General features: G+C 45.5%; 1 protein-coding gene across 1 annotated transcript; it reads right to left on the minus strand.

The window, feature by feature from the left end:
- Window positions 1-2,724: 2,724 nt before the first annotated feature.
- Window positions 2,725-59,225, minus strand: CLRN1 (clarin 1). Its single transcript, XM_075555564.1, has 3 exons — window positions 58,973-59,225; window positions 19,900-20,079; window positions 2,725-2,990 (listed from the first exon to the last, which is right to left on the minus strand). Exons 1-3 carry the CDS (start codon window positions 59,223-59,225, stop codon window positions 2,725-2,727), a joined length of 699 nt encoding a protein of 232 aa, XP_075411679.1.
- Between the last annotated feature and the right edge of the window lie 12,864 nt (window positions 59,226-72,089).

The raw sequence follows: 72,089 nt of genomic DNA on the forward strand, positions 1-72,089 counted from the left end.
AGAGGGAACAACAAAGGCAGGCTCTGGCCGGATCCCTTCTGGAGGGGTCACCCTTTAGGCCACCGAGAGAAGAAAGGGAGGCCATTAGTTCTGTGCCCCGAGTGCCCAGACTGTAGCTTGCTTTATTTTTGTGTGCCGCACGGTTTGCAGGGGCCGGTTAGGCATCTGTGGCTGCGCCCCTTCTCCTTGCCATTGAAGGACTCTTGCCGGTTTGCCTATTAGCTCCTCATTAGATTTTCAGCTGCGGCCTGGCTGGCTGGGAGCTGTTCCTTTCTTTTCACAGAGCAGAGAACAACCAGAGACTTGTTTTCTAAAGAAGAAAAGTTCAGTGTTAGAGTTTTTCAAACCTCTGGGTGGAGGGGGCGGGGTGGGGGTGCAGTGTGTGGAGGGCGGCCTTCTGGGACCTCATTCCAATTACCCACAGCTGGGTGGGGATTGCCCATGGGCTTTCTGGTTCACTCCTGGTTCCCCACACTTCTGCATGGAATCAATTCGGGCCGAAGACGTCCAACATCCAGAACTGGGCCCCTCCCTGTCACCTAAATCAACTCTGGGTGGAGTTAGGGTCTTCTAAAAACTCTCCAGGGGTCTCTCCTGAATGAAGGTCAAGGGAGTCGCATCTGGCAGCCCACGTTTTGTTCCGACGACGGCTTCTCAGCAGCAGCAGCACATCCCACCAGAGCAAGTGCTTGCCCAAGCAGCAGGTCCTTTGATGTTTGTCAGCTGCTCAAAAAGGGAAAACAATTTTTGTTTTCTCAAATGAGCAAGCAGTTGTAAATCTCTTCCTTTGGTTAAGTCCCTTATCCGTGGCGAGGTGCCTGATAGGCAGATTCTCTTTCGTCTGTTTCTTCTCCAGTGCTTCTTTGCGGACAGCAGGTTGAGGGGGAGGAACGGTAGGTTCCCAGCTCAGCTGTGACCTTTGGTCAGCTTCAGATCAATGTCCTGGGTCACACAGGAGCTCAATAATGGCACAGGTCATGCTTTGGGAGAGCTGGACCAAAGATGACACGGCAATACCGTCATCCACCCCAAATTGAATGTCATGCTCAACGTTCGGAATTCGTGCTTGAGACACTCTGATTTAGGAGTTCTCAACCTTCCTAATGCTGTCACCCATGTGTGGTGACCCCCCACCATAAAATTATTTTCGTTGCTACTTCATCACTGTCATTTTGCTACTGCTATGCATTGGGCGACCCCTGTGAAAGGGTCTTTCGACCCCCAAAAGGGTCACGACCCACAGGTTGAGAACCACTGCTCTAATTAGAAGCCACGCCTCCCGTGGGTTATGTTGGTTGCATCCAATTTGCTAGGAGGAATCACTGCTCCTGATTCTTCAGTGGTCCCAGCAACTAGAGGCCCGTTGAAACCACTGTGCACGTGTAGTTGGGTATTCAGTATATGAGGGAAAATAAACTTAGCTTGATTGTTTCTTCTTTTTTCTTTTCTTTTAGAGATTTACAAATATGACCAACAGGCAGGATGAGTGAAACTGTTCTTAAAAAAAGAAGAAAGAAAAGGAACTTAGGAGGGAAAAAAGGCTGACCCATTTTACAGATATTCATTTAATTCACTATCGTTTAGTAAAGCCCTGTCAGCTCTGTTTTCTGATATCTGAGGCAATAAATGTGTGGATTGTTATAGATAGTCCTTGTTTTTATAAAACTATACTACTCCGTGCATCTTTTGAGTCCTCTCTGATGGGGCAAGCTTCTTGTACTTTGGGATGTACGAGGGCAAATAAAAAAATTTTGCTACTCAGGCATGCATGGGTTTATTCCCAACAAACCAAGTTTAATTAAACACATCTCTGTGATCAGTGGGTGACTGTGCACAAGTTCTTTTACTAATATACTGTCACAGTCTCCCTGGGCTGCCTGAAAAAAAAAAAAAAAGGCTTTCCTGGCAGTGAGGTCAACTCAAAAAGCTATGACCCCACGGAGGTTTTGTTTTGGTTTTTGTGACTATGAAAGGGGTACTCTTGCTAGATATTTTTGAAGGATACAGGAAAATCACAGGAAGAAAATTTTTAAAAAATTAAACTGCATTGGTGAGCAAAATGTCAGAAAGTTTGCACTGAGAAAAAAATTGTTTTTTTCCCAACAGGTCAGTGTCCTTGCTTATTCTTCAGGGGTATCAAGGGGTGTCCCTTGAGAATTTCACTGGGAAACCTTCCTTCACCCACCCTCCAGCCTTTGTGTTTCCCCCCAGTATTTCCTTTAGCACCCCAAACTCAACAAACATGAAAGATGCAATGTGAGTCCATGGAGGATCCTCGAACTGCCGGTGTGAGGTAGGGCCAATCAAAGCCCTCAGAATTCTCGTGGGCAGAGAGAATGTTCGAGAGATGGAAAGGCCACCTTCGGAGTCTATAGTGGGTATGTCAAAAGTCAGAGCTTCCCATTTCCATATTTTTGTTCAATTACATTTCCCGTGATTTTGCAGAAATCCTTTTGGACTTACCCTCGTGTAGAGAGTAGTCACTAGCCCATTCTAATCAACTGCCTTTGACGACTTGTGTCAACCAGACCCAGTGTTTCTGCCATCTTCTTTCTGCTGCCGTGTTTCCTTCCGGTGTGAACCCTCCTACCTCGTTGGCAACATCGCCATGCAGGGGGTTGGTGGTTTCATTTGTGGCGCGTGAAGGATGAGAAAAGCGCACCATGTATCAAGGTGCCGAAGCCAGTCTACTCCGACATGCAAAACGACAGGACTGTCCACTTCTCAGTACATGAGGTCTGCAGCGACGCTGGTCGGCTCCGTGTCTTTAGATTTAGCAAAGGGGAAATGAAACCCAGCCAGTCGGATTAAGAGCCCATTCAGAAAATGAACAAAGAAGCAGATGAATATGACCCAGAACGAGGTGGTGTATCTCTCACTCTGCGTTCTGTAAGCGTAGGTCCCCTCGTTGTAATTTGCGATTTTGTCTGAAAGGTGGTGGATTTTCACTTCAGAGGCAAACAATATCATGACGAGACAGCCGCAGGAGCCTGCAAAGGAAAGGACACACAACACATTGAGACAAATATTTCCTGAAGGTCGGGGAGGGGGGTGGAGGTCAACAGGCACACTATAGATCGTTTCCAAGGTGCGTGCTCACAAGGCTGTGTCTCCCACCTGCAAAAGGCGGTGCTTGGCTGTGACCCTGAGCGGGACATCAGATCAAGCTCATCCTGCAAACTCTGGCTGAGGTTGCTCCTGTGTGACTGACGTCAAGTCTGAATGGCTGTGTGGCGTAGGCACAATGGGTTGTGGGGGCGGCGGGGTTGGGGGTGGGGGTGGAGACCATGCTCCGAGCAGCTGCTGCTGTGGTGGGACTTTGAGGAAACAAGTGTCCCTTTGCTCCACGGGCCAGGCTGGATAAACGCCAGGCGCACTGCTGGAAAGGCTCAGGGTTCCCTGTCAGAGGCTCACGGTGACTCCCCGTGCTCCACCGACTGGCCACAGCTGCCCAGAGGGGTTCCTGAGCCCAGGTAGCCGGGAGCACGGGTTGGTACAGACAGGAGGTGTGTTCTTTGTCTGCAAAAGAACTTCGCCTGTTTAGCAGCTGTGTGGCATAGGGAATAAAGACTGCATTGCTTAGCAGGGGTGGCTGGAACGTCGGGACGGCATCATTTCCTTGATCTATGTCTTAAGGACCGCCTTTCTTAGCCCCTTCCTCCTTCCTGCAGCTGAGATCCAGATGCAACCGTGGGAGCTCCAGCAGAAGCTCAGGTGTGCTGTGCGTAAGTGTGCTGTGGAGAAATAAGAAAAAAAGAGGTGGCTGGATCCCTGGTACCTGGAGCAACCAGACTGGCTTTGAACCTCAACTTCTTGACTTTCATGGGAGACAAAAATAGCTGTTTATTTGGGTAACCTCTCTTCGTTCTCACTGATCGTTCCCTTATTGTGAAACCGGACCCTAGTGGCGGTGGCAGTGATCTGGAGTCAGATATCCTCCATGACACGATGCTGCATGCACAGTAGGGCCGGCACCTCAGGCAGGTCCTCTCCCCTGAGCAAGGTGAATGGGAGAGCGGCATGGGGTGGCTGGCACAGGAGGCAGAGGCAGGCAGCAAGAGAAGCCACATTGAGAGCTCAGCGGATAGACTCTACCGTGCTTCCTTGGCTACAAGAGCATCCCAGGCCACCCCAGGGTCCAGTGAACAGGAGGCCTCTTGAGAAGGTCTTCAGCTACAATTAACTGCGAGCTCTTAGATCAAGCGATTGGGCTACAAACCCTGATTCCTCCACCTAGTCTGTGAGATTAGGCAAATTTACTCTCCAGTGTCTCAGGTTCCTGGTCTGTAGACACAGACACTAGCAATGATGTGTTATTAGTCCTAAATACTGGAATTGACACGTATAAATGCTTAGCCACCCATTCTGATGAGTTTTATGCACTCTTTATGTCTTGCAAATCCTTACCATATTCCTTACCCTGTATCCCCTCTCACCCCCAAATAAAAGCAAGCTGGCTACATCAAGGTAGGCAACCCAATGAATGCATTACAGAGACTTGATCCTGCAGACACTCCCCACTAGGTTCACAACGCCTTTAGACTGGGTAAGTGCCTTTCAGTCCATGACAGTTAACGCAAATGTCCTGGACGAAGCAACATAGTGGTTTAAGTTCCTCTTGTTCATTCATTCATTCATTCAGTTATTCAATTAGACTTATGATGTGCCACGCACAGGCTTAATAATGGAAATGCAAGCATTAGGGAGGATCCTCATGGTGTTTGCTCTCACGGAGAGTATGGAACACAGATCAAAGTTATAAATCAATTACAGTGAATGCACTAGCAGTGGGGACAGGGGGGTGGGGTGGGAGGGGGAGCCGAGCGGCTACAAGTGCTATCACTGAGAGTGTGGGCACCACCGAAGATCGCCTAGAAGAGGCCGAAGTTGCTGCAGGGAAAGTTTGCCACGCAAAGAGGAATTGGACCGTGTAGGGAGGCGCTGGCTGCTACATTATCTCCTGTCATCTTGAGCAAAGGGGTGGAGTCTCTAGCCTGTCAATCAGGTAATAACCAACGATGCCTCTGTGTGGGCATGGTCTTCTTCTGAGCATTCTGGGAACTCCTGTCTTCCTCTCTGGAGATGGGACACATACTCTCTCTGCTTCTCATTCTGTTGACAAGCCACATAGAGCTATGCTGATGTCAGCCAGAGCCCTGGAGCTGAAGGAACCACGTGGAGAGCCGTGCCAGCACTGAGATGCTTCCACAAGACTTTTCACCCACTGGCCTGTGCTCTTCCTGCTGTCACCATCACTCATGTGCTGTGTGAGTCTGTACAAGAATATATGGACCAATATTGGACTTATGAACTAATATTGAACTTATGGACTTGATCTGGACTGGGCCGGGATGTTTCCTTAAATAGACAACGACTCTTGGATATAAAACTCTCTCCTACACACGTATGAGTGTCTCTGGATTTGTTTCTCTCGTCAACCTGGAGCAACACAGAGGATGTTCCAGCCAGTGAAACACGATGCTCCCATCTCCTTTCCAAGGTCAGGTTTGGGGTACAGTAGTGGGAGATGGGATTCCCACGGGGCGGGAAGCAGGGGTGAGCTGAGAGAGTGCATCATATTTCTTGCACTGTAGAATTCCACATAAGAGCTGACCCCCGCAGCTGAATCTCTATCACAAATACATCCCCAAATAACCAAAGGCTATCCTTGTCCTGGAGCGTTACTTCACTCAGAGCAGTAGTTGAGAATATTTCCTTCTAAAATGTGTCATTCTAACTGGCTTTGCATCCTGAGCTTAAAACCAGAGCTCTCCCCCGGCAAGACGGCATTATTCCCTTATTGTTAGGTCCTCACAAAAAGGCTGCAATGCTGTTTTCTCCTTATCTTTTATTTGAAAATTGTGGTGAAAATGCCATTACTTTTGCCGTGAGAGCCTTCTTTGTCTGCAAAGATGGGGAATTTCAGACAGAAGTGAAACACGGGTATTTCTTGAGCTCTTGAAAGGCAAAGTCAAGCTCGATTTCCTTTTCGAGTTGTTAAATATTTTAAAGGCACCACTCTGTTAGGGAGACAGCAGCGTAGTGAGCCTGCGTGTCAAGTTCTTAAACTAGAAGTTGCTCTTGTGTCTAAGACTAAAAGCCGTTTATGTTGGTGCTGTTGTCATAGCTGGAGTTTCAAGCAGGCGAGTCCCTGAGGGAGAGCGGCCGAGGAGCAGAGAGGAGGCCTGCGGTTCCACCCGGACTCTGGGACTGGCCGGGAGGCGAACTCGTGATTTTAGAGCAAGACTGCAGAACCTTGCCTGTCTCAGCAGGCCCACCCACTCACGACAGACATGAGGGAAAATAACTCTGTGGGTGGGGGATATTTGTGCTCCCTTTTTGCCTATTGCTCTAAAAAGGGGGCGTGGACCAAGGATCACTATTATAAGTCATAGGTTAAAGGCGTACACGCAGTGCTTCCCTCTGTGGTCACCAGGTGAGTATTGGTAAGTATACATTTCTAGTACTGCCCTGAGATCCAGGCAAAATGGGATCTTCCCTTGGATACCACACCGAGAGGAACTACTCTGGTCCTCTTCTGCAAAGGTCCCTCCCCGGGAAGGGAGGGATCCTGGGGGCCAATGGAAGGTGCTCATCTGAGGTCCCTGGGCTGAGTTCTAGGCCTTGCACCTGGAATTCCCTGTCCCAGAAGCCTGGCATCCATTTCTAGCACCCACACGGGTGTCTTCTGTGGGTCATCCTGCCCCAAGGCAGACGGCGTGGCTGGTGGGGCACGGCCCTGAGGTTAGGGGTTGTTGTCAGAGAGCGGGCGGTCAGAGACAGACACTCGGTGCTAAAGCATCTCCCCCGTTTCTGGTCTGGGGCGGGGTCAAGCATGGGACGAGACGTCGATGGACCAGGGGACGCTCTCAACATCACTGCCCTCAGGTATGAAATTCTCAGTGTTGTTTGTGGCCCTGGCGTCATCTCCAAGTCTCGATGCCATTATGCACAATGGAGGAAACCAGCACTCGGTCCTGCGCGCCCCTCACCGTAGCGGGCACATCCGGGTGCAATGGCACAGCCACCACGCCAATCCATCTCATGGAAAGATTTCTCATCTTCGCTGACACGTGGCTGAAACCAGCCAGCATGCCCTTCTGCTGATGGCTCTTTCTCAATGACAAGCTCTGAGCGAGCAAGACAGAGCCTTTTTCCTCCAAGATAAACAAATGGGCAAAAAGGAAAACTCACTGCCATTGAGCCAGGTGTGACTATGTAGGACAGAGAAGAACTGCCCCCTGGGGGCTGCTGTGGCAGTGACATCATCTGTTGTCAATTTGAGAGGTTTGAGAGTGAAGGGGTGGAGTTTAGCCTGTCAATCCTGTCACAGCTTGATGACCTCATTTGGAGGCGCTAAGGAGATAAATCGTTCACTGGATGTGGGGCACACGTTCACTCCTTGTGAGGCGTTCCTGTGGACAAGACACATGGAGATACACTAGAGCCCTGAGCTGGAGGAGCCACGTGGAGATCCCTACCAGTCCTGAGATGCTTCCACCACCACTGGATCCACAAGACTTTCCGCCCACTGGCCTGTGATCTTCCAGCATTTGGTGTCATTGCATGCGTTTCGTGAGTCTGAAGAGGGCTTCTATAGATTGGTTTCTGACATATGGGCTAATATTGGACTTATGGACTTGATCTGGGCTGGGATGTTTTCTCAATATTCAATTGCTCGTGTATATAGTGTCTATGAATTTTGTTTCTCTAGTCTGTCCGGATTAACACAGTTCCCAAGGCTAATAAATCTCTACAGGAGAAGAAAGGCTCATCGTTCTGAGGAGCAGTGGACGGATTGAACTGCTGACCTCATGGTGAGCGGCCCAACATGTAACCCACTGTGCCATCAGCATTCCTAGGGATTAAAATTTCCCCGTTAGAATATAGCCTTCCAGATCGTTTTGACGGGAGGGTCATCAAGGAGGACAGGCGTGTATTATTTTGCATGTTTGGACATTTACTCGGTGGGCTTCCATTGGTTCCCTTGCCGCATGCTTCACCAATATAAGGAGCAGGCTTACACTGCCTGCTTCCATCTTCTGCTCCCAGTTAGCTCTACACTCCAACAGCCCGGACTCAGCTGGGGATCCTGGAATAGAGCCCCTGTTAACCTGCCCATCTGCCAGTACTGCTCCTGCTCACACAAAAAGGGGAGAATACATTAAGATCTGAAGGGCCCAGCCAGCCTCCTTCGATCTAGAACTTGGAATAGAGCCAGGCAACAAACAAGCCCAAATGCCAATAGCCATTCGGTCAATTCCAGCTAATGACAATCCTTTGTGGGTCGGAGAGCTGTTCTCCATAGGCTTTGCATTGGCTGACTTTGGGGAATTACATCACCAGACCTTTCTCCTGAGGTGCCTCTGAGTAGTCTTGGAGCCTCCAACCTTTGGCTAGCAGCCAAACATGCCACAATTTGCACCACTCAAGGATCCCTGCCCAAGCCAAGGAAATCTCATTTTCAACTCTGAATTTCCCCACCACCTGACTGGCGTGTATGTGTGTGTGTGTTGTCTTCCTGTGCAGTCTGTGTTTCATGACTTTGATAACTGAGTTAATTTCAGACTGCATGGGATAGCGGGTTGTCACGACAGGAATGATCAGTCAGTTAACAGACATTGCTAATGAGCTAGACAATGTGCCCTCTGCGATGGCTGTCTGAGCCTGCAGAACCAGGAGCCTCTGGCCTCTTGTCCTAGTCATACGGGAACGTAGGTCACAGCCAATAAGAGAGACGCTTCTTCATCCCTGGCTGACCCTGGAGTGAAGGGAACTGTTCTTTTACGGTTAGCGCCTCTGCCCAGGTCTGTGGGAGTCCGGGAGTTTGTGACTCCCTCAAAGGGGAAGACATTTTAAAAATGTTTTTCAATGATCACTAAGCCTACTTACTGAGAATAATCATAAATTAGAATTTCAATTCTATTGGAAAACCATGGCTCATATTACCGGAAAGCTAACAAGTCATCTTTAAATTCGAACAGAGGACACCCACACGAGAGGCTTTCTGTGCCCGGCGCAGGAAGATAAATTGATAATTTCCTTCTTAAGGGACCTTGAGAGATGAAGAATGGGGTGGGAAAACCATAACTGGGCGGGTGCCGCGGCTGGATCCTGTGAGATTATGCAATCTCACTCGAAAGTCGATCATTAAAGGTGAGGTCGCCAGCAGTGGTTTCTCCCCCAAATGAAAGCTGTCTGGCTCCACACCACTTCGAGACGTGTGGCTGCCGTCCGAACGGGACCGCGATGAGCACAGTTCGTATGAGCAGATTTTGAGGTCACGACTGGTGGCAATTTGGTCATGTGTGTCCAAAGGACACATGTCGGCAAAGGACCGTGCCACTGGGTTTAACTTTTCCTCTTCATCTTCCGCGACGGGGGGTTGAAGATCCCACGTCTAAGCTGTGATTTTAAAATGCCACATTGTTGAGAAGGTGTTTGAACGCAAAGAAGAGAATGTATCTGATTAGAGTAGATTTTCGGCCAAGAAACATGGCATGAGCTACCAGGAAGCATGCGGAGATGCTTCTATTTCACTCCTTTCTTCAACCAACGGGTGCTAGGCCCTCCTGCACTATTCTGGGCATGAGGACGCAGCGATGGCCCAAATAGATTTGTTGTTCTTTTTTATTCTCCTTTCAGGAGCTCTCTGAAAGCAGCAGAGAGAAAGAGATAATGACCAAATGGGTAAAGTCTGCAGTTTATCAGGTGCAAAGAGTTAAGCACTAGGTACTAGCAGAAAGGTTGGCAGTTTGAAACCATCCCGTGGTACCTTGGGAGACCAGACTGGCGAGCTGCTCCTGAACCGCCTTAGCCTTACAATGCTCTGGAGTAGTTCAGCCCTGCACACATGGGGTCACCGCGCCACAGCATCACCTCAACAGCACCTAACGGCAGCTCGGTTCCTCGGGGTGCGGTAGGCGCTGGAGGAGAATACAGAGAAGTCGGGAAGGAATAAAATCCGGAGGTGCATCTTGAAAGAAGGGAAGGGGAGGGAGGTGGGCATCTGTGGGGAAGAGCATCCCAGCGGAAGGAGCGCTGAGTGCCAAGGAGTCAGAGGAGTGGATGGGGAGAGGAGGAGATCAAGGAGCAGCCCAGCCATGAGCAGGGTGTGTTTCTGGCATGGACACACCAAGTGGAGCCGGGAAAGTCCTAAGCAAGGACTTCTGAGTCTCGGTGAAAGGGAAGAGCAGGAGCGATTGCGATAGAAAAAAAGAGTCAACATCTCATTCATTGCACAAGGTCACCGCTGGGGCCAGGGCAGTCCCCACATGCCAGGCACGAGTGACCTGCAGTCAATGCTGTCTCCAGCCGAGGAAATGGAATTCCCTTGGCCTTTGCCATGATTGACTGTCTGTCTTTTTCTTTCCGGGGCCCCCTTTCTAAGATCGATGCTGGGAAACGTAGGCAATACTGTTCTTGCTCACACTCCTGATGCCAGTCTGCACCCTCTGACAGTCTCCGTGTCTTTGCTGGGGGACAGCTGACCTATACTCCTGCTCAGGCTCCTCGACGTCAGCTCCTCCACAAGACCCAGTGGAAACAAGCCATAGGTCTCCCTTACCCCAGTAACTATGGAATAATGTGCCCTAGACATAGGACAGGGGCCAGGGTGTTATTAATACTGACATGGATACGTATTGTAAGCAGGCTTTATTTATAATGTAATTTATTATTATTTTTAATATCTTAAAGCCACTTTTAATAAGTTAAAAATAAAATCAGCGAACCAGAAGTACTTCTCTCTCACCACTGAGCTCTGAGATAGCAATTGAAATATTGCTACTTCAGCAGTTTGTTTGTTTTTAAAATCATTTTATTGGGGGCTTGTACAACTTTTATCAAAGTCCATCCATCCATCCTTTGTGTCAAGTATCTTTGTACCTCTGTTGCCATCATCCTTTTCAAAACATTTTCTTTCTACTTGAGCCCTTGATATCAGCTCCTTGTTTTTCTCTCCCTTCCCAACCCTCTCACCCTCATGAACCCTTGATATATTATAAATTATTATTATTATTTTCATATCTTACACTGTCCGCTGTCTCCCTTCACCCACATTTCTCTTGTTTGTCACCCTGGGTGGGTGGGGCATACACGTTGATCAATGCGATTGGCTCCCCTTTCTCCCCCCACCTTCTCCCTACCCTCATGATGTCATTACTCACATTATTGTTCCTGAGGTGTTTATGTGTCCTGGATTCCATGTGTCGAGAGCTCTTATCTGTACCGGTGTACGTGTTCTGGTCTAGCCGAATGTGTAAGATAGAACTGAGGTCATGATGGGGGCGGGGTGGGGTGGGGAGCGTTAAAGAACTAGAGGAATGTTGTATGTTTCATTGGTGCTTTCTGCACCCTGGCTGGCCTGTCCCTTCGTTGTGACCCTTCTGTGAGGGGACGTCTGATTGTCTACAGATGGGCTTTGGGTCTCCACTCCACCACCAGCCTCATACGTATCAGTACAATGGTTTGGTGTCTTCTGATGCCTGATATCTCATCCTGTGGACGCCTCGTGATCACACAGGCTGGGGGGCTGCTTCTATGTGGGCGCAGGCTTTTATATTTGTGCTGCTCTTTATTTTCCTGCCCTCGCACTTCACACATGGCTGTGCTTATCGATGTTCCATGCCACGGTTGTATCATTATCACAATTAATTAGACCCATTCCACAAGCGTCTCCTTTTTAAAGGAAGGCGGCAGTTATATTGGTTCGCCTTGCTTGCCGTAACTCAAAACATGATGTGATGTGTAAGAGAAGACATAACAAATACAACCTGTAACAAGGCCACAAATGGGTGGCTCCTATCACCTCCAGAATCCAGAACCAGAGCATCGCTTGGCAACCTCCAGAGTGTTCACTGAATTGCTGAGGGTGTTCTACCCTGGATCTCTGGCCATCTTTCCACCTGGCCAAAGATCTGGGCCAGGTGCTCCACTATCAATTGGGCAACTTCTGGGGAAGCACAGGTGAGACACATCCTCCAGTGAGAAAGCGATGGGCCTGTTGTTCTATCATCACCTCGGCCTTCTCTGGCTTCCTCTCTTTCTCCGCCTCCTCCATTTATTTGTGTACATCTTTCTCTTTCACTGTATGAGAATCCTTGCGGGAACATTCTGCCTCTTGTTTTCCTCCTCCTCCCTTCTCCTGCCACCCTCCCTCCCTGCCAGCTACTCTCAGGGGTGGCCCATCTGTGGACAGAGCTCACTGTTGACTGGTATTTTGGAAACATTCTCTTCATACCATCTTGGGGACACCACCCCCAAAAGCAAACCAACCGCATTGCATGGACTCACTTAATTCGTTGTTGATCATTTAGGACAAAGTAGAGCTACCCCACAGGGTTTCAGAGATGGTAAATCTTGACAGAAGCCGACAGCTTCATCTTTCTCCCAAGGAGCATCTGGACTTTGGGTTTCAACTGCTAAACCTCAGCAGCCAATGTCCCCTCGGCTCCTGGACACGATAGCCTCCTGATATTCCTTTGGGAACATGACAGTCTCCTTTGCTGGCTCCCCCTCCTCTTCCTCCCCCTCCTCCTTCTCCTGGATTCCTCAACCACAAAACTAACTTGATGGTCGTGGTAGTTACATCATCTCTTGTCAATTTGAGACTTAAGAGCAAAGAGGTGGATTTTAGCCTGTCAATCAGGTTGCAGCTTGATGACCTCATCTGGAGGCACTAAGGAGATAAATAGCTCAGTGGAGGCGGGACACACACCCACTCCCTGAGAGACATTCTTGTGGACAAGACACATGGAGGTATGCTAGAGCTTTGGAGCTGAAGGAGCCACCTGGAGATCCCTGCCAGCACTGAGATGCTTCCACTGCCACTGGATCCACAAGACTTTGCACCCACTGGCCTGTGATCTTCCTGTACTCAGCATCATTGCATGTGTTTCGTGAGTCTGAAGGGGACTTTATAGATTGGTATTGGACATATGGGCTAATATTGGACTTACGGACTTGATCTGGACTGGGCTGGGATGTTATCTTAATGTACAATTACTGTTTGATATAAAACTCTCTCCTACACACATATGCATGTCTCTGGATTTGTTTCTCTAGTCAACCCAGACGAACACAATGGTGCTCTACAAGAACTGGTGTTCAGCCAATTTTCCTCTAGCTACGTTCTCTCACTGGGTGATCTCATCCATTTTCATTACTCTAAATAATATCTATATTCTGACATTTAAATGTATGCCTTTTGTCTAGACCTCCTCTGAGATCCACACTCATATATCCAGCTGTCTACTGGACATCTGCTCTTGGATGGCTCACAGCTTTACAAGCTTGAAACACTCCAAACAGAACACTTGAAGTCTGGTGCTAAACTCCACTCCTTAGCTCTTCCTTACCTTAATCTAGCAGTTTGTTACTTCCCTGGTCTTCTCCATCTTGGTTCCTGCAGCCACTGTGCGCTAACTGCTTTAAGTTGTCTACAAAACACGTTGGATCTGCCTTCAGAAGGTATTCATCTCTGTCTCCAGTAAAACAATCTAGTCTTTTAATAGACTTTTTAGAATGGGAAGTCAGTTAGCAGACACCTTAACCCCTTTCAAAAATGTCTCGTTATAATTATAATAAATTCCAAACCCTTTACCCTGGTCTTTGAAGTCCAGCACTAACTTGCCTCAGTTACTCTCGATAACCTCTCCCCTGGCCACTTCCCTCTCACTGTCTGCCCCCAGCTTTCCTTCAGTTCCGGTAGCAAGGCCACCCATTTCCCTAGTGCCTCCTTCATCTGTATTGTCTTCTCCATTAGAAAAATGACCTCCTTTTCATCGTTGGGGCTCAGATACTTTGAATAACCTTCGCTGAACATCATTTCAAAATTGGATTCCCCTGTAATTCTGTCCTGCAGCCTTTCTCCCCTGTTCAACATTTTGTTGCAGTTATCATCCAGTTTAATTATTTGTGTACACTTAAAAAAAACCCTCCTAGGTTCGCATTATTCCAACACAAAGATGGGGGAAAGGGGGAGACAATGGCATGGGGCGGGGGGCAGGGCATTAACCCACCCAGGAGGAGAGTATTGTTAATGTCTCCACAGAATTGGGAGTGTGCACACAGATCCCGTCACAGTGCAACACACCTTGAGGCAACGTAACCACGTGGAGCAACGCATGAACAGAGTGAGCTACAGGGCCAGCCCCGACCAGAGCCAAACTGACCCCCTCCCTAGAAGTATGCGCTACAGAGGACAACACTAAACTTACAGGTTGGAGAGAGGGGCTGGCATGCCACGCCCACATGGAAGCAAACCAAGAATGAATAAGAAGAGGGACAGTCTAGACCCCATATGAGCACACCAAGACCAGGGGATGACGTCCCTACACGGAGCTGCTAAGGCACAGAGAGGACTGTAGGGCTGACAACAGCTCGAGACATGATGTCCCCTCCCTGGAGCACACCAGGACAGAGGACAGTACTGGGGACACACGCTGGGAAGTGAGTCCAGTCTGAACACCCCACAGTGGGCGAACCGAGAAGGGAACATAACAGGTTAGTAACAGGAGCAAAGCCAAGCCACAAAGCCCCTAAGAGCCAGTCCCCCAACGAGACTTCAGGCTAGAAGGGGCAGCTCCCGGAATTCCCCCAGGACCACTCATAAAGGTGGGTGGACAGACAGACCTGGAATTATGTACGCTTTTTTGCTACTTATTATTTTCCTTTTTATTCAATCTTTTGTTTTCTTTTTGTTTGGCCTCTTTTGTTGTTGGTTTCTCTACTTATATAAGATAGGTATGGGAAGCAAGGCAGAGGAGGAAGCAATGAGACCCACAGTTCCAGAGGGACTTGGACTTGTGGGGAGAAGGAGACGGAGGAAGGGAGTGGTGAGCAAACAACGCCATAGACAGGGGAACAACTGGGACATTAACATCAACAATGAGAGACACAGAGATCCTGAAGGTGCTGGAGCAACAGCAGTCTAGCTGAGAGGAATTACTAAGGGGTGGAAGAAGGGTGAGTGTGATGGTGGGGCAGGAGGAAGGTAAAAGGAAACAGAGCAAATATTTAGGAAACAAGCTATGAATAGAGCTATAAACATAGGTGTACAGATATAAATACATTAATTCATAAAAATAGACGTATTGGCCTATGCACATAAATTTATAAGGTAATACACTGAGGTAGTGGGCGGACTTCAGGCCTCTGTGCATGCCCTCCCTCAATGTAAGAACATTTTATTCAGCACGATTGCTGAAGACAAAATGGGTGCATAAGCAAACATGGTGAAGAAAGCGGATGGTGCCTGCTTATCAAGTGTCTGGGGTCTTAAAGGCTTAAAGTTAAACACGCTGCCATCTAGCAGAGAAGCAGCAAGCCCACATGGAAGAAGCACACTAGCCTGGGCAATCATAACGTGTCGAAGGGATCAGGTAATGTGCATCAGAAGACCCAAAATAAACAACAATAAAAACCATATTGTTGTGAATGAGGGAGGTAGGAGCAGAGACCCCAAACCCATCTGTAGACAATGGGACATCCCCTCACAGAAGGGTCACAAGGAAGGGATGAGTTAACCAGGGCGCAATATAGCACTGATGAAACACACAATATTCCTCTGGTTCCTTGAGATTTTCTCACCTCTCACCCCACTATGACCCCAGTACTGTTTTTCACTGTGGGCTAGACCAGAGCATGTGCACAGGTACAGATAGGAGATAAGAGCTCACGACACATGGAATCCAGGAACAGGAATAGGAATAGGGATGCCACAAGGGTAGGGGAAAGGTGGGAAGAGGAGGAAGGCAGAACTGATCACAATGATTGACACATAACTACTACTACTACTACTACTACTACTACTACTACTACTACTACTACTACTACTACTACACACACACACACACACCTGCCAGGGGGGCAAACAGAAACCGTGGGGGAAGGGAGACAGCAGTCTGTGTAAGATATGAAAATAATAATTTATAATTTATCAAGGGGTCACAAGGGTGGGGAGGAAGGGAAAAAGAGGAGCTGATACCAAGGGCTCAAAAAGAAAGTAAATGTTTAGAAAAGAATGATGGCAACCTAGGGGAAAATACACCTGATACATTGGATATGTGGGTTGTTCTAAGAGCTCTAAGAGCCTCCAATAAAATGATAATATTTAATAATAATATTAATAATAAAACTCTCCTATTAGGTTGTAAGCTCCATGAAGGCAGGCACCTTGGACATTGATTCCGTTGGTATCACCAATAGCGATCATCATGATTGGCATGTAAATTCCTAAACCCACTCGCTGCTGTAGAGTTGATTCCTACTCGTCAAGATCCATCATTGGGTTTGCGAAATGGATGAAATGGATGCCTGCCTCTCAGGGGTTCTCAATGCCAAGTGCACCGTTTTAAAAGTGTGCGTGTTCAGACCTCCCTCCCGGTTTAGCGTGGTCAGGACTAGTACCCGTATTTTTGGAAAGCTCTTCATGGGATTTTAAGGCACGAGGAGACCCACTGCCCCAACTGAACGATGGGACCCCATTAAGGTCCTCACGCTGCCCTAACTTTTTAAAAAAGACTACTCAGACTCAGGTGATGGATAACAGGATGGCAACGAGCAAATGCTGCATGAAGGAGGCGAGGAAGATGAGCTCAATGTGGGGCTCTGAGACCATAAGAAATAAAGGGGTGTCCGCTTGGGGAGCAGCAGCATCTTAACCAGAAGCATGAACAGGCTAGGGCGCCTGCCGTGGCTACTGGCCGATCCACCGGCTTGTTCCCATTCCTTTTCCACCTCCAGGCTGGCACCTTCCACCCCAGGAGACCGAGGGGCATGGCCAGGGTACTGAGACTCTGCACCGTGTGGAAGACAGTCAACTGGGGAGACCGTGACATGCCCTGTCACACCTTGTTCACGCCTGAGGATGCTAAGCCCTGGTTCTTTGTTCAGCGGGGAGGCGGGAAGAAATGCCTCTGGAATGAAATCAGCACAAGGCAAGTGGGGATCCCGGGAAGCCTGTGGTTAGATAGAAAGGAGGTGCAAGGGGGAAAGAGGTTCTCTAGGACCGAGTCCACCTGGACAGCACGCACAGGTGAAAGTCATGGGGCTGCAAATCCCAGGAGAAGAGAGCTACCCCCTGAGGGTTCCTAATGGAATATAATTTACGCCTGAGATAGAGGCCTGGCCTCTCTGTACTGCACCTATTGACTCCCACTTAGAGTGTAAAGGTGTATTGCTGAGCAGCACAAGTTATTTGCTGTCACCTAAAGGTCGGCTGTTCAAACCTACGCAGCTGCTTTGTGGGCCTGGAGACTTGTTCTGTTGAGATGACAACCAAGCCAAACCTCCAGAGAAGCTCCGTTCTGTAACACGTGCAGCCTCTATGGTTTGGAGTCAATGCAACAGGAAGGGGCTTGGCTTCTGTGTTCCTGTGATACAGGCACTAACCGCCAGCTTCCCCAGCGCCCACATACACACTTTGCCCACCACTGGGGTTTAGTGCTGAGGTTCACAGGCGTATTGCAACTTTGCATACACATTTCCAAACCTCCCGTGTGATGCGGGGTCAACCGGTGATATCCCCAGGGAACACAAAATCCCAGGACACCACTCTACAGGATTCCTCAAATATGCCTGTGGTCACGCACAGTTTTCCAATTATTGAAAATTTCGGTATTTGAACATAAGGTTTGAGTTTTAAAAAACAAACACTAGACAAACTGGGTGATCTGGAAACACTGGGATTTCATCCTCTGCAGGACCCTGAGGTGGGATGTGTTCCTTCCTTCTCTCTCTCCAACCCCTTCTCTCCCCTAGCCTAATCCACAAACCCTTTGGGTCCCCTGCATTTGTCCTGAGCCCTGGGGGAATACGATTGCGTAAGCACAGGTCTGTTTGCTCCTGTATATGTTTGTGGGCTCAGGTTCCCCTTTCCTCGGACTTAGCCAAAGAGGGAGATAAGATCGGACAGGCTGGATTAAATTCTACATTCTCTGAGTCATCTTGGTTTTCAAATACTGCTAGTTTGGTCGTTCGTCAGAACTGTCCAATAATTTGCCTTCCCAATGGGCTGTCCTCTGTTCTCAGAAAGGGAGAGCTCCCTGGCCATGTCAGTTCAGAAGGGGCCTAGTCTTCGCTCAAGTTCTTCCTTTCTCGGCACTGAGATGCTGCCCGAGGGCTCTGCCCACTCGAGTTCTGCTCCGGCAGCTTCTCCACGACAAGCCTTTTCCAAACAGCAAGTGAGGAGAGAGCGGTCCACTCTGCCTCTTTGCTCGCTCTTTCTGACAATGTTCCAGCAAGGGCACTTTGGGGCAGGGCCGCTAGGGAGTCTCCTTCTCCTTTCCACAGTCCCAGGACAGCCTCATGGGGACCCCCAGACCCCCACCCCCCAGAGGGACCCACAGCAGCTGGGTTGTGCCCTCTCCTCAAAGGTCTGGGACCCAGCTCCTGGGAAGAATCTCTCCTCAAGTTTCCAGGTTCTGGTCATGCGAAATTCGCCCCTTTGTGCCTGCGGTAGTTATAAACCTGTCAATGTAGGATTATGCGTGTAGGGGTGGAGTTTAGCCTGTCAATCAGGTCATAGCCAATGAGGCTTCTGTGTGGGCATAGCCTTCCCTTAAGGATTCTGGGAATTCTGGTATTTCCTCCTCAGAGGTGGGAGACACTCTGCTCACACCCTGGGAGACATAGCAGCTGACAAGACACATGGACCCACCCTAATACAGAGACCCCTGCCAGTGCTGAGATGTTTCCAATGACACTGGATCCAAAAACTTTCTACCCACTGGCCTGTGATCTTCGACATTTGGCATCATTGCATGTGTTGTATGAGCCTGAAGAGGACTTTATAGACTGGTATCGGACATATGGGCTAATATCAGACTTATGGACTTGATCTGGGATGTTTTGTCAATGTTCAATTGCTCTTGTATATAAATCTCTTCCTAATACACATATGTGTGTCCATGGGTTTGTTTCTCTAGTCTACCCAGACTGACACAGTTCCCCACACACTAGGGATGGTCACTGCTTTAGGAAAGAACCACCCCTGGGTTACCTCAGAGTCCACTCCCCTCCTCCCTCTAGGCCTCCAACAGCAATTTAATTGAATCAGTGTCCTGCAGCACTTGGTGTGCACCGGAATCTGCTGGAGGAATTGCTCATCTCTCCATCAGAGACTCTGGGATTGGGCAAGGAGCCCCAGTGGCAGAGTGGGTGACCCACCAGGCTGCCCACTGCGAGGTCCACAGAGTCACCCCACCAGTTGCCCCATGGGATAAAGATGAAGCTTTCTGCTCCTGTAAAGATATACCCCCCTTGGAGATCCACAGGGGCAGTTCTCTGTCCTATAGGGTGACTGAGTCTGAATCGACGAGATGGCAGGAGGGTGGTTCTGGTTTTTTCGGGGGAGGTTAGGACAGGGGTTGGCAAACTTTGACTCTGAAACCATACTGGGCTCTTTAGGTCCATACATTTGTCTCTGAAATAAAATTGAACATGCAAATAAAACTATCATAGGTCCATTGATAGAAAAAGTGGTATGGATATTATTCAGATATAGGTGATTTCATTTATTGGTCAAAATATCTTTCTGGCTCTGGAATAATTTTTAAATTGTCATGAGGGACAGGAGTGGCTCTTCTGTCTCAAATCTGCCAACCCCTGGTCTAGGATAAACATTCAAAGCAGTGCTAGCTCATTGACTCTGCGTCATTGGAAGTAGATCATCAGGACTTTCGGACAAGATACCTCTGCATGAACTTGAAATGCCAACTTTGGGTTAGTTACTGGGTTAGTTACACTGTTACGCTGTCCAGGAATTCCAGGTTTAGGATGGAGCCGGAGTATTTGCTTTTCCCCAGATGCTACTGGTCTGAGAGCCGCCCATTGATTGTTTCCTCTGCTAGAGTGCATTCTGATTTACAGCTGGACTCTGATGGATTTTGTACTTACCTGAAATGAAACTCAAGAGATACAGTCCTAGTGGACCGTGCAGAGTTTCAAACGGCTTGCCAAAAGCATTGTACATGAAGAAGGCTGTCCCCACCATGGTTAAAAGGATAAGAATTGTAGAGAAGAGAATGACATTGACGTGGATGCTCACTGGGATCGCTTTGAGCAAATCTGGGAAAACTAAAGATAAAACAAAACAAAGGTTAGAAGTAATTTAAATATCAGCTTCCTGAAAATGTAACACATAAAAAAAATCACTAAAATCCTTCAGATGAATTGTTCATGCTAATTTATAAGGGAACTGCCAGTCGGTTCAAACTAGCAAATGGAAACTAAAGGGAATTTCTGCTCTTGCATTTGGTTGTATATAATTACTTAGATAAACAAGTATTGACTTGCCAGGCAATGGTCGCATCTGATAACTAAATTTTAAATTAATTTCTCAGTAGCTATCTTAAAAAATACCTATCTTAACTTGTACTGGCATTTTCAGCTATGGGATATTTTGAAGAAGTTCAAACATTAGGAGGTTGTTATATTTTCTTTGCTAAAAAAAGAATGTAAAATGTTTCATGTCCACATCAAGAAGAAAGAATGAGGTATCTTCAGGCAACTTCAATATCTTGACATAACACAAAGCTGTGGGAAAATAATTTCTGGTGATAAAAGAAGTATTTTCCATTCAGAAAACATGCCCAACTTATTTCTAAATTTTGTGTTCAGGGAAAGTTTTCTTGTCTGCAGAAGAGAGAAAATATACATGTAGAGTCTCTGACTTGATTAGGTTTCAGCATATTTAGCACCAGGAAACCTGGCAAGATCAATCTGGGGACATTCAGTTCAGTTTCTTTTACCATTTCAAACATGTATCAAGTTATTATTCACTAAGGACCTACTGTGTGTCAGGTATTGTCCTAAGGGCTAGAAATAGAACCAAAACGCAAGCTAAACAAGGCCCTTATTCCATGGAGCTGATAATCTAATGGGAATAGATAATAACAAATACATAAACAAGCAAATATGATAAAAATGAAAATCGAACCAAACTCACTGCCATCGATTTCCTGTTAACTCATAACAACCCTGTAGGACAAGATAGAATCTCTCCTGTAGGCTTCCAAGACCATAACTCCTTAAAGGAGTAGAAAGCCTCATCTTTCGCCCAGGAACTATGATAGCTTATTGATAAAGATGGCGGCCATCAATTCTTTCCCTCCTTTTACAGTTGTATCACTTTCTCTTTAAGAGGCAAAATTTATTCCTCAGTCCCTTTGAACCTGAGTAGGGTTAGAACTGATTTGACCAAGTGAGTTGTGAGAAGAACGTATGCCAGAACCAGGTTGAATGTAAAAGGTGACTAGACATGAGCTACCATCTAAGAGGCCCCAGCTGCTCTGTAGGAGAATGAGACCACCTCAGATCACTTGGAGGAGCGTTGAGTAGCCAGGTATGTGAGGGAGGAAGAACCCTTAGACATTCAACCCAGAAAAGCCTTTAGATGACTCCAACCCTAGATGTTATTTAACTATGAGAGATAAAAAATCTTTAAAAAACAGAATCCAAACACCCCCCCTCTCTTTTTTCCAAGCTATGTATTTAAATTTTTTAAGGCATCATGCAAAAAAAAACATGATATAAGTGTGTGTATGTATGTGTATATGTGTGTGTATATATATATATATACCATATTAAATGAAGGGGGAAGTGCAGAGTGGAGACACAAGGCCCAAGTGTCGGCCAATGGAGATCCCCTCATAGAGGCATTTAGGAGAGGAGATGGGTTAATTAGGGTGCGAGGTAGTACAGATGAAGAACACAGCTTTCCCCCAGATCCTGGATGCTTCCTCCCCCCACCTACCATGATCCGAATTCTACCTTGCAGACCTGGATAGAACAGAGGCTGTACACTGGTACATATGAGGGCTGGAGGTACAGGGAATCCAGGGTGGATGATACCTTCAGGACCAAGGGTGTGAGGGACGATGCTGGGAGAGTGGAGGGTGAGTGGGTTGGAAAGGGGGAACTGATTACAAGGAGCCACATGTGACCTCTTCCCTGGGAGAGGGACAGCAGAGAAGGGGGGAAGGGAGACTCCGGATAGGGCAAGATATGACAAAATAACGATGTATAAATTACCAAGGGCACATGAGGGAGGGGGGAAAGGGGAGGGAGGGGGAAAAAAAAAAGAGGACCTGATGCAAGGGGCTTAAGTGGAGAGCAAATGCCTTAAGAATGATTGGGGCAGGGAATGTATGGATGTGCTTTATACAATTGATGTATGTATATGTATGGATGGTGATAAGAGTTGTATGAGTCCCTAATAAAATGTAAAAAAAGAAAAGAGGAGAAAAAAATGATTGGGGCAAAGACTGTACAGATGTGCTTTATACAATTGATGTATGTATATGTATGAACTGTGATAAGAATTGTATGAGCCCCTAATAAATTGTTAAAATTAAAAAAAACAAAAAACCAACAACCTTATCACACTCAAAGTACTCTCCATTACACTTAATACGTTTGTCAAATCTGTGATTCCTTTCTTGGAAACATTTTTCAAACTCATCTGTTTAGATGGCTGACAGCAGCTCCCACATTTTTTCTTCTCTTCTGCATTGTCCTCCATGTCCCTCTTCATTGGAAGAAACAAAAACAAGTCTCGTGGAGCGAGGTCAGGTGAGTCAGGTGCATGCGGCAAGAGAGGCATGAAGTTTGTCATGGTGGCAAAGCCAAGTCTCCATCTGCCACAAATCTGCCCTTTTTTTCACACACTGTTACACAATCTTTTCAGACCCTCTACATAAAAAAGCTTGATTAACAGTCTGACCTGGTAAAATGAACTCCAAATATTCTATGTCACCATTTTTGTCTGTTTGGGAAGTTGACAGACGTCCAAAATTAAGTTTGTCATCAATCGATATTTCACCTTTTATGAAACAAGAAAACCACTCGTACACTTAAGTTTTTTCCATGGCGCTGTCCTTGTAAGCTGTATTCAAGATCACAACAGTTTGTGTGGCATTTTTCCCAAGCAGGAAACAAAATTTCACAGCTGCACATTGTTCTCCTAAATCAACCATCACAAGGTTCGAGTGAAATTGCTTTTATGAAAAAATTCACTGTGACCAGAGAGTACCTTCCCAGGCGACGCTGTTGGCTATACTAACTCAGAGCGAGTTGCTTGATGTGTGCCTAGCGGGAAAAATTCACACTACAAAGCCCTGCTATGCCCAGTGCAATTACAGTTTGTGGTGGCTACCTCATATAATCCTATGAGAGACCCAAGAACTGTCTAGCTGAACTCAGTCAACTTACAAAACCAGGATACCCACCCACTGTCACCCAGTTCTTTCCAACTCATAATGACTCTTTATAAGGTGTGTGTGTTAGTCTAGGTTGACTAAAGAAACAGATCCAGAGACATTCATATATTTCTAAGAAAGAGCATTATATCAAAGAGCAATTATATATTGAGAAAACCTCCCACCCCAGTCCAGATCAAGTTAACAAGTTCAATATCAGCCCATATGTCCAATACTAGTCCATAATTTCCTCTTTAGACTCACGCAGCACATGCAATGATGCTGAAAGCAGGAAGATCACAGGCTGGTGGGTGGACGGTCTTGTGGATCCAATGGCAGTGGAAGCAGCTCCAGGGTTCTGGCTGTCATCAGCGTGGCTCCATGTGGCTTGTCAACAGATAGGCAAAGCAGAGAGTGTGCCCCACTTCCTGAGAGGAAGAGAGGAAACTCCCAGAAATCTCATGAGAGGGCCACGCCCACAGGAAGGAATCATCAGTCTTTGACCTGATTGACAGGCTAGACACAACCTCTCTATTTGTTTTTATCAAGTTGACATGAGATTAATTGTGTCACCACCACAGTGTCCAAGGCTGCAAATCTTTAAGGGAGCAGATAGCCTCATCTTTCTCTCGAGTAGTGGCTTGCGAGTTTTGAACAACTGACTTTATAGTTTGAAGCCCAATGCTTACCCATTAGTGCCACCATGGTTCCACCCAGGATCCAAAACCAAATTCACTTCCACAGAGTCAATTCTGACTCATAGTAATCCTATAGAACAGAGTAGAACTGCCACTGTGAATTTCTAAAGCTATAAATCTTAGTTGTCATTATTGTTATTGTTGCTAGATAGCACCGAGTCCATTCTGATCCAGAGCGATCTTCTGCACGACAGAATGAAACACTGCCCGGTCCTTTGCCATCCTCACCATTGTTCCTATGATTGTGCCTATTGTGCAGCCACTATGGAAATCTCTTTTTCACTGCCCCTCTACCAGACCAGAGGTCCTTCTTCAGAGACTGGCCTCTCCTGACAGCATGTCCAAACTATGCAAGATGAAATCTCACCATCCTTGCCTCAAAGGAGCATTCTGGCCTTACTTCTTCCAAGACAGATTGGTTTGTCTTTGTAGCAGCCTATGGTATTGTCAACAGTCTTTTCCAGCACCGCAATGCAAATGCATCAATTCTTTTTTGGTCTTTTTTAATCAATGTCCAACTTTCATATATGAGGCAATAAAAAATACCCTGGCTTCGGTCAGGTGCACCTTAGTCCTCAAAGTAACATCTTTCCTTGTTTTTCAATACTCTAAAGAGGTCTTCTATAGCAGATTTACCTGTAAGTCTTTACAGGAGCAGGATGTCTCCTTTGTCTCCTCCTGAGTGGCTGGGGGTTTCAAACTGCTGATCTTGCCGTTAGCAACCCAACTTTCAATCCACTCAGCCACCACTCACACTCACTCAAAGCCATCAACTGAGCTTTGGGGGTTTAGTGTTACTGTGGTAATAAGGTCCTTTCAGATAGTGATCAATGATATAGGAAAAGACGGTGAAAGTCCCTTGGTGATGTTAAAGGGTCATGTACTTGCCTGCTACAGAAGGATTGGAGGTTCAAGTCAGAGGCAGCTCGAAAGAAAGGCTTGGTGGTCAACTTCCAAATCATCGGTCATTGAAAACCCTATGGAACACAATTCCACTGTGGCACACATGGGGTCACCATGAGTTGGAGGTGACATGACGGCACTGGTACTGGTTCTGGTCATTGGATTTTAAGTGATTGGGTGAGTGGACGTAGTAGGTGAGTTGAGGTTGGTAAATGACACCTGAGCTGATACGACTATATAACCCCATTTGAGGGGAACGAATAACAGAATAGTGGGTGAACGGATACACTGGGTAGTGTAAGACTCAGCAAAATAAAAAGGAATAACAATCATAATGTTTAATATAATAACAAGGGTCCCTGGGGGGTAGGGTGGGGGAGAGCGGGGACAAAGCGATGCTGATATCAAAGAGTGCAAGAAGAAAGAACATGTTTTGAAAATGATGGTGGCAGCAATTGTACAATCATGCTTGATCTAATGGAACTATGGATTGTTATAATATCTGTAAGAGTTCCCAATAAAATGGAAAAAAGAAAAATTTTTTTAAAAGTAGATTTGAGGGCAGAGCGTTTCAGGTGTGGTAGGTTTTTTTGTGCCAACATGGCTCCCGTAGGAGCACGTGAGTGGAGTTTAGTCTGTCAATCAGGTCACAGCTTGATAGAGGGACCGCTGAGATAAATGGCTCAAGGAGGCCCACCCCTTCCTCCCTCTGCCTCACCTTCCTGTTGAAGAGCCATGCTCAGAGAGCTACCAGAGCTGCGCCAAATCCTGTGTGAGCAATATAGATGCATTAATTGGCAGTGGGTCTACAGACCTTTCACACACCGGCCTGTGATCTTCTTTCCTTCTGCCTAGGTGCATGTGACTGTGTGAGTCTGATGAGGGAATTAAGGACTAGTATCAGACTTAAGGACTCCTATTGGATTTAAGGACTTGATCTGGACTGGGCTGGGATATTTGCTTGAATGTAATTACTTCTTGATATAAAGCGTTCTAACACATATAAGAGTGTTCCTGGGTTTGTTTCTCGAATCAACCCAGCCTAAAACATCAGGGAAACGGGACAAAACAAGGCAGGAATGAGCCATGTGACTAAGTCTGATGAAGGAAGGGAAAAGTCACGTGTGGTCAGCTCAATAAACCAACTAGATCCACGGCAAGGAGGTTGCTTTTTTATTTTGAATCTATTAGAGGGGCGGCGTGGAGAGATTTCAGCAGGAGAGGGACACACCTGATTCAAGATCACTCTGGCTCATGAGTAGCTAATATAATATGGGGCGTGGCAAGTGTGGGAACAGAGCTTGAGAGGCTATTGAGAGAGTTGACAACAGTTAGAGGTGGTCCGACGTCAGATTTGAGATACAGTTTGGAGATAAAAGATAGGACTTGTTGAAAGAAAGGATCAATGTTGGCTTTAAATGAATGGCACTCTATTAACTGAGACGGACTAGTTGACCAAGCAGGTTGGGAATGGAGCTGGGAAGTGACACAGGTTATTATTTTAGCAATCTTAAGTTTGAGTTACATTTATAAGACCTCGAAATAGAGAAGCCAACATGGATTTATGTCTGGAGCTCCAGAGATAAAGACTGGGTGATTAAAGAGTAGGGATTTGGATGAGGCAAGCCAGGCATCTACATGCAAAATATAAGGAGGCGCATGATTCTCTGGGGTCCACCCTGCTCTTGCATAAGCCAAGAGTGAATGTCTCCTTCAATGCTCGGCCCTAGGGAACTCAATAGCCTCACCTTAGTCTTGATCTTAGTTTTAATGGTCCAGAAACAGTCACCATGGACAGAGAATCTGTAGTCAGAGAAGACAGGGGTCTAGAAGGAAGCTTAGGGCTCCCCCACATCCCCCATGTCATCTGCCCAGCACAGAAGAGGAGGAACCAACCAAGGAACCCAAGAAGGCGTGGCCTATGCATTAGCAGCAAATCCAGGAGATGGGACAGTGGGGAAGTCCAAGGGAACAATATTTCAGCGGTACACACGCACACACCATGGCCACAACGCTCCACATTTGACCCCATGTCACAGAGGGACAAGGAGAAGAAGGTCGATTGAAAACAATCTGTGCACCACTGCTAGTTATAAACCATGAGCTGAAAGATTGACGGCTGGAAACCAGCAGCCGCTCTGCAGGAGGAAGGCAGGATTTTCTATCCCTATAGATGTTAACTACCTGAAACTCACAGGGGCAGTTCTACCCTGTCCTATAGAGTCACTATGAGTCAGCATTGACTTACTGGCAGTGAACTGTTTGGGGTTTTATTTTCAAGCTTCCAATGCTGAGAGAATATAACTAATTCAGCCTGCTATTCTCAGCTGCTGAATCGTTTTATACTGTGGTACTGTTAAGTGCCATCAAATTGACTCTGACTCATAGTGACCCCATGTGACAGAGTAGAACAGGCCACAGGGTTTTTTGGCTGTAACCTTTCAAAGATTGCTAGGTCTTTCTCCCTCGGGGCTGATTGATGGGTTTGAATGAGCAACTTTTGGTTAAAAGCCATGCATGTAATCACTGCTCCACCAGGGCTACTTCAGTTTCTCCCAGTTATCGTAAAACCTGCATCTATTTCCCGCAAGAAGTCCTGGTGGGGCCGTGGCTAAGTACCTGCCTGCTAACACAGAGGTTGGCCGCAGCTCTGGGAACCCTGTGGGGTATTCTGCTCTGTCCTACAGGGTGATGAGGGGTCAGAATGTGGGTGGGTTTGGTTCTTTTGTGTGTGTGAGTGTGTCTTTGTCTCACACTGTACAAGAGGTGCCGATCTCAGGTGCCAGGGTAGGTGGGTTAAGCCTGTTGGAAAATTAAGAGCTGAAACAAATACAGACAGATGTTGAACTGATTTGTTTTAGGGAAAGAAACCCCAGGAACTAACAAATTTAAGTGCCGGGAGCATTTAAATTCTCATGAAGTCTTTTAAAAAACACTTTGCAACAAAGTCTTGTCGGCTCTTTCAGCAAAGTCTCCCATTTTGGCCTTCATTCCTACAGTGTTCTACTTCTGCGTAGGCACCCTGGTGGTTCCGTGCTTAACGTGTTTGGCTGCACCCAGAAAGTAGTACACACCCGCCGGTCACTCCTTGGGAGAAAGATGTGACAATTTGCTTTGGTAAAGATTCCAGATTTGGAGTCCCTACAGGCAATTCTATCTACTCTGCCTTATAGGTTGCTGTGAGGAGAAATCTCGTCAGTGGCAACAGCTTTGGCTTAGTTTGGTTTATACTGACATTCAGACAGGTTTCTTTCTTTCTTCCTCTCCTTCTTAAAAATAGTCTGCAGTGACCAGCTTAAGTCTAGAAACCATCTTCCATTGGGGGACCAACCCTAATGTGACTTTTCCTTGGCTGAATCTGGGAGCAGGTTTACCAGACTGCCTTCGCTAGGAGGGGCTGTTGTGTACCCGGGAGGCAGATTTGTTTGGTCTTTCTGTTCTCTGAGTTTTAGGAAACCACACAGAAGATGGCTTAGAATATTCTGGTCTGTGGAGGAGCTTTCGTTAACCCAGAAAGTCACCTCTGGCCTCCCGAAGAGAGTTGATCATCTGGTGACGACTCAAAGGGAGTCATTCATTAAAATGGTCCTCTGATGTCCCATTAGAAAGCCAGATTTCTCTGTGCACTCAGAACAACTTCTCCCTTTTCGTTCTCTTACACTGATTTCCACTATATCATTTTGGTTTTATATTTATCATATATTCAGCTCTGAATCACTGTGCCTCCTCATTATTAACACATCCCAAAGCACCAACTGACTCTCTGTTTGCTCCATTATTTTATTACCAAACGTCTTCAAAGACCAGTATATCAAGGTCAGTCCAAAAGTATTGGAACAAAATTATAGAAACCTTTGTTAAACAAAAAATATCAGAATGTCAACCTATTGTTTCTTGATGTACTCTCCACCTAGGTCCAAACACTTCTGAGGGCAGAGGGTCCCTCTCTCCAGCCTTCCCAGAGAGTGCCGTGGTCTTTGGTTCACAGCCCATCAAAAGAGCAGCTTGCACGTCCTCGAAGGGCTCAGACGGTGCCCTTTTCAAGTGTGAAGCGCCAAGACCACGGCTGCAGAGTAACGGGGGTGAGTTTACCAATGCACATCTCTAAGGACAACCTCGTACCCTCAAAGAATGAGCATTGTTGTGATAGGAAACTCCCCGGAACAACTTTCCTGGCCTTTTCCTCATGAATGCAGTTTTCATGTTTCTTAAAATTTCATCCCAATAAGCTCCATGATTGTCCTGTGTTCTTTGAGAAAATATACCAAAAATGACCCTTGGAAATTTGGAGAAAAATATAGTTCCATATCAACCCTCTGAGCTGATCTCTGTGCCTTGAATGTAACTGACTGTGCAGATACACTTGAAAGCCATTCATTGTTTTGATTGGATCTTTTTAAGGTACTCTAACCAGACTAAGAAACGTGAATTATTAGAAAATGTACCTGCAACCATCCATTGACTGTAGAAACCTGTTTAAGCATGTTGTACCTGCAATAAACGAGTGCATGGGTGAACTGTACCCTCGTGGCAGTACTTCTTCACTCGCCCTCGAATAAGTCATAATAAATATAGCAGCCGTCGTGCTGGCTGTGCCCTAGCTCCTTTGCATCTAGTACATGAATGGACACAGCTGATTCTCAGAATGATAGGAAGGAGGCACTAGTACCATGCTCACCGAATAGGAAACGGAGGCACAGAGAAGCTAAGTGTGCCTGAAGTCACACCGTGGCATTACTGCCTTTCCCTTTTCTTCCACTTTTTTTTTAAATCAAAGTAAAATTAGCACAGGAAAACTACCCTCCTTGCTTGAGGGCGCAGTTCTACAAGGTTTGACAAATGCATAGAGTCTTGTAGCCAGCACCGTGTTCAAGACAGAGGAGGAAAAGACACTAGAAAGTTCTACCATTCCGAAAGCTTCCCTTAGTGGCTGCTACTTGCCCCAGCTCGCAAAGGTGTGATGTAGTAGACATGGCCAAAGAGTTTTCCAAAGTGACTGTCCCGCTTTACATTCCTACCAGCAAGGTATGACCCGTCCACTGGCTCCATGCTCTTCCGGGTCACCTGACAGGTATTTTAAATTTTATCCATTGAGGAGATCTGGATTATATCTCACCGCAGTTTTAATTCACATTTTACAAATGATTAATGACCTTGGACATCTCTTTCTGAGCTTATTTGCCTTCCACCTATCTTTTGGGGAGTGAGGTGTCTGTCCAGCTCTCTTGTGCATTTTTATTAGATTGTTTGTTTTCTTATCACTGAGCTTTACTTATTCTTTGTTTGCAGGCGGGATCCAAGTCTTCATCAGATAAGGGGTTCCCGAATATTGGCTGCAAGTCTGTGGCCTGTGTTTTCATTCTCTTATCGCTCTTTTGAAAAGCAGTTCTTACTTTTATGAACTCCAGCGTATCAGTGGTCCTATTTTATGTGTCATGTTCTGGTGACTCGGCCTAATCTAAGACAGCACCTACTGCAAGCTGTGTGTCCTTCGAGAAGCTTTACAGTTTCGATTTGCATTTAGGTGTGTGATCCATGTTGAGGTCATTCTGTATGTGACACAAGGTTTAGATGAAGTTTTGTTTTTGTTTCTGCATTTGGATGTCCAACTATTGTCATTCTTAGAAAGAGAAACACAGACTTAACATAGGACCCAGAAATCCCCTTCGCAGAATGGAAAACATGTTCGCACAAAAACCTGCATGCACACGTTTACAGTGGCTTTATTCACAACCGCCCGAACTGCAAGCAACCTCGATACCCATCGACTAGTGGATGGATGACAAAAACCATAGCTCCTCAGTACAGTGACATACTTGTTGGCAATAAAAAGGTACAAATTCCCGGTATAGACAAACCTAACTCACAGACATATATCTCCAATGCATTATGCTCACAGAAAGAAGACATCATTAAGACGCTACCTGAGTCCATGCAGATCATTCTAGAAAAGGCAGCCAGAGAGTGCGGAAAACAGGTCTGTGGTTGCCAGGGGCTAGACCTGGGGTGAGGGGGGGTCGGTGGAGACTAAGGGGAGAAAGGAACCTTTGGGGGTGACGGAAGTGGTCGCCATCTTGATGGTGGTGGAATATGCGTGTAAACTCACAGAAGATCCTACTAGAATCCTGCCCTTTCTCTACCACATCATTGATTTTCCCCTCAGCCCACAAATAGGCAGTCATTTTCTCATCTGAAAAAAATCAACGTAAAGAAAACCCATGTTGCTTTCTCCTCGGATTACTGTCTCCTTCCTCTGTGGCTCCTGCAGCCAGCCCCTTGAGGCTTTGCTCATGGGCTCCTCTTCTTGGTCCTCTCGGCCCTGGTCCCTGGAACCCATATTGCATTTGGCAAGGCAGCACTGATAATCAAGCTGCCCCGCTCACCCTACTGAGCGATTCTTCTTCCTCTCCTCCAGGGCGCTGCATGGGACACAGTTGCTCACTCCCTCTTTATGAAAACACTCTACCCTCTGGTTCCTCCATACCTCTCTCTGGTTTTTCTCCCACCTCATCAGCCGCTTCTCAGTCTCCTGGGTCCGTCCATCTGCATCCCCTCAACATGGGGAGGAAATGATTCCATTCTCATGCCTCTCTGTCTTCACTCCCCCTGTCGGTGCCCCACCGAATAGCCTGATGTTCACAATAAATGCTCTCAAAGGAATAGTTTCAGGCCAGGTCTCTCTCCTGAATTCTTTGTGTGTACGTCCTCCCATGACCTCTTGAACATTTTAATAAGGATATCTAGTAGACACCTGGATTTTCCCAAAGGGAAGCCCTGTTCTTTCCTTCCTCCGCATTTCTTCCTCTAGCCTCCTTCATCTCACTTGCTGGTAGTCCCATCCTCCCGTGGCATCTTTTTTTTTTACTCCTCTCTTTCCTGCTCAATCATCCAGAAAACAGTGGAATATGGAATATGGCCACTTCTCCCCATCTCCTCTGTCCCACCCCAGACTAAGCCACCATCCTCTTGCAAATGAGTGCCAGGGCTTCTTAACCCATGTCGTGAATCAGTTCCCATCAGTCTTATAGTGGATTCGCAAGTTACCCAGGGTAAAAGCCGGTCCCAACAAAGACCTAGAAGACCCAACATAATCAGACTCCTTGTCAGACTTCTGGCTCCATCTGCTACTCTTCCTGCTCACTGTGCTTCAGTCACTGGCATCCTGTTGGGCCTCAAATGGGCCAGGTACGCTCCTACCACAGGGCCTTTGCACCTACTCTTCTTTCTTCCTGGAAACCCTCCCAGAAGGTCCTCATGTTGCTCTCTCAGATCCTTCACGTCTTCTTAAGTGGCACTTCCTCAGGAGTTCTTCTGAACCATCTTATCTAAAGTTGCAATTCCCATTCACTCCTTAACCTACTTTCCTTGATTTTATTTTTCTCCATAGCAATCATCACTGTGTCAGGCAGGGTTGACTAGACAAACAAATTCAGAGACATTCCTATATGTGTAAGAGAGAGCTTACACATATCAAAGAGAAATTGGATCTCAAGAAAAATCCCAGCTCAGTTCAGATCAAGTCCATAAGTCCGATATTAGCCCATTAAATCCAATACTCGTCCATAAATTCTTCTTCAGACTCACACAGTACATACAATGATACAGAAGATCAAAGGCCAGTGGGTGGAAAGTGTCATGGATCCAGTGGCAGTGGAAGCATGTCAGCGCTGGAGCAGGTCTCCACCTGACTCCTCCAGCTATCCGAGTGTGGCTCAGCAGAGAGAAAGGCTCTCGCAGGTCTCAGTAAGCCTCGCATGGCTTGTCAACAGGACCAAGGCAGAGAGAGAGGAAGTTCCCAGCATCCTCATGAGGAGGCCACGCCCACAAGGAGGCATCCTCAGGCTGGACTGGCTTGACAGGCCAGACTCCATCCCTTCATTCTTAATACCCTCAAGTGGACATGAGATTATGCAATTACCTCCATTACCATCTGAAAAGCTGTACATTTTTATTCATTTGTTTGTTGTCTGTTTGGGGACAGGAGTGTTGGTCTCTTTTACTGACTGCTGCATTTCTAGCACCTAGGAATGTCTGGTACAATGTAGAGGAGCATTTCATAACTTAAAATAGATAGACAGATAGGAAATCATTCCCTCCTCTCAGGAGTCTTTATAGACACTTTTTTCCTAATCATCTTCCCACCATGAAATTTTCATACAATAGATATGGTATATATTGGTTTTCGTACTATATGTCTTTTTTTTAACATCAAAAGAGGAAGATGATTTTTTGCTCACTAAGAACCAATTTTCATGTCTTGTGGGGGTGTTATTTTCCCTCCGGAAATGCATATGTTGAGCGAATACATTCTGCTGGGAGTAGAATGCAGGGTAGAATCCGATGTGGTTGGCATTGGTGGAGGTTCTCGACAGTCAGCGGCTCAGATTGAAGAGATTTGATGCCACATTTGCAATGCGAGAAAGAAGTGAACAATGTCAAGGCCCGCATGTCAAGTGATGGGAGCTTTGGATAAGAACCAGAACTTGCCCAATGGGTCAGCTAGTCACCGTTGCCCTCCATGTGAGCTAGTTCTGTGGTCCCAGAGATACACAGTCAGAGCTTGAGCAGGGGATCAGAGACAATGGGGCCAGCATCGGGGAGTCATCAGTGTCCTGATTGGTCACCAGTGTGTTGTTTTCTATTTGCTTATTCACTTTAGGCAGTTAATAGAACTGGGTTAACATCTGGAATGGAGTGTCAAATCCCTTTATTAAAAGAAGGACTTTAATCCAACAGACTTGAGGGGTGGTCAACATGTCACGTGGAATCGGCTGTTTAATTACAGGGTTACATGCAGGCTTTGAGGAGAGGAATTCTTGTCGACCCTTCATAAGACGAAACTCCGTTCTGTTAGCGGGACTGGAGGACTGGGAGAAGATCGGCTAGTTCTCCACTACTAGTTTGTCCAATGAGCCAACTATCTGGGCAGACATTTCAGTTTTTTTAACGAGCAACACTGTAACAATAAAAGAAACATGCAACCCAGAATAAAAATGTTACACATCACGCTGAGAAGATCAAAGCATTGTTTCCCTTCATTTTCTCCATCTTCGTATTTTGCTCCATTACTAGTCTGACTGTGTGCTTTGCCATCCCCTCCTCCTCTCTTCAATCAGACGATCAGACTTTTCATGTCGCCTAGGTCTGTGGCTACCATGTTGGTAACTACACTGGCTTACATCAAACGGATTCACGTTCCCCTGCTGTTGTCCATTAGCTTGGCTTCCAGCCTCTCAGTGTGACAGCTAAGGCGTCCACACACAATTTCAAGCATGCACCGTTCTCGCCTCCCGCCTTGGCCCCTGGCCTCTTCTTTTTCCAGGGGTGGGTGACCAATGAGGGCAATCTTTTGAGTTGCAGCCCCAGGAAAGAGGCTGCCAGGGGCTTTCGAGAAGAACCGCTGTAAGAGGTTCGTAAGGCCGCGCTTTTTGCTGGCTGGCTGTCAGGTTTGTCTTCCAAGATGCCTCTGGGTGGGTGCAGACTGCCAACCTTTCAGCATGTTGTGGAGCAATTAGCTCTTTGTCCCACCCTGGGCCTCTAGAACAAAGAGATGAGGAACCAAGTTTGCTGGGGTGAGCGTGCTGAGGCCTAGCCCTTAGACCGCCAGGGAGCATCCATCCCTTGGATCAGAGCATTTTCTAAAAGAATTCTATATATGGTACAAGATTACCTAGGGAACGTGTATTGAACATTTTTTAACATGCATGTTTAATTCCACTTTTTCAACATAGCTTCAAAGCTCGATTTCCTTCCTGGGAAGTCTACAAAACAAGATAGCCAGTCACCAAGCGAGGGCCAGAAGAGACCAGTTCTCCCCCAGGAGCCCAATAGAAGGCCATCCTCACCACACAAGGGTAGGGGTTAATGGCGGGGTGGGGGTGGGGCAAGAAAAGCCACACTGTGCCTATGACGCAGCAGGTGCAGCAAGGCTGCCTACCCTCCTCCCTCTGGCCTAGCATGGCAGGGGGCTGAGCCAGGCATTAGCAACGGCTCGGAGTTGACACTCTGCAGTTCGTGCCCCTCATCTCTGCCCGCCCCACTCTGCTGCCCGGCCTCTGATACCAGGTCATTGCTGAAGCCCCTCCTTGAAAAGCCTTTCCAGCCGCCCTACTAATTTTTCAAAACGGTGATTTGGGTGGGGGGAGCAGTTTACATTTCTGATCAGCAGTTTCATGTGTCAAACAGTTTACATTACTGTGGACACCGCCGCCACCGCCACCCCAGAGCCAGAGCTTACCCTTCCCAGAGAGAAGTTAGTCACTCCCCAAAGGGCAAATATTGTCTGGGAATACTGCTACAATATAAAGCCAAAAGCCCACGGACTTTGCGTGCAAACGGAGCAGGCTTTGGAAACTGCCAAGGGAAGGAAGAGAAGTCATCGACAGGAGCGTGGGGAGAAGTTAACCTGGGCGAAGGAGTTTCCTAATCCACATCCGAGAGAGGAGAAATCAAAAGCAATCGCCGTACTCTGAAACGCCGGTCACCTCCTAGTCTTCCTCTCAGCCACTGTCGGCAGTCTTTGCCGTCTGAATTCTGTATCTTCTCAGTCTGGAATCACACTCAAGGTCTCCCCTGGTTAAAAAGCTCTCTCTCATACACCCATACACACCCCTAACACAACCTTTGCTGAGGTTAGTCGGGCTGCCATCTGGAGACTTCACATGCAGCCCAGTGACGTTTCATTGCCCAGCTCGGGGCCGCCTTCACAATCATCGGTATGCTCAAGTTCATGGTGGTTTCTCTGTGCATTTGAGTACCTGCCGGCCTGAGGAGCTCATCTGCCTGCACTCTCTTGGACAATATGCTGTTACAACTCAGAGGATTTTCTTTGGTGGGTTTTTGGAAATATATCACCAGGCCTTTCTTCCTAGTCTACCTTAGTCCAGAAGCCCATGCTGAAACCTGGATTACCATGGCTGACGCTGGTGTTATTTGCAGTATCAGTGGTATAGCTTCCAGCTGCCAGCAAACACCGCAGTATGAAAACAGTGATGGAACTGGACCTAAGAATCCTTTAACGCCTGACCTCAAGTTCCTCCTTCTATTCCCAGTCCTGTCTCTGGGGCCTCGTCTTCCATTGATTCCTCAGTGCCTTCAAAGACTCGCTCCCAGACCACCTGGGATCATTGGGGAAACGCTCTCTGTGGTCTCCTGGCCGGCAAGTTCAAAATACTGTTTTCCACGGTCCCTCTGGTGCCTAAGACGGCTGAGTATCACTTCCTGTTGAAGATCTCTCTGCCTGGGCTTCCTTCTTAGCTGGTTCTCTTCTGCTTCCTCTCCTAACAGTTTTCCTAGGGTCCTCCTCCTCTACCCACAAATACAGTAGAACCCCGGTACTCGACCGTGTCAGTACTCGACATGATCGGATTTCGACACGAAATGTCGAGAAAATTTTGCATCGGAGCTTGAAAAAAACATAGGAATACAACCCGATGTACGTGATCTTTGTAAACAAAAGCAGCTCGTGTTTCTGGCACTCAGTGTTAGTAAGCATTGTTTCAACAGTTTGTGGCTGTGTTCCAAGTGTTTTGCTATTAATTCTCTTAGTTTTTGTGGCGTTTTGTACTGTTTTTAGATAAAACAAAACACGGGTCCTAAGAAAGAGCTTTTTGAAAAGAATCATCATAAGGAACTGGTTAACCGTGTTACTGACATTGTTGGTGATAATTTAGTAAATCCTTTTGGAAAACAGTGAAGGAAATGCCAACAGCAGACCACATGAGACAGATGGGTTTTTTGGTTTTTTTTTAAGAGCAAACCAGCCAGGTTCTAGTGAGAGAAGGGGAAAAACCTGCTGAAAAGCAGCTGCCAGTTGGTTTTCTGGAACGGGGGTCCCCTTCCAAACAATGGCTCTGTCACCACACTTCTCTCCACAACCTTGTCCACGGATCCAGGTCCTCACCAGTCTCAAGGTATGGGCCGTATTGTAGTTGTTAAAATCTTTTTCAATGTTATGTTTCTTATTTATTATATTATTTAACTCTGAACTTATTTACTCTGAAATTTTTGCGTAGTGCTTTGTATAAAAAGGCAACGTTAGACAGGAAATCCAGGGCAGATAAACCCCTCAGGACCAATAATGAGAGTAGAGATACCAGGAGGGGAAGGGGAAGGTAAGGGAGAAGGGGGAGCCAATCACAAGGATCTACATATAACCCCCTCTCTGGGGAACAGACAACAGAAAAGTGGGTGAAGGGAGGCATCAGACAGTGTAAGACTATGAAATAATAATTTATAAATTATCCAGGGTTTGTGAGGAAGGGAGGGAGGGAGGGGAAAATGAGGAGCTGATACCAAGGGCTCAAGTAGAAAGAAAATGTTTTGAGAACGATGATGGCAACAAATGTACAAATGTGCTTGACGCGATGGATCGTGATGAGTTGTACAAACCCCAAAATAAAATGATTTAAAAAAAAGAGTCACGGTCTCCAAACCCACAGGGGCAGTTCTACTTTGTCCTGTAGGGCTGCCATGAGTTGAATCAACTTGAAAAAAAAAAAAGGCAAGATTAGGGTAAAGGCTTGGTGTTTGAGAACAGATTAATCCATTTTCAGTTATTTCTTATGGGAAAAAATTGATTCTGAACTCGACTGCATCGCATTTCGATGCTCCTTCTAGAACAGATTAGCTTCGAGGTCTGGGGTTCTACTGTACTGTTTTCTAGGACCTGTATTCGTCCTCCCCATTCAATTATCCTCCTTCAGAAACTTCATCTTCAACTTGACTCCAACTACATCCTCTGGGGAGAACCTGGGACTCCATGGTGAAGTGCTCAGCTGTTAACCAAAAAGAACTCACTCAGGGGTTCCGTAGGAGAAAGGCCAGGCAACCTGCTTTGGTCATGATCGTAGCCAAGAGAACCCACAAGGGCAATTCTCCTCTGCCACATAGGGCTGCTGAGTTAGAAGTCACTCAGTGGTGTCTAGCAAGAAGACCATTCTCTCTACAACATGCCATGCCACTGGGTAACTGATGAGTATTTGTGGTTGGTTTTTCAAAAATCAAGATAACCGAAAATAATTCTTCCTTCTTCTCAGGAGAGTCCTTCCATATTTCTCATCTTGGTGAGTTGGAACACCTCTCTGTCCAAAAGGAATCTGGAGTTCACCCTCTGCCACTCAGCTCAGTGGATGCAGCTTCTGTATGTTTGGGAACAAACGCTCCTCCTTTCTATCCATCTCGGAGAGATTTGGCTTGAACCCCAAACTCTTAGCCGTGCTTTCTGCGTGGACTCTGCCTCTCTCTTGGTTCCAATCCACCTGCTGGCTTGCCGCACGGCTGCCTAACATCTGCACATGGTTTTCCATTACTTGAATTTACATCAGTCTCCAAACTTTTGGGGGCCTATTACCCCTTTTCTGGGGTCGGGGGTGGTGTGCGTAATTATTCAGGGCTCACCTTGGCAATTAAACACATTTGTACTATAGCCTATAAACCAGTGTAGGGGTCTCCTTTTGTAGCCCCCAGGATCGGTCCAGTGGCCCTGATGGGGACAGTATCCACCACTTTGGGGACCACTGGCCTAAAAGATAAAAATCCGTTGTCCTTACATTCACAACAACAAAGATCCCTGTCTTCTTTTCCAGCCTTGTCATCTGCCTCCTCCTCACATTCTCCTCTGTGCTCAGCCCACCGTACATTTTTCACTTCTTTATTCTTTTGCTCAGCATGGCTTCTTGAAGAACCATCTAATGAAATCTAGCATAACTCTTATTTTAAAACTTGTCTCTTGATTTCACTGTGCCTGGCCCTTGCAGAGATTAATTCTGCTTCTTGGGGCTTTCTGAACGAACACACTATTTGTGTTAGGAATTAGTGCCGTTCATCAATTAGAGTTCTGGTTCTACCCCCGTTCTGAATACATGCTAGGTCTGCACAGTCAGCCCTTCACAAGTTAGGTGTGGCTGTGTGACAGGCTTCGGTCAATAAAATAGAAGGGGAAGTGGCACGTGTCAGTTCTGGATCAGAGAATCCAATTGCCCGTGTGTAATTCTCTGCCTCTCTGCTTTAACAACTAGCAATATTCCAGCTTGCTGGAATGAACTGACAGTTGATCTCTGAAGAATATGTACTGAGCTCAAGAAATAAATCTTGTTTATGGGAACCGATGAAGTGTGGGCTTTTTTTGTTACTAAAATATAAACCAGTTCACCCTGACTGATACAGTTGAGCAACTTTTACAAGTGGTCAGTTATGTTGAAACAGTTTTGCTAGATTGTGAGCTGTGCGTGAACAAGCACCCTCTCTTACTCACTCAGAGTCTATAGAAGGCTTGGGCACAGAGCAGGAGCCCGAACATGTTTGGGGAGTGCGGGCATACATACCCTTTAACTTAAAAAAGATTTGTGTCTTACATATAAAGCCATGCTGTTTGCAATAGATCACTGGGAGGTAATAAGAATAAGATAAAAAATATTTGTTTTACTAATTGATAAGCATGTTCCTTTATTGCTTTGCATCCATCTATGTTCTGTTTGGTATCTTTAAATGGATGGCTTTCATTTCAGTTATCTTAAATTTATTTTTATTTCTATCCTCTTGGTTCTTCTATTATGATGTTTTCTCCTGAAATTTTGTTCTTTCATCTGTTTCCAATCTCATGCTAGCAGTCAGTCATTGCTTTATCCTAGACTCCTTAAAACAGGGTGAGGAAACTCGCACTCATTCTACATTCAATGTCAGTAACTGGAAGTAGTTAGTGTTTGACTTGCAATGCTGTGTTAGTCTGGGTACATTCAGAGAAACAAATCCACAGAGACTTATGTATGAGAGAGAGTTTTATATAAAGGTTAAGTGCGCATCAAGAAAACATCCCAACCCAGTGCTGCCCAAGCCCACAAGCCCAACATTAACTCATTAACCCATATGTCCAACACCAGTCCACAAAGTCCTCCTCCATCTCACAAAACAGATGCAATGATGCCAACTGCAGGAGGAAAGCCGAATCAGTGAACGTGTAAGCATCTCAGCACTGGCAGGGGTCTCCACACAGCTGCTCCAGCACCCAGGACTGCACTGGTGTAGGTCCATGAGGCTTCTCCTTGGGGATATCTTGCAGGAAGTCAGCCTTGCCAGCTGAAGCAGGGAACTGCTAAGGCAGCTGCACCCTGGTGTGAGCATCACACAACAAGGGACCTGAGAACTAGAAAGGTGAGGCTCACCGAGTCATTTATCCCTCCGCTCTTCAATTAATCTCACATGTGTTTATTGGCCAGGTTAGCACAATAAACTCACTAACTCAAATGCCTTACCAAAGCCAGAGGAGAGAAGAAGTCGGTGGGAAAAGAGCCCAACGGTAGGCAACCTGGCAGGGTGGAAAGAGTCTTTGCCGTTAGACAGGTTGGGATTAATTAAACTTTGCCATTTAGTATGTATGAGGGCTTCTGCATATCTCAGTTCCTTTGTGTGAATCTGTAAGTGGTAGTCAAAATACATCACGGAGTGTTCTAGAAATAAAAGTGAGGTCCTTCAGGGGGAAGCTCTGTCAGTGTTAAGTGATTGCCTATATGTTTGACAGCACAATGGGAGCAGCAGGCGAGTTGGATTTGCAGCAGGAAACGTAGAAGATGTAAGGAACCAGCGTGTGAATGCGATGCATCTGTGTTTTCAAGTCTCAGAACCATTCACGAAGAAGGCCTATTTGACCCCCAGGAAGCTAGAGGACTTATCTGGACCCGGGGACCAAGACGCACTCCCCTGCAAAGGAGCCCTTGGAGGACCTGGGATCCAGGTGAGGTTGCTGCTGGTACAGATCAGCTATCTAATTTTCCCTTGACCAAGTGGGTGACTGTTGTTATAAATATCTTAGATGTATATTAACTACTTAGTTGATCCCTGTCAGCCACTTCCCTGATCTAGTATTCCCATCCTTGCCTGTGTTTCCCTGGGCAGTTTCTTGGACAGCCTCTGTAATGGTTCGTCTAAAATGGCCTTTGGGCTGTGGACCCCTGGTAGTTTCTTTTGGAAGGAGCAGAGCCTTCGGCGGGAGGTAGGACGCTGAAGGTTTGATGTTTTGTGTCTGGCGACATGAGTGACAGCCATGGCCGAGCATCTCTTCCAACTGACTCTCAATTCCACAGCCTCACCCACCTGGCCACAGAGGCCTCACTGCGAGAGAAGAGCATGTCCCTGGGCCCTGGCCAGTTGGGTGATAAGCTCTCTGACCAATGAATGATAGAATAAGATGAAAAGGTATGCTTACTTGGGGCTGAGAACAAAGTCTGCTCCTTTTCTTAATCCAGATCCACACATGGGATCCTTTCTTGCCCCTGAGGCCAGGTGGGAGTGGCTAAGGTAGGAGACTCTTCATGGAAACAGGCAACCAAAACAATGAACATCAAGGGTGCCAGCTGGGTTGGGCCGGGAAAGCCTCCCAATGGTATGGGCAGAATACCACATGCTGCTTCTCACACTTGCTCTGCTTCTGAAGCCGTCCCCTAACTGGGACATCAAGGTCTCTGACCCTGGACCTCCCTTTATTCCACCTGTCTGTGTCTGTCCTACCATCCAACTCGGAGGTTCTCATCCATCGCTGACTATGTGCTAGAATCGCCACGGTGCTCATAGAGTACGCCAGTGCTCAGGGTCTGCCCCCGCCCCCCGAGACCCTGGTTCAATTGGTCCGGGGAGGAGGCTGGGGAGGGAGCCTTGGCACTAGTAGTTGCCAAGGCTCCCCAGGCGGTTCTGCGGTGTAGCTAGGGTTATTGACCACTGATCTATGCCACTTTGGTCTCATCACCCCTTTGCCTTCATCCGGCCAGATGGAAAATGCCGATAACGCCATCTGGGAAGTTCTCAGGAGAACGAAGGCCGCTTCTGAGAATGATGTCAGCCACGAGGCGGGGCCTGCTCCCTACGTTCAAGTCATGAGGGTAGTTCCTGAGGTCCTGGCTTTCTTCTCGATTGTTCCTTTTCAGCAAAGAGAGAGTTCATACAAAAATGTACTTGGCCCCTTGGTGCTCAGCGATCACGTTTGAGAAAGAGACTAAGAGGGGTGATCTCTTGCTCCTGACAGGAAAGCTCTTGGTCTGCCTTTCCCTGGACGTAGCCCATTTGCAGCCAGTCCTTATGAAAAGCATATCCTTCAAGATCACAGCCTGGTAACCAGAAGAATGATGTGTGTTTCTTTGATGCTGTACCGTGCCTTGGTTGAATCATCACTTCCTTATAGCCCTTTTGTGAGGGGTAGCCAAGTTTCTACAGATGGGCTCTGAGTCTCCACTCCAATCCCCCTTGTTTGCATTGATATAATTGTTTTGTTTTGGATCTTTTGAGACCTGATACCTGGTCCCATGGACACCTCATGATCACACAGTCTGGTGTGCTTCTTCCATGTAGGCTTTTTTGCTTCCCTGCTAGAAGGCTGCTTGCTTAACTTCAAGACCCCAGACACTGTAGCTTTTGATAGCCAGGCACCATCCGCTTTCTTCAGCACATTTGTTTATATACCGATTTATGTCTCCAGCTATCATGTGGGGATGGTAAGTATCAAAGAGTGCCTGGTTATTAAAACAAAGTGTTCTTGTGTTTAGGGAGGCCTTGAGTAGAGGCCCAAAGTCCGTCTTCTATCTTAATACTTAACATATAAATATATGCACATTTACCTCTATCACTTTCATTTTAAATTAATATATTTACATATACATGCCTACAGCTATACCTCTATAAATATCTTTTGCCTCCTACATTTTCCCTCTATTTCCTTTCCCCTTCCTCCTATCTCACTATCATGCTCTTCCTCCGTTCAGCTCTCAGTAATTCCTCTTGGATCTATTGCACTTGATCAAACCCCCTCCTTGCTATCAATGTTAGATCTCTTGATGTTCCCTTATCCCTGAGTTTGAGCCAGATTTCTGATGTCTACCTTTGCAGGAATCCATGTCCCCAGTGCTTACAACGGGAAGTCCTGTTTGCCTGACACCAAAGTAAGCCTATTGTCATGTCAATAACACTCACTGTGAACCTAGTAAGACAGAGTAGAACTGCCCCGTAGGGTCCCCAAGGCTGTAAATCTTTCTGGAAGCAGATGTCACATCTTTCTCCCATGGAGCAGCTAGGAGGTTCAAATGGCTGACCTTTCAGTCCCCATCAGTAAGTGAGTCTTAATCACCCGTAGTGGTTTAGGGACCATAGCAGCTTGGATGAATTTGTGTCTCTGATAACAGAAGCCATGTAACTGCTCTTAATCCTCTGGGGTGTTCTTATATTGGGGTAATAACTCCCTAGAATGGCTTTGTCATTATAACATGCTGAAAGGGAATGAAGTACAGACTCTGTATAAATTAATCTGCCAGGTACTAAGTTTGCTAGTAGTCGATTCTATCAAGCTGTGCTAGTACAACTGCAGAGATATTTACATGACGATTCATCACAGTAGCAAAATTGCAGTGATGAAGAAGCAACAAAAATCATTTTATGGTTGGGGTGTCACCACCACATGAGGAACTGTAGGAAAGGGTCGTGGCATGAGGAAGGTTGAGAACCACTGCCCTAGATTGTCTCCCGGTTCCCAAGTGTTAGCATCCACAAATCCCTTCCATTATAGGAAAGAGTCCACCTTCCCACTACGCACGTCGGTCCAGTACTTTTCCTACCCCACTTTCTTCAGGCTCAACCTCTTTGACTTTTTTACTCTTTCCAATCTGCTTCTTTCCCATGATTTTCCATGTCATTTTCAAACCGTTTTTTTTGTTTTTGTTTTAATAATTAAATCATTTTATTGGGGGCTTGTACAACTCTTACCACAATCCACACATCCATTCATTGTGTCAGGCACATTTGTACATTTGTTGCCATCATCATTCTCAAAACATTTGCTTTCTACTTGAGCCCTTGGTATCAGCTCCTCATTTTTCCCCTTCCCGTTCCCCACTGCCCCATGAACCCTTCATAATTTATAAATTATTATCATTTTGTCTTATCTTACACCATCAGACATGTCCCTCACCCACTTCTCTGCTGCCCATCCCCCCAGGGAGGAGGCTATATGTAGATCCTTGTAAACAGTTCCCCAATTCCCCTCTTCTACCCTACCCTCCCGGTATCGCCACTCTCACCACTGGTCCTGAGGGGATCATCTGTCCTGGATTGCATGTGTTTCCAGTTCCTATCTGTACCAGTGCACATCCTCCGGTCTAGCCAGAGTTGTAAGGTAGAACTGGGATCATGATAGTGGAGACCATTTTTTACTGCAGACTCAAAGACCTATTATTCACCGCCTCCGAGCTGCTCCGGGTGTTGAGTCTGCGGTGTCTCAGGCCCTGCGCGCTTCCAGCTCCAATCACATCTCAGGAGGAGCTGACATTTGTTAGTCAGCTCTTCACCTTCATAATTTCTTCCATTTTTTAAAACTATTCTACATGAAACAGCACATTTCTTCACGAGACTCTTACAACATCGATTTTGGTGTTTTCTTTCTTTTAAATGATTTTTGCTTTCTTCATGCATGAAAGGGCTTCAAAAATCTTCTGGGTGAAATTCTAGTTTCTTTCAATCCCATCTCTTCTGTGAACGTTTGGAAGTTTCCTTGTTTGGTGTCATTTTACACTTATCTAGTCTTCGGTCCTTCATGATCGGTGTGTCAAATCTACTCTGGAAGTGGTCTCTAACTTCAAGTGGGATAGACTCGTGGGTACATGTTGGCTCTCTTGACCTTACTTTAATTTTCTTCACTTGAACTTGATGTTGCATATGAGCATTTTATGATCTGTTCTGAGGTTGGTCTCTGGGCTTGTTCTGACTGACGATCTCAAGCTTCTCGATGGTCACTTTCCACAGGTACCATAGATTTGATTCCTGTACATTTCATCGGGGAGAGCCCACATGGGATCTCCAGCACGTTGATATCATCAAGGCCATATTTTTCAACTACTGACCTTTCTTCTTTGCTTCCAGTGTTTACATTCTGTGTTAGCCCAGGTGGACTAGAGAAACAAATCTAGAGACACTTGTATGTGTAAGAGAGAACTTTATATCAAAGAGCAATTGTACATTAAGAAAACATCCCAGGCCAGTCCAGATCAATTCCATAAGTCTGCTATTACCCATCTGTCAATACTAGTCCATAAATTCCTCTTTAGCCTCACGCAGCCATGCAATGATGTTGAGTTCAGGAAGATCACAGGCCAGTGGGGGAAAGTCTTGTGGATCCAGTGGTCATGAAAGCATCTCAGCATTGGCATGAGTCTCCACGAGTCTCCTCCAGTTCCAGGGCTCTGGCTGTATCAGTGTAGCTCCATGTGATTTGTCAGCAAGAAGATGAAGCAGAGAAAGTGGGTCTGGCCTCCAGTGAGTTATTTATCTCCTTTGCACCTCCAAATGAGGTCATCAAGCTGTGACTGATTGACAGGATAGACTCCACCCTTTCGCAAGTTGACAGGAGATTATGTAGCTACCACACAATCTAATCACCAAGAATAAATCTTCAACTTCTACATTTCTTTGGCATTATGCTGGTGCATACATCTGGATGGTTGTCATATTAATTGTTCTACCTGGAAGGCACATGGATATTATCTGGTTATGGACAGCACTGAACTTCAGGGCAGATCATGTTATTTTTGACAGTGAATGGGACACCATTCCTCTCCCATTTGTCATTCCAAACCTATATGACTTTCTGATTCCATTGAGCCAATTTCAGTCCATATCAGTTCGCTCTTACCTAGGCTATCTGTCTTCAAGTATTCCATTTCACTTTTTGACAACTTCCAATTTTACTTCAGTCATACTGGATATATGCCATACTTTGATTACTAATCAATGTTTGCAGCTATTTCTTTTCATCTTGAGTCATGCCACATCAATAAATGAAGGTTCCAGCCAAGGAAGCATTACTGAATCCCGCACGTGGAGTTGACTCTACCTGTGGAGGCCGCCCTGGCCCAGTTGTACCTTGACTGCCTTCCAATGTAAGGGGCCCATCTTCTGGTGACAGCAGACAGCATTCTTGTGCTATTCATGTGGTTTGCACGCACACATTTCCTTGGAAGTCGGTGTTGGCTCCTAGTCTGTTTTAGTCAAAGTTCAAGTCTATTATTGGAGGAATGAGAACCTCCTTCCTCCTTATAGCTGAGTCATATCCCATTATTTGTCTCCACCACAATTTAGTTATCCATTCTTCTATAGGTTCAGGTTGCAAGGGAAGAAAATTAAAGCAAGTTCACAAGAGCCAAAATATGGCCTTGAGTTTATCCCACCTGAATTTTAAGAACAGATTTGCTCCACTGAACACTAATGAGAGAAAACCTGATGAGCAGTGGGAAGTCACCGATACTGATAACATCACACGTGAAGAAAGCAGGTCATTTAAGAGGCAGAAGATAGAAAAGATCAGCGGGGGTGTCAGAAGAAACTCTGAAACTCGCTCTTCATTTTAGAGCAGCTAAAGCAATTGAAAGAAATGATGAAGGCAAAGAGCTGAATTTTTTTTCCCCAAAGGGCATCTTGAGAAGACAAAATAAAGTACTTATAATGAAATTAGCACAACAAATGCTGGAGAGGGTGTGGAGAGATTAGAAACCATATACACTGCTGGTGGGTTTGTAAATATGTACAACCACTTCTGGCGGGCTTGTAAATATGAAAAGTGATCTGGCAAAACCTCAAACAATTCCAGTAGAAATACCATATGACCCAGCAATACATTTGCTAGGCATATACCCCAAAGAAATAAGGCAGAAAATGAACAGACGTATGCTCTACCACGTTCATTGCAGCACAGTTCACCATAGCAAAAAGCTAGACACTGCCCAGTTGCCCATCAGTGGAAGAATGGATAAAGAAACTGGCACATCCACACAGTGGAATACTGTGCATCCCTATAAACCCAGTAATGAAAGTCTAAAGCGCCTCATGACATAGATGGACCTGGAAACTATTATGCTTAGTCAAGTTAGCCAATCACAACAGGACAAATAGTGTGTGCACCCACTCCTACAAAGATAAACTCCAAGATGAAGGCAGGCTTCTGCTCCCATGTCATGCAATCTTCCAACCCAGTCCCCCAAGCCATGCAGTAGAGAGCCCATCTAGCATGCATGGCGCATACACCACCCCCTTATATGTACGTCATAAAATCCTCTTTGGTAGAGGAGCCTCACCTCAGCTGGGGTCTGTTTTTCCAGATGAGGAGAGAGGAGATGACCATTCAGTTCCTGCCATACAATATTGTGCTCAGGTCATCCCAAATCAACAGACACTCCTCCCAGAGGGAGAAACAAGCCTTACTGTAAATTCAAGTCAAGATGCAGGGAGGAGAACATGGACATCTCTGTTGGTAGGAAAATGGGGTGGAGCAAGCTCCCACTGGGAAGACAAACAATGGACAAAATAGAGTCAGTCAGAACCCGAGGGGAGGTATTCCAGAGCAGAGATCGCCTGTCAAAGTGGTTTTTAAGATGGACAGAGAGATCGATACTATGTTCCTAAATGGATTCTTTTGACCTGGTTTCTATCTCGACCTTGGTAACCCTGGCTGTGTGCTTTAGAGTACTGGGACTTCAGACTTTGTTCTTTCAAAGCACACAACATCCTCCACAGGCCACACCAGAAGGACTTGATGTGGAGACTCCACTCAGTGAACTGGGCTTCACCTCAGACTCCCCTGCAGCCCGTGGACTGCCTGCTGAAACGCCCTTGTGTGAGAAGCAGATGGCTGCAGTGCCAAGGGTATACAACTGGCAGTCATTGGATGTTCGTTTGACTCTTTTACTTTGAGGGTTCCCAGTGAACGTGGCCCAAGACTACCATACAGTTACAATTTTAATGCCCTCGTTGCCCTATTATGGCATGTAATAATCTGGTAGGAATAGTTCAACCCTTGTGAATGAAGATGATTGAAAGTTTTGCCCTATTGCCACCCCATTGTTTGTGTAATAGTGTCCAGTCACTTAAGAGTTTAATCTGTACAAGTCAAAATTAATTTATTGTGATTTGTAGATAACCTGTATTTATATAGTTTCTATTTTTCAACTGTGTTTTAAAAATCTAAACCATTGGCTAAATTAATGACATCATCAATCAAATTATCTTATGCCCCGGGAAAATGATTGATAATGTTCTCTAACATAAAATGACAATGATGATTCTACGGCTGAGGTTCTCAACCTGTGGATCACGATCCCTTTGGGGGTTGAATGACCCTTTCACAGGGGTCGCCCAATTTATAACAGTATCAAAAGTAGTTATGAAGTAGCAACGAAAATAATTTTATGGTTGGGGAGTTACCACAACATAAGGAACTGTATTAAAGTGTTGCAGCACTGAGAAGTTTGAGAACCACGGCTCTAAGGTGAACCAGAGAGCTATATAAACAATAGAAATATGAATGGATTTTAGGTTCTCCCTTAATTCTAACTCCAAACTAAGAATAATTGGTTCTTCTTTTTAAAAAATCATTTTATTGGGAGCTCTTACAGCTCTATAACATTCCATACATGAATTGTATCAAGTATATTTGTACATATGTTGCCATCATCATTTTCTAAACATTTACTCTCTATTAGTTCTTATGATATAGCCCTGCTTGATGCTTGCTCTCATGAAGGCATCGCTGAAAATATGGATACTACAACAAAGTGTGGTAGGAAAGCGGGTGGTGCCTGGCTATCAGAAAGAATAGCATCTGGGGTCTTAAAGGATTGTCTTCAAACAAGCAGCCTTGTAAGTGAAGCATCAACCAAGTCCACATGGAAGAACCACACGAGCCTGTGTGATCCAAGGTTTCAGATAATATAATCCAAATCCAAAGGAGGGAGTGGGATCAGAGCCTAAATGATGAACGCCTGCATTGCTATGGACAACAGCTATGGACAACAATGGGAGCCCACCATCCATTTGCAGCGTCCACCTCTAGACTAAGCCTTGGTTGACCTCCTCTGACTATAATCTAGGGATGTGAATAGCCTTCTTATCAGACAGAGAACAGTATAAAGTAAATGATGTCCCTTTTCCCACATTTAGAAGTTATTTTAGTTCAGTGTTGTTTTTTAATGAAGGGGAAATACACATGGATTAAGCCTCTGGTAAATCCCCACTGACCACAGACTGGGGAGGTGAATAGTATTGCTATCATGCAATGTGAATGGGAAAGTGGATTATTGCAGATGTATTTAGCTTAAAATTTAACACCTTATCATTTGTTCTCTTTGGAATCCTTTCATATTTATTCTATCTTTTCATATTTTCTACTTTCTTTTTGAATGGGGTTCTTCTTGATTTTACCTTTTTACCGTTATTAATTTTTTTGTCTTGATTTGTGATGTCTTTCTGCATGTGAGATCCAGGAGAGGTAAATGTATAAACACAGTAACTAGATTAATGGTTTCTTGGGGGCATGGTGGGGAGCTTGGGGGTGGAGGGAAGGAAACTAATAGCATTCAGTACAAGAAAGAAGACAATGTTCTGAATTTGATTATGGTAATGATTGGACAATTCTTCTTGATATGATTAAACTGCTGAATTGTAAGATGAGTGACTTATGTGTTAATAAAACATGTCTTGCTGTTGCTTGTTTTTAACTATCACAATGAAATGTACAAAGACTTGGAGTTGGAAACCATAGAGGAAGAACACTCTCAGCATATCTTAAGCTGAAAGAACTGAAGAAAAATCTCATGTTGCAAGAGCAAAAGGTTCTGTGGACAAAACGCTGAATGATGCAGGAAGCATCTAAAGAAAGCAGAAGGAATACACAGAACCGCTGTGTTCAAAAGAACTAGATGGCACTCAACCACTTCAAGTAGGAGCTTATGAGCCAGAACCAATGGTGCTGAAGGAAGACGTTCAAGCCACACTGAAAGCATTAGCCAAAAACAAGGCTCCAGGAATTGATGGAAGACCAATGGAAATGCTTCAGCAAGCTGAGGAAGCACTGGAAACACTCATCTGTGCCAAGAAATTTGGAAGACAGCTAGTTAGCCAATCGACTGAAACAGATGCAAATTTATGCTCATTCCATTCAAAAAAAGGTGACACATCAGAATGCTCAAATTATAGAACAATATCTTTGATATCACATGCAGGTAAAATTTTGCTGAATATCAGCCACGAATGGTTGCAGCAGTCCACTGACCAAGATTCAGCCTGGGTTCAGAAGAGGATGAGAATGAGGGATATCATTGCTGATGTCAGCGGGATCTTGACTCAAAGCAAGGACAGTCGGGAAGATGCTGACTTGCACTGTATTGCCTGTGCAGAGGATTTTGATTGTGTGGGTCATAAAGCAATTATGGATCTCCTTGAGAGAATGGGAATTCCAGAATTCCTGACTGTGCTCCTGCAATGCCAGTGCAAAGATCAAGAGAGCGTGTGCCAACGGAACAAGGGGAATATTTCATGATTGCAATGAAGAAACGGTTGTGTCAGGGCTGCTCGTCATGGTGTGTCCTCTCACCACGCTTCCTCAATCTGTATGCTGAGTAAATCATCCGAGAGGCTGTGAAGTTAGATCATATGAAGAAGAGTGAGGCATCAAGAAGGGAGGAAGACGTATCAACATCCTTTGATGGACAGATTGCTCAGTCTTGCTTGCTGAAGGTCAGGACTTGAAGCATTTCCCGATGAAGGTCAAGCATTGCAGCCTTCAATTTGGATCACCACTTAATGTAAAGAAAACCAAACAGTCACAATTGGGACGATAGGTAACATCGTGGTAAGTGGAGAAAAGATTGAAGTTATCGAGGTCTTGTTTGGATCCACAACTAATTCTCATAGAAGCAAGAGTCAAGAGATCAAAAGACAGGTTGCGTTGGGTAAATCTGGTGCACAAGTCCTCTTTGAAGTGTGCAAAGCTGAGATGTCACTTTGAGGATTGAGGTGTGCCTGACCGCAGCCAGGGCATTTTCAATTGCTTCATATGCATGTGAAAATCGCACCTTGAAGAAGGACGAGCAAAGGTGAAGCAATACATTTGAATGATGGTTGTGGTAAGACTATGGAAAATGCCGTGGATCGCTCAAAGAACACACAAATCTGGCTTGGAAAACGTACAGCTAGCATGCTCCTTTGACGTGAGGATGGTGAGCTTTTTGTCTCACATACTTTGGACGTGTTATCAGTCCCTGGAACATGACATCATGCTGGTGAAGTGGAGGGGCAGTGGCAAAGAGGGAAATCCTGTATCCTGCACTGACTGGGAGGTTGGCACACGACTGGGCGGTGTTTCCTTCTCTTGAATAGTGTTGCCATGAGTCAGAACCAACTCGTGGCACCTTGGAACAATTCCTCTGCTGGTGAGCAGACCTTTGTGATGCTTTCTGCCATCTTGGTTATTGGGAATAATGGTGCTGTGAGCTTCGACACACGGGTATCTCTTTGAGTTCGGGCTTCTATGGTTTTTATTATATGATGGGGTGATTCTTTGTTCCTTCCATTCTTCCACCTTCTCTTCCTCCATCTTCCCCTTCCCTCCTTCCTTCCTTTCTTAACTGAAAGAAACAAAAACCCTATTTGCTGCATTATTTTAATAGAATAGTCGATTTGTTGGTGGTGGTTGGGTCCTCGCAGAGGGTCCCAGCTCATAGCGACCCCAGGTTCAACAGAAGAAAACACTGCCCGGTCCCACACCACGCTCACGGTTCTTATAGTTGAGTCCGTTGCTGCAACGACTGTGTCGATTCATTTTGTCGAGCTTCTTCCTCTTGTTCACACCAAGCAGGATGTCCTTCTCCACGAACTGGAAGGACTAGCAGACTGGACACTAGGATCCAGTTAAAAGCCTGAGGGCCCATGTCTGTGAGGTGAAATAAAGCGAGGAGCTTGCTCCTCCCCTGTAAGTAGACTTCCCAGGTCCACTTCGCAAACTCCCACGCCCGCTGTGCCTGCTTGCTCACAGACTGGTCGTTAGGTAAGGAAGTGGGGAAAGACAAGTCGGATTATCAAGAAGAGGTACATCAAAGGCCTTTGCAGTCTGCTGTGATGGACTTGGCGACAAGAGAGATGGCAGCCTGATAGATCACCCTGGGCAGGTTGGGTCAGTAGCAGACAGGAGCCATTCTTACAGAAAACCATAGAGATAGGGAGAGACCATTATCCATAGCAACGGTTACAGACACCCTGAGTCCCCATCAGGTGATGTTTGAGATGCCACCTGCTTGCTCTCAGAAATGGTTGCAGCATCTGAATCATAGGACTACAATCATCTGGATCATATGACTCATTTGCTAAGGAAACTCTGCTTTTTAAAAATATGCAGGAAGTTCCGTTTCTTTCTTTTCTTCCCCTCCCCCACCCCCTGCTTGGAACGCTTTATTTTACTTTTCTTTTAGTTGGGATTTCATACATGTGCCACATCATTCCATATTCCGCTCATGTCAGAAAGTTAAGTTTAAGTTTATCATTTTGCAGATTTGCAATCATAAGGTCTAAATAGAAAATTCTTTGAAAGTATGACTCAAGTCGCAAGTCGTGATACATACTGGGTTAAATTTACTTTTCACATTACACATACACACAAACACACAAACATCCATGTATTTTTTTTCCAGCTCCCTGAACTTCCTTGTCAATGAATAGATCATCCTCTCTAGGAATGACTGATACCCTATGAGGCTTAAGTATCATATTTTGATGATCTTCTGCAGTATTTTAAAATCATCCGAACAAAGCACTCCACACATACATGTGTGCGCACATACACACACACACACATACACATGCATGCTGAGCTCAAAAACTGGCAGCCTTTCCCTTAATGGCTGCATGTAGAGTTTAAACATCATCATTAAAATTTTACAGGTGACATAGCAGGGAAAATTAAGCCCACCAGTCGCGCTGCTCTGAAAGGAGACCACTTCTTCCTGATAACGCAGGGCGCTGTGTGCTAACGACGGCGGAGGGTGACCTCTGGGAAATGAACCGCTTGACCCATAAACGGGCGAGAATCAGCCAGCCACCGAGGCAGGCGCTTTCCCAGAATCACTGTGCATGCTGGCAAGGCAGATTTTTCTCAGAATTAAAAGAGATAGAGTGGTCAGTGGGGAACATTTAGGAAGAGCAAACATTAGTAAATCATTTAACTTGCTTTCTTCCTGGTCCATCCTTCACCTTCTCGTTATAGAATAGATTTGGGATTTCAAAGAGACACGTCCATGGCTGATCAAAACAACCTGCGTCGCGTGTACAGCAGAACCAGGCAGAAGTTTGTTTGGATTTATGGATACAGCCAACGGACAATGTATTCTGTGGGGCTCTCCATCTGAATGGGCACTGTCTGTACAGGACCCACTACGCCACTTGCAACTCTCCGTTACTGAACGGTGGCTCGTCTTAACTGAGATGTGCTCAAAATGTGAAATGCACACTAGATGTCACAGGCTTAGCAGACAGTTTGCAAAAAGCAATATAAAACCTCTCAAGAATTCTTTCTAGGGGATCAATATTAACATGATTGTATTCCGGATAGCGTGGGTTAAAGAACATATATGGTTCAAGCTAATTCTACCTATCTTTCTCTCCTTTTAAAATGTGATTACTAGACTGCTCCAGGCTAGACCAGAGTATGTTTACAGGTTCAGATAAGAGCGCATAACATACAGAATCCAGGTCAGATAAACTCCTCAGGAACAGAAAAGGGAGTTGGAATACCAGGAGGACAAGGGGAAGGTGGGAAGAGGGGAGAAAGGAAGGGGGAACCGACTGCAATGATTGACACATAACCACACACACACACACACACACCACACACACCAGGGGGACAAACAACAGAAACCATGGGGGAAGGGAGATAGCGGTTGGTGTAAGACATGAAAATAAAATAATTGATAATTTATCGAGGGAACATGAGGGTGGGGTGTAGGAGGGAGGGTAAAAAGAGGAGCTGACACCAAGGGCTCAAATAGAAAATGAATGTTTAGAAAATAATGATGGCAACATATGTACAACTATGCTTGATAAGAACTGATGGACGGATGGTTCTAAGAGCTGTACAAGCCCCCAATAAAATGATCTTTTTTTAAAAAAAAATGTGGTAACTAGAATATTTAAAGTTCCCTCTGGGAGAAAGACGGGGCTTTGTACTCCTGTGAAGAGGTACAATCCGGGTAACTCCCAGGGGCTCTTCTATAAGTTCACTCTGAGCAGGCATCAACTTGATGGCAGTGATTTTGGGGGTTGCATGTGGTTCGTGAGGACCCTTGGCACAGTGTGTAAGCTCTTAGCTGCAAACCAAAAGTTCAGGGCTTTTTACCCACTGGTTGCTTTGTGGAAGAAAGATGTGACACCCAGTTTGTGCAAGCTTTTAGCCTTCGACACCCCATGGGGAAGCTCAGCTCTGTCCTAGAGGCTCCCTGTGAGTTGCAATAGAATTGATGGACATAGGTATGGGGGCGGGGGGTTCATTTGTGGCTTGAATTACATTTCTAATGGTCCATACCAACCCAAATGAAAAGTCTGGGCTAGCAGAGGTAGCACTTAGCAATCAAATACAACACAATTAATATTGACTAATGATACCATGACGGTATGGAGAAAACTTGCCACAGGGTGATGGGAGCAGGGTAGAAGATACTGTTCCCCATTCCTCCCATACTGGGACGTTTCCGCACACCCCTATGTTTGCTTAGTAACATTCTAGAGAGAATGTTTTAGGAAAGGAATTCCACTCTGGAAGAAACAGAAAAATAACTGCCCACCCTAAACTCTCTGGAGGCCATCAATTTTGCTAAAAGTCCATTACAGAGAAGACAGACAGTGCCCCTGACCCTTTGAATACCCTTTTACAGTATCAGCAGGGTGTCAGCAAACTCTCCTCCTCCAGGACGTGCAGATGAGGTATCCAGGGTGATGGAATTTGAATGAGAAAGACAGGCAGCAGGAAGGGGCACTGCCATGGGACCGACCCTCAGGTGCATTTCTAAGAAGCCCCCAAAGGTCTCCAGACCAGGATGTTTCAAAGCTACATGGGATATTTACTAAAACAAGCCTGTGGCTGGTGGGGGAGTCCCTTGGATCTATTGTGCCATTTTCACAACCCCTACCCATGTCCCAATGGAAGAGAGGCTTGGTGTTTCAGCAGAAAGACAGTATACTGTAAGGGGCACACCAGCCCAGAAGCTTCCCTGGGCCTCACTAAAATAAATGGTGTTTCAGCCCCAATCCCCATTATGTGGACAGCTGCCCCTCCCCCCAGAAGAATTTACTTCAGAGGACAGCACTGAAGCTACAGCTCAGGGAGAGGGACATGTCTGATCAGAGCACACAGGAGCAAATGAAGGGGGAGGAAGAGAGTGGAGCACATCCTGGCCCACCAAGCCTTGAGGATGCTATCCCTGCTCAGAGCAGCCAATGCACAGAGAGGACCATATGGCCGGTCCCACCACGAGACATGACATTCCTCAATGACCCATAGCCTTAAAGGGGACAACACTGGAGACAAAGTGTGGGAACTGTGCCCGATCTGACCCCACCACACCAAGGCAAAACACTAAGGACATGCAACAGAACAGCAAGGGGAGTGAGCAAGGAAGTCATGAGAGAACACCAAAAATAGACTTTGGGACCAGGGTGTGGCACTCCATTAGACTTGACCAAAAAAACATTCCTAAAGGTGAACAAACAGACCTTGAACTATTTACAGGCTTTTCTCTCTTTTTTTGTCATTGTTTTTGTGTTGTTGTTTTCTTTTGTTGCTTTGTTTTGCTCTGACTTGTTTTTGTGCATATTATTATCTCAGCAGGTATATCTAGATAAGATAGGTGGGATAAACAATCTGGAAGAGAAAAAATAGGACCAACGGTTCTGGGAGGACATGGGAGGGGGAGATGGGACAGGAAGTGGTGTTAACAAACACAGGGACAAGTGAACAAGTGATCCAAAATCGGTGGTGAGGAGGGTGTAGGAGGCCTGGTAGGGCTTGCTCAATGGCAATGTAACTGAGAGGAATTTCTGAAACCCAAATGAAGGCTGAGCATGATAGTGGGACTAGAGGAAAGTAAAAGGAAATAGAGGAAAGAACTAGGAGGCAAAGGGCATTTATAGAGGTCTAAATATAGGCATATACATAAGTAAATATATTTATATATGATGATGGGGAAATAGATCTATGTACATATGCTTATAGGTTTAGTATTAAGGTAGCAGATGAACATTGGTTCTCTACTCAAATACTCTCTCAATGCAAGAACATTTTGTTCCATTAAACTGGCATTTTGTTCTATTAAACTGACCTTCCCTACACGATCACTGAAGACAAAGTGATCCATAAGCAAATGTGGTGAAGAAAGCTGATGGTGCCCAGCTAGCAAAAGATATAATATCTGGGGTCTTAAAGGCTTGAATATAAACAAGCAGCCATCTAGCTGAGAAGCAACAAAGCCCACATAGAAGAAGCACACCAGCCTGTGTGATCAAAAGGTGTTGATGGAATCAGGTATTCGGCATCAAAAACAAAAAAATCATATCATTGTGAATGAGGGGGAGTGCAGAGTGGAGAACCAAAGCCCATCTGTAGGCAACTGGACATTCCCTTACAGAAGGGTTGTAGGGAGGAGATGAGCCAGTCAGGGTGCAGCGTAGCAAGGATGAAGCATACAACTTTCCTCTAGTTCTTTAATACTTCCACCACCACCCCAACTATAATGATCCCAATTCAACCATACAAATCCAGCTAGACCAAAGGATGTATACTGGTACAGATAGGACCTGGAAACACAGGGAATCCAGGACAGATGAACCACTTAGGACCAGTGCTGAGAGTGGCAATACCAGGAGGGTGGAGGGAAAGTGGGGTAGAAAGGAGAAACTGATTACAAGGATTTACATATAACCCTCCCCCTGGGGGATTGACAACAGAAACGTGAGTGAAGGGAGTTGTCGGACAGTGTAAGACACGAGAAAATAATAATTTATAAATTATCAAGTGTTCGTGAGGGAGGGTGGGGGCAGGGACAGAAGGGAAAAAATGAGGAGCCGATACCAAGGACTCCAGTAGAAAGCAAATATTTTGAGAATGATGATGGCCACAAATGTACAAATGTTAACACAAAAAATGTATGTATGGCTTGTGATAAGAGTTGTATGAGCCCCCAATAAAATGATTTTAATGGCATTTTATCAAGTCTAGGATAGTACACAGAGTGGTTTGTCAGCACAGAACAAACAAGTGACGGAAGGTTTTCTTTACTGTGCTTTGGGGGGAACAGGGGGGTGGAGTGGGGGGGGGGCGGGGTATTCCAAGGACCGTGGAAATGAATACAGTTCTGTTAAGTAGGTGAATCCAAACCAAAAACCAATTCCTGGGTTGATTGCAGCTCATTGGGATGAACCCCAGACATTACAGAGCAGACTCGCTCCCCAGGATTTTCTCACCTCGCATCGATATGGAAGTGGATGGCCAGGCCTTTCTCCCTCAGAGCAACTGGATGGGCCTGAGCTGCCCACCTTCAGGTTCATAGCCAGTGGGAAACGGCTTGCTCCACTCCAAGACATTGAGACAGACGAGGGTATTGTTTCAACCCAGTGGCTCGGGAAATGTTTACTGAGAAAGGGCTTCGAAGGCCGTGATACTAGACAGGGCCAGCTGAGAGGGACTCGGAGATAAAAGCCGCTCGCTGGATCATGGAAGGACCTAAGAGCTTACTGAGGGCATACATAGTGAGAATTCAGAAAAAGAGTGTCAGGTTTTCAGACGTGCCTTCTGTGATAAGGGGAAGGTTGTTTGTCTGCAGTTTCCTACAGAAAACGCTGGGCACCCTTCAGAAAGTTCACTGCACCCTCCCCATTTTGGTCTAAATTACTCACTTTCGCTACAGGGGCCTGACCCATGGTTACATCAGGGGACTCACCTTTTCTCCTAATTCTTTTCTTTAATACAGTTACAAAGCAGATGACGGCCTCCTTAATGTGCCCCGACCCCCTGCTCAAGGACAGCTGAGCCAGGTCAACTGCCCCATTACCTTAATGACCTGAAACCATTCAGGGAACAGAGTTGGGATCCACTTCATCACATGTAGTTAATGATAATTTCTTGGAAAGCTGAAGATGAATTCTTGGGGATTTCTGCAGCCCTATGAAAATTCATATCACCTGGTAAGCCAGGTGGGTGGAAGGTTGGTGTCCAATGACTGCTAAGGAGATATAAGAAAGGTTGCAGAAATAATAAATCGGCTAGCACTGAAATCTAATTAGCCGCTGCATATGTTAATAATAAATTCAATTAAATGAGCCTTCTACCTAAGCTGGAGGAAAGAAACCCAGCCCAAATGAGTTCATTTTAATGCCTCAATCGGTACCCTCCTTTCCTGATGAGCGATTTATGCAGGAATTTCCTGACTGTGTCTTCATAAGATTGTTCCAAACCAGCCCTTCTGAAATAATAATAATTTCTGAATGTGTGTTGTGAGAGATATAACAAATGACTTCTTATTAATTTCCATTTAATGAGTTGCCTATTCACATGGTAATTTTTTTTTTACAAAATTCTCTTCTTAAGATAAATGAGTTATAAATACTGAGGCTAACCCTTCTATTCCACAAAAGAATCATACCAGGAAAATCTTTCTCATATTATCTACATGATTTGGAAGTCCATCCGTTATAAATGTTCTATATTCAATAGACACCTAGTTCACTCTCAGTTGGAGCAGCAGGCCATTGAACTTTTTTGGTAGACAAGTGATTTCCACATTGGTGAAGCACACATACACACAGACAACTGCATCAGCCACAAAAGTAGCCCTAGCAGAGATAATGGGGTTGGGGTGGGAGGCTCTAGGAGGGAAACAGAGTTATGAATGAAAAAGCAGGGTAGGATTGTTTAAGGACCCCACAAGAGTTATCCAATTTTAACCAAACAAACAACATAATGCAAACATTGCTCACAGCTCTCCCATTTCCCCAAATTGCCCACTATGTGAATTGAACTGCAGAATTTCTTATCCGGACGATTACTATTGAAGAACTATTTGAATTGCTACTGTGTTCTAAACGTCCAATTGCTAGACAATGAAACAATACTTTACACCAGCGAGGATGAAATCATCAATAACAGTACGTGCAGATGAAGCCAGGAAGACATAAGTTACCCTAGGGAGATCTGTTTCCAGGGACCGTTTGGAGCACGAGTTCGAAGTCCCTCAACAGACAGACAGGGCAGGGACCTTAAAAACAATTTCTTAGAACCCTCGAAAAAGTGCACCCAAAGTATTCAACCTTTCGAATGCAATGGTTACTTACAAGTAAACCGGAAAGGCCTGTCTCCTAAGCCGCACTGCCGCACGCCTTCTCCGTGGAAGAGCCCGTATTGCATCTCGCCCATGAACTTGTCCAGTTCCTGCCCCGAGGCATTGACGAGCAGAGCCCCCGTTTTGCAAAGGAAGGTGGCTTTGATCCACAACGGTGTCCCCAAGGCTGCCACGACTCCGAGGGCACACGCAAAGCTTAGCACCCCGGCCGTGCAAAAAATGACCTTTTTCTGTTGGCTTGGCATGGTAAGCAATGGCGCTTGTGAGGGCGACGAAGAGGCACTGCGTGCCCCTGTGGCCGCATTTATTCCCGAGTTACACAGACAGATCCCGGCTGGAAAAGATGCCTTTCACTGTCCCCGCTGGCTCTCTGCTGATTACTCAGCCTTAGAATGCCAGGCCAGCCTGTTAGTTTTCTTCTATGTGTCTGCTCTCCAAATTGAAATCTTCGGACTGGCAATCTGTAAAATAAAACTCTCTCTTCCTGCCTTGGGGCAGCTCCTCTGGTGTCACTTGGTAACAAAGGTTTAAGATAACAGATGGAGGCCTGCGTGTAACTTGATAAACGCCTCCCCTTCGCCTCAGCCTTTTGTCTGATTGGATGAGTTGAAACTTTCAGAAAACAGGTTTAGTTCCTATAGTAAAAATTTCACCAACTTGAGCAGTTCAAGTTTATTAATCTTAAAAAAAATTTTTTTAGCTCAGGGGAGATGAACTTTGTTGGAGGAAGAACATATCCTTCTCTTCTGGTGATGAATTGTCGTTGAGACTGTTAATTGTAGCAGGAGGAAATACTGGACTGAATTGGTCTCCGCAGGGATTGGCAATGCCCCAGCTGGTGGTCCTCCTAACCCCATGGAATCCAAATCTGTGGTTTAGAAACAATGTACCAAAAGCGAATTTTATTCAAACTCTTCTTGGCACGCAGCTATGCGGAGAGACACAGGAGCAGATTTCTGAACATCCTCCTTTCAAGCATTTTGCTACTTTAAGATCATGAGGAGGGGATGTGGTCCTGAGTCTGAGGGATATCACAACCAGGGGAGAAAACAAGGCAATGCCCTGGGAAGATCAGGGGTGGGCAGAAAGTCCACATGAAGAACTGACCACTGGAAAGCAAGGGTCCAAGTGGAGGCAATTCATTAGGGAGACACGAGGAACAATTAGGGGCAAGATGGAGGAGCAAGGTCTCACGAAAACTCATGGCTGTCAAGGCTGTGCCGACTCATAGAGATGCTGTCAACATGTGCACTACAAAAGCTCTGCGCTGCCCAGTGCAATTCCAGTTTGGGGGAGGGTGTATCCCCTCATTTATGTGTGTGTATTTATACATATGTATGTATACATATGTAATTGTGAATTAGGTCAAGGTTTAAAGAGCATATAATCAACTATTTCATATTTAACTACTCATACACATTGGTTTCACCTTGCAGGGGTCCTCAACCTATGGCCCGCGGCCCACATGTGGCCCGCCGAGGACATTTATCTGACCTGCTGGGTATTTTTGCCCCATTTTGCTTTATACTTCAAAATAAGATATGTGCAGTATGCATAGGAATTTGTTCATAGTTTTTTGAAAACTATAGTCCGACCCTCCAACAGGTCTGGCCCCCTGTTTACAGCATTTGAGGACCCCTGCCTTATTGGTTGCAATCCCTCAGTTTAATAAGAGCCCTGGTGGTGGTGTGGTGGTTTTGCATTGGGCACAAGGTCAGCCGTTCAAAACCCTCAGCTAACTCTTTGGGAGAGAGCTAAGGCTTTCTGCTCCCTGAAAGATTCAGGTTTGCAACCCCCCAGGGGCAGCTCTGCCCTGTCCTGTAGGATCGCGACGAGTCAGAATGGACTCGGCGGCAGGGACTTCCTGATGCACCCTCCTCCTCATGTTGTCTTGTTTCCATTCCTCCTACGTCCCTACCCCTCAGAGCCGTGCCTGACGTCAACGTTGCCCCTTTGATTATTCTAGGGTCTGTGTACCTCGCTAGTATTGTTGTTCCCCTTAGAGACTGAAAATGGAGCCGTGAGGGTGAATTCGGCTGCACACCTGAAGGGTGACTGGGCCAGAGTCAGATTTTTAAAAGCGGCTGTTCTGTGGATTTTGTTCACGCCGCGAAGATGGTGCTGACTCGTGGTAACCGGATAAGACAGCAAAGAACTGCCTCATAGAGTTTCCTAATCTTTCGCTTGTATGGTGTTCTGGTCGTGCCATGGGTTAACACTGAACTGCCAACCACAAGGTCCAAACCCAGAAGCCACTCTGCGCGGAGAAAGATGAGGACACCTGTTTCCATGAAGATTCATATTCTCAGGAATCCCATGAAGCAGTTCTGGTCTTTCCTATGAGTCAGAATTGACACGGTGGTTTAATTGAGTTGGTTTAATAGTACTGGGAGTGAATCAGGAGGCCTGTTCTCCCAGAGCGTAGCTGTGAGTTAGACCCTAGGTTAGAAGCCAAGGACTTAACCATGGCGCTGCCAGAGCTCCCTAGTTCTTGATGGAGAGGTAGTCGGTCCCGGACAGACAGTGGGGTTTCTTTCTGATGACATCAGAACCAAGGGTCTCAAGTGCTGAGCATTCCGTAGAGTTGACGCACGTTGAAAATGTATTCTTTTTTACTCTTTATTATTAACATTTATCAACGATATCTATATAAATCTAACATTTAGCTTTTGGCGGCTGGAAGCATTACAGACAGGCTTATAGACATAGTTTAATACATGAATTCATGCATAAAATATAAAAATTTACTCTAACAACGAAGGAGAATTGGGCATTGTCGGCATTTTGTCAGTCGCAGTAACAGATCCACTCTGGAAGGTTCTAGGTCGTCTGAATTGTCTCTGAGAATGGGATGGTGTTTCTAGCCAGAAAATTGGTCCGAGTTGCTTGTGTGGACCTTTTCTTTTTGGTGCATATATTTCACAGTAATATCCCACTGCTGCCTGGACCAGCCGCTCAACTTTAACAAAATAATCAGCACATGGGCCACATTCTCCAGCAACTGAAGCCCCGGAATTAGTTTTCATTGCAAAACTCCAGCTAATCCTTCTACTGTAAAATGTTTTAACGGTTTTATTGACATGCAATTCCTATTTCATCCAATTAAATAGTTCAATTATCTTATAAGAAGAGTTGTGCAATCGTGACAGTCAATTTTAGAACATTGTCTTCTTTCTTGTGCTGTGGTTGCTGGCTTCCCCTTTATCCTCCCACCCCAAGGACCTCTGCCTGCCCTAGGAAAGTATTCATCAAGTTCTTTCTCTGTACAGCTACCTGTGCGTCAGTCTGGGTTGACTAGAGAAACAAATCCAGAGACACTCACATGTATAAGAAAGAGTTTTATATCAAAGAATAATTGTATGCTTTAAAATGATCTGGACCAGCCTGGTCCAGATCAAGTCCATAAGTCTGATATTAGTGCATCTGTCCAATAACAGTCTATGAATTCCTCTTCAGACTCATGCACCACATGCAATGACGCCGAATGCAGGAAGGTCGCAGGCCAGTAGGTGGGAAGTCTTGTGGAACCAGTGGTAGTGGAAGCATCTCAGCGCTGGCGTCGGTCTCCATGTGGCTCTTCCAGCTCTGGGCTCTGGCTGCCAGCAGTGTAGTTCCATGTGGCTTGTCAACAGGAAAGTTTCCCAGGGAGAGAGAGAGTGTCTGGCCTCCGGTGAGCTATTTATCTCCCTAGGGCTTCTACTCCACCCCTTCACGCTTCATATTCTCGAGTTGACACCAGATTGTGTAATTACACACCTATCATGCATTTCATATAGGGAAAAACTTACAAAATAAAATTATTGACAATTTCTCTCCTTCCTCTTCACTACTTCTTTCTTCTCTAGTTTTTACTCTTAAAATCCACTGAGTCCAATTCTCCCTTCATGGTCTGTTCCACATGGTCTGTTCCACATAGATTATATCAAATTCTAAATTCACTGCTCTTGCTATGAGGACATTTCTCCCCACAGATCTAGTCCATAGTCTTATCTTCATCAAATGCTTGGAGCATGTTCATGTCATCCAACAACTGTTTTCCATACCTGTGACTTCTGTCCGGGGAGCTGCAGTGAAACATTGCACCAGCTACACTGATCATCTTGCACATGATATTTTGGAAGTCAAATACATGTAGATTGGGTACTACTCATAGTTGGATTAATATCTGTCGTGTTTATAACTGATGTTCGTGACACCCTTTTAGCCCTCCAGCTGCAGGCATGAGACCGATTCTCAGAGTTTTTGTTTCACTTGGCTTTTGTCAATGTTTACTATCCACATATGCTCTTATCGTGTTCTTGTTCTGGGTTCTGATCTACAAAAGTTAACGCTAATTTAAGATGTCTGTCACCTTGGTAAGTAATTTGTCTAAATTATTGTATTTAGTTCTCACAACTATCATCGAAAGTGACACTATCGCCATTTTGCAGTTAGGGAAACAGAGTCTGAAATCAAGCAACTTCCTCAAGAGAGAAGTAGCGCTGGAGTCTGCAGAAGGCTGTCGATGAGGTGCGCCATCTCCACACTTCCCTTTTCTTTGATGGCATGTTTAGTGCAGTTCCACCTTTATGAAAGAACATTATTGACAGTTTTGCTCGATCTCCAATGCTCATTGTGCATGTAAATGCTGTCCAGTCACCTCATTTGTCAATCTGCTCAAATCGGTATTTTAGTCTAAAACCATTGCTGTACATGTTTACTTTCTTGACTTGACAGTGTTTTAGATTCTGTGTGTTAGGTGTCATTGAGACCATCAAGCTCAAACCCCTATAAACACACATGTGCGCACACACACAGACACACACGCACACTCAAGTGTATTTTCATTGACCCTGCATTTTTTGCACACTCTCTTTGTCTCTCATGCACCTACTTGCTTGCATGCACACACGCACACAGGACAGCAGGTGAAAAAAAAGTATTGCAAGCCCCAATAAAATTACTAAAACAACCACAGAAAGGCGCCTATGGGTGACGGTAAAAGCTTAAAACCCATTTGTATGGTCACCATGTGGAGTAAGCCCCCCAGTGGATTCCCTCTGACCACTGACCAGAGGGGTGAATGGTCTTGCTATCAAACTGAGTGCATTGGGAAATGGACTAATGCAGATGTAGTTAGATAGATTAAAATATAACACCTCATCGTTTGGTCTCCCTTTTGACCCATTTTAAAGTTGTTCAAGTGTTATTATTTTCTGCTTTCGTTTGATTTAGGTTTTTCTGTTTTTATATAGATACAGATGATAGAGATAAAGATACAGAAATACAGATAAAGATAGAGATCAGTATAACTATTTTCTTTTAAAAAATCATTTTATTAGGGGCATATACAACTCTTATCACAATCCATACATACATACATCAATTGTGTAAAGCACACTTGTACATTCATTGCCCTCATCATTCTCAAAACATTTGCTCTCCACATAAGCCCCTGGCATCGACTCCTCATTTTTCCCTCTCCCTCCCTGCTCCCCCTTCCCACATGAACCCTTGATAATTTATAAATTATTGTCTTGTCATGTCTCACACTGTCCGACGTCTCCCTTCACCCACTTTTCTGTTGTCCGTGCCCCAGGGAGGACATGTAGATCCTTGCAATTGGTTCCCCTACTCCACTCCACCCTCCCTTCACCCTCCTGGTATCCCCAATCTCACCAGTGGTCCTGAAGGGATCATCCTCCCTGGATTGCCTGTGTTTCCAGTTCTTATTCGTACCAGTGTACATCCTCTGCTCTAGCCAGATTTGTAAGGTAGAATTGGGATCATGACAGTCAGTGGGGAGGAAGCATTTAGGAACTAGAGGAAAGTTGTGTCTCATCGTTGCTACACTGTACCCTGACTGGCTCATCTAGTCCCCTCGACCCTTCCATAAGGGGATGTCCAATTGCCTACAAATGGGCTTTGGGTCTCCACTCCACACACCCCCTCATTCACAATGATATGAATTTTTTGTTCTTTGACACCTGATGCCTCATCCCTTCGACACCTGTGATCACACAGGCTGGTGTGCTTCTTCCATATGAGTTTTGTTGTTTCTGGGCTAGATGGCCGCTTGTTTATCTTCAAGCCTTAAGGACCCCAGACGCTATATCTTTTGATAGCCAGGTACCATCAGCTTTCTTCACCACATTTGTGTATGCACCCATTTGTCTTCAGTGTTCATATTGGGAAGGTGAGCACGCAATGATATTAATTTTTGTTCCTCGATGCCTGATAACTGATCCCTTAGGTACCTTGTGATCATGCAGGCTGGTGTGCTTCTTCCATGTGGGCTATGTTGCTTCTGACCTAGATGACTGCTTGCTTATCTTCAAGCCTTTAAGACCCCAGATGCTATATCTTTTGATAGCTGGGCACCATCAGCTTTCTTCACCACATTTGCTATGCACCTACTTTGACTTTAGCAATAGTGTCAGGATCGTGGAATGCCAATTTAATAGAAGGAAGTATTTTTGCATTGAGGAACTACTTGAGTGGAGGCCCAGCATCCTTCTGCTACCTTAATACTAAACCTATACATATATGCACATAGACCTATTTCCACATCCTCATATATAAATATATTTACATATTTGTCTCCTAGCTCTTTCCTGTATTTCCCTTTACCTTCCTCTTGGCCCACTATCATGTTCAGCCTTCATTAGGTTTCAGTAATTCCTCTTGGTTACATTACCCTTGGTCACGCCCTACCAGGCCTCCTACACCCTCCTCACCACCGATTTGGATCACTTGTTGTTCCCTTGTCCCTAGGTTTGTTAACATCACTACCTTTCCTCCCCCCCTACCATGTCCCCCCGGAACTGTCAGTCCTATTGTTTTCTCCTTCATCTTGTTCATCCAGCCTATTTTATTTAGACAGACCTGTGGAGATAATAATATGCACAAGACAGACCAAAACCAAGAAACAAAAGAAAACAAAACAATAACAACAACAAAAAGCCAATGGCCAAATAATAACAACAAAGAAAAGCTTGTTGTTAGTTCAAGGACTCTTTGTTGGCCTTTAGGAGTGTTTTCTGGTCAAGTCTGATGGGGTGCCAAGCCCTGGTCTCAAAGTCTATTTTTGGTACTCCCTCGGGACTTCGTTGCTCTGTTCCCCTTGCTGTTCTGTTGCACGCCCTTAGTGTTTTTCCTCGGTGTGGTGGGATCAGATCAGATGCAATCCTACACTGTGTCTCCAGTGTTGTCCCCTATAGGGCTATGGGTCAGTGAGGGATGTCGTATCTCATAGTGGGGCCGGCCATATGGTCTTCCCTATGGATTGACTGCTCTGAGCGGGAATCTTGTCGTCAAGGCGTGGTGGGTCAGGATGTGCTTCACTCTCTCTTCCTCCCACTTCATTTGCTCATATTTATTTTCTTTATATGAAATCCACAATAGGTAAATCTATAGAGACAGTAGCTGGGTTAGTGGTTTCTTAGGGTTATGGCGGGGGACTCTGGGGAAAAACGGGGAGCGAATAATAATGAATACAAGAATGAATAAAAAAGGTTTAAAACTTGATTGTGGTGATGACCACACAACTCCTTTTAATAAGTTTAAATCACTGAATTGTATGGCGTGAATTATATGTCAATAAAACTGTTTTTATAAACAGGTCTTCTGATTCTAAAGTTCATGTATTATTCTAAGTAAGTGATTTTACTTTTGTATTCTAAGTAAGGTTGTTGTTTTTTCTAACCAAACTTCAGTTTGGGTTGGGTTGGGGTAGGGTGGGAGTACCAAGGGCAGAGGAAGCTATTTCCAGCTATCTATCTTGGGCATCTGCAAACAGTGCTTTTCCAGTTTGTCAATAGCACATTTTTATGCTAGCTTAAGTTTTCCCCAGCTATCTTTAAGCATGGCAGCTTAGAGAAACTAATAAATAAAGATTTATTTTTTGCACCCCTGTCAGCATGAGCTAGTCTCTAGGTTAGGGGCACTTTGAGGAGATCGTTAGGATTGAAGCTTAGCCTAGTGGTGAGCTCCTCAGCACAGCTACCCTCTTTGCGTGAGCTAAGAGCACGCCTTATTAAGACAGACAATAAATAGAGAACTGGTTTGAAAGCATGCACTGGTCAAGAGGAGGTGATAGAGAGCCGCCATTGAGTTGACTTTGACTCATGGTGATCTTATGGACACTGGAACAAGACATTGCCCAGTCCTGAGCTATTCTTATGACCGACGGCCTGCTTGAGTCAACGGTTATGGCTACTGTGCTAGCTCATTTCATTGAGGTCTCCGACACCCTTGCTGATCGTCCCTGCACCAAGCATGATGCCCTCCTCCAGCACTGATCCCCCCTGATGTACGTGTCAGAAGCAAGTATTCAGACAATAGTCTACTATGATCCATAAGGTGCTCACTGGCTCCTTTCAGGAAGTAGATCATTGGGCCCTTCTTCCTAGTCTTCGCCTGGAAGCTCTGTTAAAAAACCAAAAACATTTACAGAGAAGATGTGTCACCTCGAGGACCGGTTTACCTCAGAAGCCCTGTTTCAAATGGCCCATATGCATGGGAAAGGCAGTGATGAATATGTAAAATTGGAGAACTGATGCTAAATTAGGATGCTTGTTAGGAATATTGGATGTTGTGTTAGCTTGGGTGAACTAGAGAAACCAATTCATAGACACTCCTATGTGTATAAGAAAGGGATTTATATCAAGAGCAACTGTATATTAAGAAAACATACCAGCCCAGTCCATATCAAGGCCACGAGCCCAATGTCAGTCAGCCCTTATGTCTGATATCAGTCAATAAATTCCTTTTCAGACTCACACAACACATGCAATGTTGAATGCAGGAAGATCACAGGCCAGTGGGTGGAAAGTCTTGTGGATCCAGTGGCGGTGGAAGCATCTCAGCACTGGTGTGGGTCTCCATGTAGCTCCATCTGGCTTGTCATCAGGAATGTCTCACAACAAGTGTGTGTCCCACCTCCAGGGAGGAAGACAGGAGTTCTCAGAATCCTCAGGAGAAGACCATGCCCACACAGAGGCCTCACTGGCTGTGACCTAATTGACAGTCTAGACGCCATGCCTTCGCAAGTTGACACATTATGTAACTGCCACAGATAGGGAACTGCCAGAAAAACAAACAAATCTGTCTTAGAAGAAGTACAGTCAGAATGCTCCTTACAAGCAAGGATGGAAAAAATTGTTCTCACATACTTTGGGTCTGTTATCAGGAGGGACCAGTCCCTGGAGAAAGACATGCTTGGAAAAGAAAAGAGCCGGTGAGAAAGAGGAATAACTACAAGGAGATATATTGATATAGGCCTGCTGCAATGAGTTCAAACTCAACAGTGATTGATCGAGAGGATGGCATAGGGCTGAGCAGTGTTTCATTCTGTTGTACATAGAGTCTCTGAGCCAGAATTCACTCAATGGTACCTAACAATGGCAGAAATATAGGTGATTTGGTTGGTGCTTGAAACACTGCTGACATAGCTCTCAGCAACAGTAGCAAGAATCTCATCACAGTAGGACAAACCGACAGAAGAGTGAGAGTAGACTGGTGGTGGTAGTGTAGACTGGTGGTGGAGAGTAGACTGGAGAGTAGACGGGGGTTAAGATCAATCATAATCACAGAAAAACAGGACATACACAAGATTCCAACGAGGTACTCAAAATTAGGTACTGAAAAATATAACTTGTCTTTTTTTTTAGTAACTTAACACACAGGTTATTTGGCTTCCCAAAGAAGCCTCCATTGGATTAAAAATATTTGCTATTATCATCTACCAACAAAACAGTGTGGCACCTATGCGTCCAATAGCGGTTATCTAGGAATACTGTGCAAAACCTAGGGCAGACAGGGGCTTAGGTGGAGAGCAAAGCTTTTGAGCATGATGAGGGCAATGAATGTACAAATGTGCATTACACAATTGATGTATGTATGGATTGTGATAAGAGTTGTATGAGCCTCTAATAAAATCATTTAAAAAAAAACTCTAGGGCAGAAACTTGCATGTAAGAAGTCTAAGAAGAAGAAAACTAATCTGCATATTCAGCAATAGGAGGAGATGCAAGGTTTCCAACGCTGAGAATAGAAAGAGGGCGGTAGTCTGAAAGTTTCTGGCTTTTCAGGGCCCTCCACTGGTAGGCGTGGTCGATGGTACTGGTTGTCCCCATTGGCTGAATCAAGCCCACCTGGCCTAGATCGGGGCCCAACGAGGTATACCTCCCACCTAGGAGTACCGTCCCCCTGAATGCCAGCCTGAATGCCAGCTTGCCCGCTAGGCTTTATTGCTGCTGGGCTTGCCTGAGTCTCTGCAGCAACCTCCTGTAGGGGTGCCTTGGCATTGAGAAGGACAACTCCCTATCCGGCTACCTGACAAACCCACTTTAAGCTTTACCATGTCAGCCATCTTCATCAGCTGTCACGAATGAGAAAAAGTACTGTCTGCTTCCCTCTGGCTTTTCCTTCGTTGCCTCTGACATTTTCCTTCGCCTTGTAATGACTCTGAGTTCCTGAGTGGTTTTGAACAGCCTCCAAATAAAGGTATCAGCCTTCTTCTTCAGAAGGATAATCGTGATAGCATTTGTGCAAACTGCTTGATGTGATTGAACTATGGAATGATAAGATATGTGTATTAACTCCCAATTATATATATGTGTGTGTAGCAGTTCTATAGTCTATGGGTTGGCGATGAGCTGGAATTGACTCAGGGAGAACTATCTTTTGTTCATTTATCTTGTTTTGTAATTGTTTAGATATTTTGTTGGGATAAGGTGTAAGCTTCAAGATAGCCTTGCAGTGAGATCCGCAACACAAACACAGGCAAATTAGAGGGCTTCACACAAAATTTTATTGACGGGTTGCATGGCTGGGACTGTCACTCTCCTGCCCATCACCCCTCTCTCTCTGTCTCCTCTGTTGAAGAAGTTCAACTCTTCGCTTCTTCTGGAAGTCCCACAGCCAGCAGCACCGTCCTGGAAATCCCTGCACCACATTTTCTCTCCCGGTTCAAATACACTGGGTTCATCTGTATTCCAAGAGAACTCTAATTTCTTTTTCTTTCTTTTCCTCAACCCTTTTAATCCTCTAGTTCAAGCAATTAGCTCTACGAATATTAGCTGCAATCAAGGTCTAGCACATGTGGTAATTCCCCCCCCTAATATATCAATCAATTCTTTCTGTGGAGCCTTTCTTTCTCCTCCTCCTTTCTTTCTGCCCCTTACAATCTTTAGAGAATTACAATGCTACTTGAGGATCAGCAGCAACTTGAATTCGTCAAGGCACGTCAATCAACTTCGCCAGATTGTGCTGTGAGATGAGGACACTGGGACAGTTTCACAAAGGCTCCTTGTCTTCGTGAACAACTTGATAGACTGGTGTCAAGTCGCTCTCAGAGAGGCCTTTGAGTATAAGCATCCATGGGGGAGGGGGCTTGGGGCGACTGAAATTAGTACCACTAGCGACAAATCAGACAAAACCCAGAATTTCTCATTAAATAATCTAAAAATTAATCATTGGAATAATCAATCATCTACTGTCTCCAGGCAACACTCTATTCTCTAATAGCTAACAGGTTAATGCGGATAAGAGAAAAGAGGAAGCTAGTGTAGCAAATAGGACCATTTTAGGCTCATAAGTTCTTCTTTTCTTTTTAAGTCAAACAGGAACTAAAGGATTGCCTGGGCCCATGCTTTTAAAATTTGTATGACTCAGATGATACTACTCAGAGCCAAGTTTAGGGCTGGGGTTGGGGGCCTCTTAGGAAATAAAGTTATTCACCTATGAAGTGAGGCAGCTGAAACCCACTCAGCAACACCTCAGGAGAAAGACCTGGTGCTGCTTTTGTGGAGACAATTGCCAAGAAAACTCCCCGGGGCATCGCCCCCCTGTCACCTGGGGCATGGGAGTCTGACAAGCACAGGAAGTACCCGGTGGCAGAACTCCATCCCACCCCACCCCACCCACCCCACAGAGATAGATGCTTCTTTTTCATGACTTCATGCACCCAAAGTTTCCGTTGAGGAAATGATTGCTTTGTTTGTAAGTGTTTTTGATAATCACCTGTGTAGTCTGGAGAATTCTTTTCACAAATGCGTGAAATGGATGCCAAGACATCAAGCAATTCTTAGTGGCGTGGTAGACTTGAAGCCAGACCCTGGGTCGTGTCTTTCTACTCAGTGCTATTTCCACACCTCCGCTTCCCTTGATGAGGAAACCAGGTGAGAATTCCCATAGCGTTGGATCTGGCCTTTTGATTTTACTTTTGTTTTCAAAGGAAAACCCATAGTACAGAAACTTGTGTGAATAGAGGCACAAATGCTTTATTCAAACAAAAATTCTGCAACTAAACCCCTTTCTCTATATTTCTTCCTAGTCATATTGATTTATTGTATTATTATCCAGCATGTGAAAAAGGTGGGGGGCGGCGGGGAAGGATAAGAAAGCCTCGTTCCATTGTCTTGTGTCACCGAATGTATTCCTATTAAGATCGAGAAAAGTAAAGATTTCCGTGAGATACTTGGTGAAAACTTGCTAACATTAATGACTCAAATTCTCTGAGAGACTGTAAGGAGAATGGTGTCATCGCTGTCATTCAGGACATTTAAGATGAAACTTTAAAAGAAGGCTGTCAGGCATAATGACTGCCAGGTTCTATTATATGATTCTCAGAGGGTGGATCACTCACACTACTATGCAGTCTGTGGGTGGTGGGTATTGAAGTTTGAAAGGAACCTGTACAGGGACGAGGTGGGGTGGGCGTTGGACCCGTGGAGAGGCTGCCTCACAACTTAGAGCCACTGCGGTTTATATTTGCATGGTGACATCCATGTTCCTCTACAACCCAGAGCCCGGTCTTTCATCTTGAGGACACCTGGTCCCATCAGGTCATTCCAGCAAGATGGGGCTCTTGGTGCCTACCAGGGTTCAGGAGGATTTGAACTACAAATGACAGAGCAAGGAGAACATTCCTCTCTAATTCCTGGGATGTGCGTGTCTGCATGCAGGAATGGCTGCAGGTCCCAGGAGCAGTTAATCCAAAGGCAGCTCTGGGGGAAGAGCAGGGGCACATGGAAATCACCTGGGACTGAAGCCATGTGCCAGAGCAGAGGCCTCTAGAGCTCAGAGGTTAGGCCCCAGATGGCAATCTTTCAGAGATATGCTCGAAT

The sequence above is a fragment of the Tenrec ecaudatus genome, chromosome 8 (assembly GCF_050624435.1).
Source record: "Tenrec ecaudatus isolate mTenEca1 chromosome 8, mTenEca1.hap1, whole genome shotgun sequence".
NCBI lineage: Eukaryota > Metazoa > Chordata > Mammalia > Afrosoricida > Tenrecidae > Tenrec > Tenrec ecaudatus.

Bases quoted from the DNA above. Each gene is read 5' to 3' on its own strand.
- CLRN1 (XM_075555564.1), bottom strand. From the start codon at position 59,225: ATGCCAAGCCAACAGAAAAAGGTCATTTTTTGCACGGCCGGGGTGCTA. The intron at 20,080-58,972 runs GTAAGTAACCAT...TTTTATCTTTAG, and splicing joins CAGGCCTTTCCGGTTTACTT to TTTTCCCAGATTTGCTCAAA. The intron at 2,991-19,899 runs GTAAGTACAAAA...TTTCCTTTGCAG, and splicing joins TCTCTTGAGTTTCATTTCAG to GCTCCTGCGGCTGTCTCGTC.